This window comes from Polypterus senegalus, chromosome 11 (assembly GCF_016835505.1).
Source record: "Polypterus senegalus isolate Bchr_013 chromosome 11, ASM1683550v1, whole genome shotgun sequence".
Classification (NCBI taxonomy): Eukaryota; Metazoa; Chordata; class Cladistia; order Polypteriformes; family Polypteridae; genus Polypterus; species Polypterus senegalus.
In genome coordinates, this window is record NC_053164.1 from 49,159,909 (window position 1) to 49,231,997 (window position 72,089).

At 38.7% G+C, this 72,089-nt stretch overlaps 1 protein-coding gene across 1 annotated transcript; it reads right to left on the reverse strand.

Annotated features, from left to right (window-relative positions):
* Positions 1–28,578: 28,578 nt before the first annotated feature.
* On the reverse strand, positions 28,579–52,460 carry es1 (ES1 protein, mitochondrial). Its single transcript, XM_039770143.1, has 7 exons — positions 52,341–52,460; positions 46,313–46,365; positions 42,348–42,461; positions 36,889–37,008; positions 34,596–34,688; positions 31,188–31,353; positions 28,579–28,713 (listed from the first exon to the last, which is right to left on the reverse strand). Exons 1-7 carry the CDS (start codon positions 52,458–52,460, stop codon positions 28,579–28,581), a joined length of 801 nt encoding a protein of 266 aa, XP_039626077.1.
* Positions 52,461–72,089: the final 19,629 nt, after the last annotated feature.

The following is a 72,089-nucleotide window of genomic DNA, read 5'->3' on the forward strand; positions in this document are numbered from 1 at the left end:
CCCCGGTTCTGACACACAGACGCTGGCGAAGCTGTCTTCTTCGATCTCACCGTCACTTGATTTTCTTTTTATTCAGTTTTATTGAGTGTTCCTGCCAGTCCCCGCATGTTGCTGTATGCTGGATATGTTCATATGTATTGTCTCTTTCTTTCAGGTGTGTAATAGAAACCACAGCATAGAGAGAAGTGTGTACATTGGACTTCAGGCTTCATACATTATATAGTTTATGCCTACATTTTGTCATCTACTACTAGAATATAAAAAAAGTTTCTGTTTTAACAATGTGTTGACACAGATTACTGTAGAAACGGAACAGACATGAAATGCGTGTGTTCCAAACAACGATCTATTATTTCACTCTAAAACTCCACTTCACTCCCAGATACTCAATCAAGGCATGAGCTGAGAGAAGTTCGTGCACGTTCTAAATTGGTGGGGGGATGGAATAGCCGGCTTCTCTTTATCAGCACATTTAGAAGACAAAGGGCGCTGGCGGAGAGGTGTGAAGGGATTTAAGAAGCAGTTTAAGGTGGGACGGAATTACGAGTTTTTTCGTAGGCTCTGGTAATTCTAGTGTTAAAGAAACTGTGGATTTTCCATTTCTGATGCTCTCACAAGAAGATGAATAGAGAATATTCTAAATGTTTTAAATAAATATCATTTTTAATAGAGCAAGAAGAAACAAGAGATACATTTATATGTCGTAAAGAAGTATGAAGACAGATGGGATCCAGATTGGGTTGGTTAGTTTTACCTTTCCCAGTCACAAGGCCATCATAAGGGAAAATCAGAGGGACACAGCCGCCCAAGGCCTTATATTTCCCCAGTACACTTCCTTCTGGTATGGCTCCAGTTAGGACACCTACAGAGCTGTATGGAAGATGCAGGTTTGGTGACCAGCCCTGTTGAGGACCTCTAGGGTTACTAGGGGGAGCTGCTGGCAGGCTCTGCTGTCACGGAGAGGTTCCGCTAGGCCCAGAAGTGCTCCAAGGTGTCAATTTTGTTACAGCAGAAGAACTCCAGAGTTGTAGTTGAAAAGTAGACACTCCATATTCACCAGATGTGTTAGAGTTGAGAGTGGAACAGGGCAACATTTACCTGGGGAGATTATGAAGGTAGGAAAAAGAAGAGAATAAAAGGCTATATTTAACAGTTGTGAAAGAAGAAGGAGGGGTTTTATTTGAATGAAATACTTTATTGGACCCAAGACTGTGTTTGGGGTAGCTGCGTGAAGTGGTTGAGCTGTGAGCCTTCCCCTAAATGCCACAAGTGCTGCAGGATTTTTTGCAGTCTGTTTGACAGGGGGCTTGTATCTAAGAACCAGCTACTTAAAATACTTGTGAAATGGAACTTTCATACTTGGAATGTGGGAAAAAGTATGGAAAACCCTTGAGGAGCAGACAGACTGGGTATTTTGCAACTACTTCATTGCCCAGAGGAATGTGAAACAGGACCACTTCTCCATCTGTAATATTTTCTTGTTTCTGTCTTTAAGGTTTTTGATTCTGGCTGATTTTTGTTAGCCTCGGGTTGCCTTTTTTTAAGTATACTCTTCTTGACTTTTTTTTTTTTTAACCTTTTCTTTGCCTTTGCCACCTAGTCACCTAATCACCTCCAGTGCAGCAGTGCAATAGATGACATCTTGTGCAGTAGTGTTCATGTGCAATTAAGGTCTTATGTTGAATGTTTGTGGTCTACCTTATTTCTTCTTATCCTTTCTTATCATTTTGTAATTATATTTATTTATATTTTGACACTGCAGGGACTGCACCTAATTTTGTTTTATTTGTTATAATGACAACAAAGATATTCTGTTTTCTTTTATTATTGTTCTTTTTTGTTTAAACTTTAAAAGCCTGTACAGGCTTGGAGGACTGCCTTTCTAGTTTGAGGTGGAAACCTGTTTTTCAGTTCCAGACTGGGGGCCTCATTTATAAAACTTTGTAAATGTATGTGTGTTTGAGCGCATCCCGAATGCCACCCTGAAATATCCATATATGGATCATGCTAATTAGCCTCATACATATGCGATTATGGTGCTGCAGAACTTCATTGGCTGGTACAGCATCTCCCTCCTGATGAATTGAGACCCTGTCACCAACATACAGGAGTATCTGCCTGAGCTCTGCAATTGAACACACCCTGAAGATCATGTGTGGCATCAGAGTGCCTCTCATCTGCATTCTGGGAGTCCTGAAAAGGCACCAGCATCTGTGAAGGTAGCTGTTATAAACCTGACACATGTAATAACATGATTGCTGTTACAATGAATATTACAGGCCATATGAAAAACTAATTGTTCAGCCTGATATCTTATAAGCAAGCCACCACATACAGTGGCATCACATCTACCAAAGCTACTTTGCCTCAAAATAAATGAATCATGGATTGACCCAGGCTGACAAAGACACAATGCTTGCCAGTCACATCTTGGATGACTTGTGCATTAACAGAAAGTAACTGCTTATGGTTGATAAGAGCATCTTTGTTCTCAGTAGGTGCTTTTATTGCAATATGAGTGCAGTAATGTGCTCCAATTAGGTTAGGAGAACCAGACAAATTGCCTTTTTATATTGGTAAAAACATATTATTTTTTATGTCTGTACATCCACTGTACAGATGTAGTGCCTCGCCGGTCAGTTAATGGTTTCCAGCACAATGATGACTTGAAGCTTGGCTGAGATTTTCCTGACCTGTCAGCCAGTTCCCTGATAAGTGACAGCAGGTAACTGATATAAACTGATGAAAAACCAAAAACATTCTTCAGTTCAAACACATAGCATTTGAAAAAGGGAGCTGAAATGCAGTCTGTACATCATATTTTAAGGTAAAATATGTTTGTCACATCAACATAAATTTGAATGACTGCTCGGTAATATTACATACATGAGTCTTGTGCTTTCCTGCTTGATCAAGAGTGTCATTATTTCACAGTTTGTCTGAAATGTTGTGTATGCACAGATCAGAGTTACTGTATAGAAAATATATGCATGTTCTGCCATCACATTCTCTTTTAAAAATCCTGGTTGCATACACACATTTTCAGCCACTTTTTGTGCGTACACTAGCTTTTTAAATGAGGCCCCAGGTGTGTACCGACCTAGTTTAGGATATTTTGAGGCCTGCAACCCTTTTCACACTTTTCTCTGTTGCAAATCATGACATTAATACTGCTGCATTATGGATCTAACATCTTAGATTCAAATTCCATGCCTGTTCATTATCTGGCTTTTCCTTTGGGTACTGCAGTTTTACAACTATTTTTTAAAACAGATTCTACATTCCCATTCCCAAAGAGATTCTAAATTTTCCTAGCAAAAATGCAGACAGACTGGCACCCCGAGCAGGTTCAGTTCCTGCCTGGATCCACACCCAGAACCTTTAGTTTCATAAAGCAGATATGAAAATGACAAATTACAATTATTGCTTGGGTCTTGCAGTGTTTAGTTCTGCTACATTGGCTCTCCATAAGACTGAGTTTGAATTCCAACCCAGTTCTTACACATCCTCCCTTTGTCCTTTGTCTTTTCTTGTGAATTCTTTGAGATTCCTGCCACACCTCAAAAAATGTGCATGTTTGGGTTTTTGGTAACTCTAAATTTGTCCAGCCTGAGTGAGTGTAGGTGTGTGTGAAAGTGTCCAGCCGATAAACTAATATCCCATTTAGGATGGGGTCCTACCAGCATAGGCTCTGACTTCAGGACCCTCAATTGTAAAAGTAGGTTCAAGAAATGTACGAATGGTGGAAGGGATATTTTAATCATCAGTGCTGGCAATGGCAACCTGTGACACGGAACTGAATAAACGTGTTAGAAATTGATGAATGAGTGACAATAAAGGCTAATTGATGTATTCTCTCCTGTCTCTACATGATTAAGAAAAAAATGCTAAAAAGACAAAAATTGTTTCACCATGATCGTTATAATTCTTTATGATCACCATGAACAATATGAAATAAAACTGATTGATTTATGATAATATTTTAATTGTCAGTGTTTCACAAGCATGCTGTTCGGAATACATACTGTATATGGTACAATAAATTTGATTTAGTTTAGCCTGTCCTGCCTGTATTTAAATGAGAAACAAGCTTTATAAAATAAAGATTGATCACTTGATTAATAAAGCCTGCTGTGCCACAGACTGGAGAATGTGATGTAACAGACAAAAATGATTTATTTCATATTTTAGTTCTTGAAGTTGTGTTTTACATATTCTAATGTGACCTTTGAGCTCAATTAACCATATTAGGAAAAAAATCATATTTTTTTTTAGTCCTCCATGGTTGAGAAAGGGGATGTAAAAAACACTGACTAATTTATTGTGTTCTGTCATGGCTTCAGATACTGTACCACTGTTTTATTAATTAAATCCCTCCACAATTAGAAAGGTGTTATATCAAAGAAATACTGATTGAGTTGTTGAACAATTTGTGTGTTTTAGCCAATTATGGCTAAGAAAAGTGTAAAATTAAGATTGATTATTGTCATCTGGCCCTGCGGTGGGCTGGCGCCCTGCCCGGGGTTTGTTTCCTGCTTTGCACCCTGTGTTGGCTGGGATTGGCTCCAGCAGACCCCCATGACCCTGTAGTTGGATAATGGATGGATGGATGGATGGATGTTGTAATCTGTCCTATTCCCATATGTCCTGGTGTGCAGTATCTGCAATTTTTTTAAAATAATGGTTAGCTATGTTTTTGTTGTATTTAGCTCAGACAAACAAGATTGTCATGGTTCAGCCAGCATTTTCCTCCTGGCTGGTATTCAAAGTTGTGTCTCTTATTTGTTTTGTTTAATTTTATAAATTTTTTTTTGTATTCATGTTTATTTAATTAACTATTGTGGCGGGCGGCTGGGGATGGTACCCAGCTGGGACACCCAGGAGGACCGGAGGAGGGCTTGCGCCTCCTCCAGACCACGAGGGGATGACCGCCCTGGTTGTGTTGGGGGCCATGGGTAGAGGGCTTGGAAGCCCAACCCTGTAGGGGCCCGTGGCCACAACCAGAGGGCACCCCAATGCTTGAAGAACCCTGGACCTCAGCACTTCCGCCACACCAGGAAGTGCTGGGGGGAAGAAGACTGGGGACACCCGGAGGGCTTCCCGGTTGTCGGCAGCCGGCACTTCCACCACACAGGGGCGTGTCTGCAGAGGAGTGCCGGGAAGCAGCTAGAGCCCATCCGAGCTGGTATAAAAGGGGCCGCCTCCCTTCATTCGGAGTCAAGAGTTGGGTTGAAGAGGACTGGAGTCCAGAGAGAGAGAAGTGGAGGCGGCCAGAAGGAAGGCACTGGAGACTGAGGCCTGGACTTTGGGGGATCGGTGCTGGAGGCACTGGGTTGTGCACGGACTGGACTTGTAAATATTGTAAATAAAATGTGTGTGCTGGGTGACAAGCCGTTGTCCGTCTGTTTGTGTCCGGACCATGTTCCACACTATATATGTTTTCCTATGGGTGGGTTGGTAAAGGGGAATGGCCTTTGTTATGTCACATCTGTTTTGTGGGTGGCTTCCCCAATCACTGCAGGGAACAGCCCTCCACCCTATCTATGGGAAGACCTTCCATGGTTCTTCATGGTTCATTGAACTTGCTAAGAAGTGGAGAGTTTTTGTGCCTTTGTTATTGTTTTTGACTTTCTGAAATTTTGAACCTCAGCTCTGTTTTGAACCTCGTCTCTTGTTTTTGTGTTAGGACTGTGTTTGAAAATGTTTTGTCACCTGTGCTTTTAGGAATCCTTGATTGCACGGCGGAATAGACAGCCTAATAAAAGAAAACCGTCCACTTTTTTGTAGCAAAGTACAGCCCAAATTACGATTTTTAAGAAAGTCTTTGACAATGGTCAATGGCTGTATGCGCAAATATAGTAAAACCTGGCAAACTAGCATGACACCAAACGTAAGGCTTCACACGTTTAACCATTTCAAAGAAATCCAGGACAACCTCTATGAGGCTTCCTCCTTCCATTTCCACATCTATGATCTGGAGGATGGCTACCCCTATCTAGGAGCTGATGATGAAGTACTCGAGTATGAAGCTGAAGTTAATGACCTTTTGGAATGGTGTGCTATTCACACTGTGGAAAGCCACGGAAATGTAGCTATTGACAGAGGTAAGCCTATCACCATTGTATCTGCTTGCCAATAGGAATTCGCCAGGCTAATACGGTGGAGCACTTTAAAACACTGCTGAAAATACATTATTTTAACATGGTTTTCTCATAGCTTCATTTTAGTTTAATCCTGATGCTCTGTATATTCAATTAATTATCATTATTATTCATATGCAAAATCCATAATAACCCCTACTTTCTCTTCTGCTCTTTTTCCGGTTTTCTGTTGTGGCGATCTGCACCACCACCACCACTTGATCAAAGCACCGTGATGTCCCTATTTTGATGGATTAAAGGCCAGAAGTCCACATGACCATCATCATCAAGTCCTTCCATGAGAACCCTGAATACAATGAGGACTGATTGAGGTCATTTATGTTAGGTAGAATGCCTAGTGGGGTCCTGGCGGTCTAGTAGCCTGGAATCCCTGCAGATTTTATTTTTTTTCTCCAGCCATCTGGAGTTTGTTTTTTTGTTTTTTCTGTCCTCCCTGGCCATCTTACCTTACTTATATTCTATGTTAATTAGTGTTCCCTTATTTTAATTCTTATTTATTTAGGTTTTTTTTTCTCTTTCTTCATCATGTAAATCATTTTGAGCTACATTATTTGTATGAAAATGTGCTCTAGAAATAAATGTTGTTGTTGTTGTTGTTGCATCAGCCAGCACTCCAGTCAAGCATAGCATGAAAGCCCCCAGTAAAAGCCAAGTTCAAAGACATGGTTATTGCTTTCAGTAGTGCTTTCAGCCAATTACTTCTGTTTTTTGTGAAGATTTTTGAATTGTCTAGGTGACAGCATGCCAGTGTAGTAATCAAGCCGTCTATGATTTTGATTAAAGATATGGCACATTATCACGTACCTATTGTTAACTTCCCTGTATTTGCTACAGAATGTTTGGATCCTGCTTCTCCTGTGGTTTTTTTTCATTATTTCAAGTGATTTGTGTAAGATTAAGTCAAGTAATCCTGCACCTGTAGTTATGTCCCCTGTCTATGCTACAGAATGTCTTGATCCTGTCATTCCTTTTTTGCAGTGTTTATTGAATCACCTGTGTCAATGTTTTGTGTTAAAAGTAAAGAGCTGATTACCTCGACACACATCGCTTACTTCACTAAAGCCCCTTCAGAGTGCACAAGGATTGCCGAAACCCTGCTATAGCACCCAAGGAGTGGCGAGGCAGTCAGGCCATGTCCTGAGCAGGCTGAGGGGAGTGGAAATGAAAACAGAGTCATGAAGTGGCCACTTGCTCATAAAAAAGAACATGCCTGAAAGCTGTCTATAAGGGTGTTGTTTTCCAAGTTCGGCAAAAAAGAGATTGCCACATCATTACAGTCTGGAACATCAGAAACATTTTTTCTTGGCCCTTTGGGTATCTAGTCAGGGTATTTTACTGTGTTTTCACCCTACTAGTGGGCAACGTTTGAAAGTGTTTTGACACCTGTGCTTTCAGAACTCCCCAATTTCATGACAAAGATGAACGAAACTTAAACGGGACAATTAACATCAAAGTAGTTCCTAAATTGTACCCATACATCTTATCTTCCTGTGTTGTACAAGTAATCTATAACTTTAAAACATCTATTGTAAATGCTACAACAGACTGGGGAAACAGCTGTGATGTCTTGTTGATTGCTTTAGGGCTTAAGAAATAGAGGTGCATAAAAGATCAAACACTTTCAGCAAAGACTTCCATCATACAGACATCATAACAACACATGTCCCAAAGCTCCTCATGGGATTTTACCATAAATATGGCTTGTCTGATAGAACAAAAACAGCAATAACAAAAAGTACACCAGGACAGGGCAAAGGTGACATGAGAAGAGGAGACATGTGACTGTTTCATTTGAATGTCAGTGATCGCTAGTTCAAAAGCCACCACAGGACAACTTCCAATCCTTGACATTCTCCTTGACTATTGTAACACACGTGCACAATGGAGCCAGCCACAGGGACCGAAAGAAGGGAATTCCATGGCCAGCCAGGGGTGGAGGGATGCATTCAACCCTCTTATTTTGTCCCCGCAGACAAGACATGGGAAATCCTACCTGAATGTGAAGACATCACTTCTGCCTCAGCTCTGAGGATGTCATCACTTCCTGTCTCAGCCCTGAGAACGACATCATTTCCTGTTCTGGCCCTGAGAACGGCATCACTTCCGCAAACCTCCCTTTAAAACCCCACTTCCTCTGTTGATCAGTTCTGTTTTGGACTCCGTTCTGTACATTGTTGTGCTGAGTACTTTGCCTCATTTTGCAGCCAAGGTCAAGTTCACAGGTGACTGCCTCAAACCTTTGTTTTGTGCCAAGGCTCCTTATTTCACACTATATACACTAAGACTTTGCTATCTATATTTTATCCATATGTTCTTCTATTGCTATTATTATTCTTTAATAAATACCAAGTTGCTTTTAAATTTATATACTTTGCCTTTATATCTAGAGTGATTGAAGAAATCAAGTAAATATTAAGATCACCTGAAGCAGTAGGAGGGTGTCATACTGTCCAATCTGAGAGGTTTATCATGCTGAGAAGAGGAGCTCCATCCAATAGAAGGAACAGTACGGTAAAAGTAAGACATCATTGGTTGGTAAATGGTCTATAGCCAAGGATGTTTAGCCTTTGTATGTTTAAATATATTCTTGGAGACTAAACTAATATTTAGGTCTATGATACATCTAAGACATCGTACATTGTTCAAGCCAACGATAAGTAAATCTCTTGAAGTGCTAGGGAGTGACATGCAATGCATGTGTCATTCATACATTACTTATGTGATGTGGCAGGTGGCTGGGTCCCATGCCTGGCCGGGATGCCCCTTCTACTTATGTTCCAGGGGAGCAGCCATGGGCTCCTCAGTATCTCCCCCGGACGCTTGGTGGCAGCCTCCCTGGTTGACGATGGTGCCTAAGTTTCCCACAGGATTCCATGGGAGATGGAGTTCTCCACAACCCTGTTGGGATCTGAGGTTGTCACCAGGGAGTGCTGCATGGATCCCGGAGCCAACATGGACACCTCTACAGCCCTGTCCAGAAGTGCAATTAGCAACAGGTGATCAAGCACCTGGAGCACTTCTGGGAGGGTTATAAAAAGGGCCAGCATCCACCATTCAGTGGCCAGAGTCGAGAGGAGGAGGACTAAGCTTCAGGAGGAGTGGTAGTAGAAGAGAGAAGTGTGTTGTGTGTCTTTGCTTGTGCTTTGGGACTGTGTTGGGCCTGTGGGACACGGGGAAGATGTGCCCCATGGCTGAAGAGAAAATAAAAAGTCCTTCATTTTGTATGTGCCTCCATGTCTATCTGTGCCAGGTCGGGTGCTATATAGCACCTTTATTACAGTGGTTAGGTCTCTGTGTATGTGTATATTTATGTATGTGTGTTAATTGTAAGGTGTGAGAGTAGACCAATCTGGGAACAAACCTGGTGAGCTCATTTATCCCTGAAAATCATATCTTGGCCCTATAAGAATGCAAGAAAGGGTAGTACTAGGGTGATCGCCCAATAATACACCATCTTATCAAGAAGAGAGTAAAATAAATTTTGATTGATTGTGTTGATTAATTTAATAAGTCCCATTTTTATATGAGTAAAGGATGTTATATAAAAGTCTAATATTGTTGCCCTCTCCTAACACTCTGTGGATTTAACTTTACCATTTATGGGGGCCTTACTGACATTGTTTGATTGCTTTAAAATTTTACTATTATTTAAAGGCTTAATGCTTCCTATATAAACTCATTCATTTAAGACACATCAGAAAAACATTACTTGAAAGTATTTTGGCAGAGCAATGTTTGTCACAAATGAACAAGTAGCCATGGCCTGTGTCCTCTGGGGTCTCCAGAAAATTTGGGAGGCCAGTGAAAATTTTTAGGGTTCATACCAAAATCATTAGCATACTTGAATTTAATGTCTGCAACTGTGGTTTACAGAAGTAATGGTTGCAATTAATTAACCTTTTCAAAGCCAATTTAAATGGATAATCAAGTCTAATCAAGTAAATTAAATAAATAAATTGTTGAAATGATATTCAGCATCATTTACATTGCAAAATTAATGGTCATTGTATCTTGAAATTAAACGAGGATCAGATTAAGATATTGTACTTAATTGTAGGTTTAATTATGGATGCAAAATAAATATACTCTAATGAAAAAGGAAACCATGGTACGTTTTTCTCATTAACATGATTTTCCATTGGTTTTGTTCTCCTGTTTTTGTATTTATCATAAACAAATTTGCCTGCAGTTCAATATAACTTTATTCTTCTGTTATGGTGCTTTTTGCCAAATATGTTTAACAAAATTGTCAAGAATTACAGCAATGCACTATAAAAAATATTCACCTCCTTTGAAATTTTTACATTGTATTGTTGTACAGTTTTGATTAAGACAGGATTTCATTTGTTTTTTTACATTGATTAACAGAAAGACTCCTTAACATCAAAGTGAAAACAAATCTCTGCAAATAAAGCATAAAATAACTGATCACATAATTATTTACCCCCGTGTATGTGACACCTCTAAATCATCTCGGGGCAGCCAGTTTATTTTAGAAATTACATAATTAGTTTGATGGAGATCATCTGTTTATAGTCAAGGGGTTTCAGTTCATTGTAGTCTTAATGCCCCTGTATTTGGAAGGTCCAACTTGTGGTGAGTAAGTTTGGTGGCCTAACTTAAATAATGAAGACAGAAGAACACTCCAAGTAACTCCACGAAAAGGAGGTTGAAAAGCATTAAGTCAGGGTAGTGAGGCAAGAAAATTTCCAAGTCACTGAATATCTACTAGAATCCAATTACTGTAAATCAGTCATGAAGAAATGGAAGGAGTGTGGCACAACTATCCACAGAAACTGAGGGATTATGCACGAAGAGGATTACCAAGATAACTATTTTAACTCTAAAGGAGTTACAAGCTACAATGAATCAGATTGGAGAGATTTTTCATACGATAACTGTTGCCCGGATGCTTCATCAGTTGCTGCTTTATGGGAGAGTGTCAAAGAGAAAGCTATTGTAAAGAAAAAAAATGCACATGACCTCATGGCTAGAGTTTGCCAAAGACACATAACACACTCTGAAGTCAACTAAAAGAAGGTGCTATGGTCTGTGCTTTTTGGCCATCACATCACACATCAAGAACACACCATTGTGAGGCATGGCAGCATCAGGCTGTGGAGGTGCATCTCTGCAGCAGGTATTAGAAAGTGTATGACGGTAGAGTGAATGCAGCAAAATAAGAGAAAAACCTGATGCAGCCTGCAAGAAATCTGGTCCTTGGGCAAAGATTTGTTTTCCAGCCAGACAATGACCCAATGCATGAAGTCAAAGCTACACAGGAATGGCTTAAAAACAACAATGGTAATGCCTAACAGTGGCTGAAACAAAGTCCAGATCTCAATCCTATTGATAATTTGTGGGTCGATTTGAAAATGAATGTTAACTCATGGGGCGGCACGGTGGCGCAGTGGTAGCGCTGCTGCCTCGCAGTTAGGAGACCTGGGTTCGCTTCCCTGGTCCTCCCTGCGTGGAGTTTGCATGTTCTCCCCATGTCTGCGTGGGTTTCCTCCGGGTGCTCCGGTTTCCTCCCACAATCCAAAGACGTGCAGGTTAGGTGGATTGGCGATTCTACATTGTCCCTAGTGTGTGCTTTGTGTGTGGGTGTGTTTGTGTGTGTCCTGTGGTGGGTTGGCACCCTGCCCAGGATTGGTTCCTGCCTTGTGCCCTATGTTGGCTGGGATTGGCTCCGGCAGACCCCCGTGACCCTGTATTCGGATTCAGCGGGTTAGAAAATGGATGGATGTTAACTCATGATCCATAGAAGACCTGACAGAGCTTGAGTAATTTAACAAAGAAGAATGGGAAAATGTGTAGAGTTCAGATATACAAATCTGATAGAGACCTGTACACACAGATTCAAGGCTGTCATGGCTGCCAATGGTGCATCTGCTAAATACTGACTTAAAGAGGGGGAATACTAATGTGATCAATTATTTTGTGCTTTAAATTTGTAATTAATTTAGAGCAATTTGCAGAGGTCTGTTTTCAGTTTGACATTAAAGAATATTTTTTATTGATCAATGTCAAAAAAGCTAAATTAAACCCAGAAGACTTTCTTAGGAGGATCAAAACACAGTCAGATCAAATAAACCTGTAAGCGTTTTAAAGCCACTATTTTTCCTTCTTTGCTCTACTGTTTTGTGATTTTTTCTCTGCCTCAGTCTCTTTGTCATTCCTCTCTTCAACTGTCTCTGCAGTCTCCTTTACAAAAAACACCAGGATTTTAACAGATTTTATTTAATCATTTTGTCATTTATTTTAATATATATCTGCATAAATAAATTGATAGTGATATACCTCACATATGCACACCACAACTCACTACAAATATTTTCAACTTGCTTGTAGTGTTGATCGGTGAGAATGTTTTTTGCAGTAGATATGTTGTGTTCATTGGTGACCCTGTTCTCTGAATATTTCCATGGAAGTTTGCAGTGTGGATTGTTCAGACAAACTTTTTTTTCCCAATGCTCCAGCAAGGACAGTGTGACATCGCAGAGCTGTATGTCACAAGCTGTCTACTAAAGCAGGTGACCTGCTAGTAGTTTGAGTAGTAGTAAGTAAGGCACAAGTAAGGCTGATGTACAGTACAGAAAAAAAGTAGTTTTTTATTCAATATTAGCAAAAAAAAAAAAAAAAAAGAAGTTTGTGTAAATATTTGCACTAAACTACAAAATAATATAGTCCAGATTTAAAACAATTCTGATTGTGAGAATGTTTAGGAGAAAAAAAATATAACAATAGAGTGCATAAAATAAAACAAAGGCTCTTACCCTAATGTTTAATCAGTCTTTTTCAGTTCAGGAAGGGACATTAGCAGCCTTTAAAAAAACACAAAATTGGACTGCTTTAGCCCATGCTATAAATGCAACTCCTCAAAAACAAAAATCTCAGCTGTTTTTTGTTTTCAAGCCGCTCCTTAACCCCAACCAACTGCTCAGCCACCAGACATCTCTATGTCTGGCTCACCTCACACACCTTAACTCTTTCTCTCAAGTCTCTCTGTAACCTCAGATCCTCAAATGAGCATCTCCTCAGAATTCCAAGAGCTAAACTTAAAAGAAGTGGTGAGGCGGCCTTCTGCTGTTATGCACCTAAAATCTGGAATAGCCTGCCAATAGGAATTCACCAGGCTGATACAGTAGAGCACTTTAAAACACTGCTGAAAACACATTACTTTAACATGGCCTTCTCATAACTTCATTTTAATTTAATCCTGATACTCTGTATGTTCAATTTATTATCATAACTATTCATGGTGGCTCTAAAATCCTTGCTAACCCCTACTCTCTCTTCTGTTTCTTTTCCCGATTTTCTGTGGTGGCGACCTGCGACACCACCACCTAATCAAAGCACCGTGATGTTCCTACATTGATGGATTAAAAGCCAGAGGTCTGCATGGCCATCGTCATCGCGTCCTTCCATGGAAACCCTGAATGCAAAGAGGACTGTTTTCATTTATGTTAGGTAGATTGCCCAGAGGGGCCTGGTCAGTCTCATGGTCTGGAACCCCTGCAGATTTTTTTTTTTCTCTTCAGTCGTCTTGAGTTTTTTCTTTTTTTTTTTTCTGTCCTAAATGGCCATTGGACCTTACTCTTATTCTATGTTAATTAGTGTTGTCTTATTTTAATTCTTACTTTGTCTTTTTTTTCTCTTTTCTTCATTATGTAAAGCACTTTGAGCTACATTATTTGTATGAAAATGTGCTATATAAATAAATGTTGTTGTTGTTGTCTCTGATCAATCGTAAAAGTCAACTGTACTCGTAAAGACATCTTAATTTCCCTGGTCAGCTTGCCTACACACGATTCCGGTCCTATAGAGGAAATCACACACGTCAAACCAAAACCAATGTATCAAACGCAAAATAAACATATTTGAATGCTAAATAACATAAAACATACAATTATACATAACATTGAGGTTACTAAGATAAAAAAAAAGAAAAACACTATATATGGTACATATCCACTACTAAACCAAAACAGATCTGTGTGTTGCTGTCCTTATGCATTCCCAGACATCTGTGACTGCACTTAGCTTTGGCGCCACCTTTACCTTCCGGTAAACGTGGAATACGACGCACAAGCCTCATAGCTGAAATGAATGGCAGAACATCTGAAAAAAAAAAGAAAGAAACAACCTGCTGGTAAGTCTAAAATCTTGTTAAATATTTTTTTTTTTCATTGTAAACCCACTAACAGATTACTTTGTTGTGGCTCACGTTTAAGGCTTCTCCATTTGCACTATACTGCGGTGAGGCTATAGCGTCATACTATAGCAGCCAATGTTGAATTAGACAGCTCCCTGAATAAATAACACTGATTCTAGTATTGGACTTAAAAGATGTGGAAAACTTGCAAATACATTCAAGGAAGGAAACTTAGAATCTATAAATAATGTGTTGGTGTCTTAGTGTCTTAAATTTAATGTAATTTTGTATGGGCTTATATGTGACCAGTGTGAAATACTGAGCCTGCTCCTTTCATAGTATTACCCAGAGTACTGTGCAGTTGAAGCAAATGGGAAGGAGTGACGTAGCCTGTGTTGTGCTTATTTGGTAGAAGTGACACTAATTGGATAAAAGCATCATGGAAAATAAATCAAACTGCACTTTTTGGTTTGAGTGAGGTGAGTACTTGTTATCAAATCTGTGGGGGACAAGCCTTAGTGAATTCATGCTTCCTGTCCACAAGAAATTTAGCTGTTCTGATATTATGAGAAGTCAAGCAAAATGACACCTTTTATTAGCTAACTAACAGATTACAATATACTTGGGCCCTTTCTTCAGGCAGTTTGTAATTTGATAATAAATTACCTGAAGTAGGAGCCTGAGTTGCCTCGAAAGCTTGTATATTGTAATCCATTACTGAGCCAATAAAAGGTGTCATTTTGCTTGACCTTTCATTACATCCATAATGGCTAGCACAGTACAATGCCCTAGCTGTTCTGATATTTAATTCTGTTAATTTTATCTCAGGAAATCAATGGCACAGTGGTTAGCACTGCTACTTCACAGCTCAGGTCACATTGTTGGCCACAATTATTGGTCCAGCATAGTTGTCAGATGTTTCTCTAGCAGTCAGGGACACTTAAGAGTTAATTGCATCATTATAATTCACTCAGAACTAGTTCACTTCCTCAACTTGAATGCATTTCACAGAATTCTGAAAAGTTCCGAAACATTTACGTGATTTCGCCAAACTCAAGGCAAACCTCATCATTATTCACAAGGTATTGTGACACTAGAATTCCTGAAGCCTATGAAAAAACTTGTAATCCCAGCCCACCTTAAATCCCTTCGCACCTCTCCATCAGTGCCTTTTGTTTTGTGAATACGTTGATCAGCACAAGCAGCCTCCTGTCCTATCCTCCACCTTGTTGGAGCTCAGCTCGGGCAAAAAGCTCTCCCAGCTCAAGCCAAGGCTCTTTATTTGCATGTGAGGTGCCTGGAATTGTATAGGGTAAATAATACAGTATATTGTTATTTGGAAAACATGCATTTCATGTGTGTTCTGTGTCTACAAAGATCTGGGTAAGTGTAGGATGAAAGGAAATGCGAGAAATGCAAGAAATGCTGAACACATACCTAAAGTAGAAACTTTTTCCATGTTATACTAATAATGATGAGAAGTGTATAATGTGTAAAGACTTTAGTCCAAATATCAAATAAACACGTGCTCTTTTATTCAAGAATATAACCAAAGAAAAAAAAAGCATTCGATTTACATGTGGCTGACAATGAGTTAAAAAGTCAAGCTCAAATGTCAATCAACAGGGAATTCACATGTATTCTTGAATGGTGCAGAGGTAAGAACTGCTGCCTTATAACCCAAAGGTCTCAGGTTTCAGACTGGGCAGGTGAAATGACCTGCTCCTGGTCACACAGTGTCAGCAGTGGCATATGCAACCGTCACCTCAGGGTTTGAAGTTCCAAGTTCAAAGACTTAACTGTTACACCACATAGCCTGCCTTTATGTCAATTCATAGATTTTACTTTTTCGGATTTGGCAAGAACTCACTAATGTCACTCTAACGTAAGCATTCCTGGGCTACACTGAACATTTTTTTATTTTATTTAATGTTTAATAAATTATATTTTAATATTTAAATGTTTTTTAGTTTAATCCTGATATTCTGTATATCATTCGTGGTGCTTCCATAACCCTACTAACCTCTACTTTTTCTTCTGTTCTTTTTCCAGTTTTCTGTTGTGGCGAGCTGCGCCACCACTATCTGATCAAAGCACCGAGATGTCCCTACATTGATGGATTAAAGGCCAGAAATCCACATGACTATCATCATCACGTTCTTCCATGTGAACCCTGAATACCATGAGGACTGATTGAGGACATTTATATTAGGTAGAATGCCTAGAGGGGGCTGGGTGGTCTCGTGGCCTCGGAAACCCCTGCAGATTTTATTTGTTTTTTTGTTTTTTCTGTCCTCCTTGCCATCGGACCTTACTTTTACTCTATGTTAATTAGTGTTCCCTAATTCTATTTTCTAATTTATTTTGTCTTTTGTCTTTTTCTTCATTATGTTAAGCACTTTGAGCTACACCATTTATATGAAAATTTGCTATATAAATAAATGTTGTTGTTAATATTACATTAAAATCACATTAGAAGGGCTCTCTAGTCAAAAAGCTCTTTCAGTTATGTGGGTCCTGAATTTCAAGTGTTGTCTTCAGGATGTATTGCTACTATTTCCTTTGCTATGTTATTTTTATTTGAGCGGGTAGTGTTTGTTTTAATGTTTTGCCCCTTACATAAAAAAATATATATATATATCACAGCCCCTGTTGCTGTCAGCCATCTTGTGTACCAAAGACCCTTGTTAGGTTGACACTGAAAACTGAGGTGAGCATCCAGTTCTCCTGAATACACCAAACTGCTATTTGTCTTTTCATAAATAGATTTTTTTTCCTTCTACAGCAGAGTTTGTCAATTGTGATCAAAAGGCCATTTTTGTCTTTCTTACTCTATGCTTCATTAAAAATAACAACTGTGAAATTTCCTCTCATTTTCCCACAGAGAGGCTTTAGGGGGAGAGTAAGCCGATTAAACACACGCACCTCATTTGCTTCTCATTTTTAATTAAGAATCAGTAGTCAGCTTCCGTGTTGCTTTCTCTGCCCTGCTGTGGGCACTCTGGCTTGGAGGGTGTAAAAATGGTAAGGTTGGCACTGCTTTAGTCAACACTGCATCCACAAGGGAGCTGATTGCTGTTATAGTACTGGAGTGCTCAAGAGAAACAGTACAAAGCATTATGGTTGAAGGTAAAGCAAGTATGGCAAAGCCTGGGCAGAAAGGACAATCCAAAAAAAAAACAAATACTGTTTAATAGGGTATTCTTAAAAAGATGACCAAATAAAATAATTATGTAACAAGTTCAATTCAGTTTATTCTTATTAAGTACACTTTTATTGATCATCAATAAACTTTTACAAATAAGGTATTGTTGAAAAAACACAGAATTACATACACCAAAATCCTGAACACAATCATTCCATGCATAGATGCCATGCTTTGTGATGCTAATGCTAGTGAAAGGCACTATAAAAATAAAATCTGATTGATTAACTGCAGAGATGAGCACAGATAAGTGGCTGCAGTGGCTCAAGGCCCTGATAATTTTCTCTCATTGGCCCAGGTGCCTTTTCTCCTTTTACATGAGGCCTGCTATCTAGGGTAGCAATGCCCTACTAGTCACTGTCGCCTGGTCATAAATCAGATATGAGGATTAGTTACATCTCTCTGACTGACCCAGACAATTTAACTACAGATCCACATTGTCTGGGAAACTCATCAAAAACTTAAAACGGCTTTGTTGGACATTTATCTTATCAAAAGATCTGAACTATACATTGTTCTCTTCGACTGCTAAATGAATCTTAGGCTGGAGAGGCCTGTTAATTTTTTACATTGAAGATGACACACTTAAGGTTTTCCAATTCTGTCTCTGTCCTAGTGTCTAATAAACATAAGGAACTGCATTTTCTGTATTACAACTTGCCTGAAGAAGGGGCCTTAGCTGCCTAGAAAGCTTGCATATTGTAATCTGTTCAGTTAATCAATAAAAGGTGTCATTTTGCTTGACTTTTCATTGCACCAAATACGGCTAACATGGCACAACACCCCACTACTGTACTATAGTCATCTTGTCTGGTAATGTTTTAGACTGATAAGTACAGTACTGCACTTTGTGATAATGCTGATGGTAAAAGGCACTGTAAAAATAAACTTTGATTGATTAACCACAGGGATGAGCACAGCTACAGTTGCTGAAAGCCTGCTAATTTCTCGTCAGTGGCCCAAGTGCCTGTCTCTCCTGTTACGATCTCACTGATTTTTCAAGAAAAAGAAAAACCAGCATTAAGCAACGTGCCATGTTAAAGTTGGGGAGACTATTTTTTGCTGTCCCTTGTGGAAATAAAGTATAAGCTATGATATGCCACACATGCCATTTTCTAAGCCCATGGTGGAGTGGCTATGATATTTATTGTTATTAATGTCACAAAAAAATCTATAATAAAAGAATCTGAATTAGTGTAAGCCACCCAAATTCAGGGTGTCCATAACAAATAAAACTTCATGAGGTAAAAGTACATCATAAACAAGGATAGTTGTTTCAATAAATGTTTAAAGTTTGAGTATTATTGATTGTAAAATAAATTTGTCTTTGTTCACCCTCAGACAGAAATCCATAGATGTCTAAATCCATAGTAAAGGATTAAAAATTTGAATATTAACATCATATTCATAATCACTGACCTTGATATAGTCTAAAAGGACACCCCACATGTTTCTTGCTTGAAATGTGTCATTTTCAATCTTCTAGGAGTAGCTCTGAGAGGGCTAGGACCACAGGTAAAGTAAAAAATATTTTCCTAGTCGTGATCAGCAACTTCAAAATAGCATAAGATGACACTCCATTGCCTATATTGCCAGTTCCCATTTTTTCTAAGCTTTGTGAAAAGTAGTACCTTTGATGCCTTGTATTCTATGAGGGGTTGAACCCCAGGGTTCATTAATGTTGCATCCACAGCTTCAAGTTCTTCTCATCATAAGGGTGTAATTAAATTCACACAATACGGTCCAAAAATGGCCTAGAAACAAAGGCAAGAGAGCCAAAAATAAGGCAGAGATGAAGAGGTTGGGAGCATGCGCTGATATCTGACATCTGGGAGTTATCTTTGACTCTAGCATGTCATTTAAAGAGCATATTACAAAGTTGTCCAAATCATGTTTCTTCCATCTTCAAAAGTTGGGAAATTAAGACGTTTTCTAAATAAACAGGATTCTGAGAAATTAATTCATGCATTTATCTCTAGTAGGATTGACTACTGCAATGCTGTGTTCACTGGATGTTCAAATTGTTCTTTATACAGCCTCCAGTTAATCCAAAATGCTGCTGCAAGAATTATTACAAGAACAAGAAAATACGAACACATAACCCCAGTTCTTAAATCCTTACACTGGCTCCCGGTTAAGTTTAGAGCAGATTTCAAAATCCTCCTTTTAACATATAAAGCATTAAATGACTGAGGTCTGTCTTACTTGTCTGAACTTATAATGACTTACAACCCAGAATGTATGTTAAGATCTCAAGATGTCAGTCTGCTTATGATTCCAATGATGAATAAAATAACAGTGGGAGGTTGAGCTTTTAGTTACAGGGCCCATAAACTGTGGAATGGTCTGCCTGCTACTATAAGAGATGCCCCTTCAGTCTCAGCTTTTAAATCCCGGCTGAAGACTCACTACTTCAGTTTAGCATATCCTGACTAGAGCTGCTGATTAACTGTACATACTGCATCTCTGTTGTTAGTCATTAGCACTAAAACATAAATAACATAATAGTTATAATTGGATACTTACCCTCACCTGTTCTGTTTCTGTTCTTGGTACTCAAATTTGGCACTTGGTGCCACGGCCCACCTGCCAAGTTGTTTTGCCTGCCTAAAGTAAAGTCATCCCTAATGGAGGATCACATGGATCGTTGGGTAGAGGGGTCCTTTCATCGGTTTGGCTGACCCAGCGCTATTTCAGCTGTGGAATGGCCGAATGGGGGAGGCAGCTTGATGAATGAGGTCTCCAGCAGTGATGTCTGCACATATTCACTTTGTTTATAATGCTAGTTTTTCTAGTTGGCTACAGTTATCAGTTGCACCCTTTTGAAAAGTATTAAAAATTTACAAAATAGTTTTTTTCACCACACAGCAAATTCTGCCTGTCAACACAAGTGCATTGCAACCAAGCAAAACATCATAAAAACAAAAGTTATCAATGAAAGCACTTCTCCGTGTCTGCATGGGGATTTGCATGCTCTGACAGGAAAAGGTAGAGACCCATTTAATTTTGGAAGGACCATATGAGCTACAGTAAATCAATCCTGGCATACTAACAGAGCCGAGAGTGTTTTATATTGCATATACGTGTCCAAAGAAAAGTGCCCAAGAAATACTGGGTATGTTCAAAGGATCTGATGCTAATTTAGGGTGTGCTCACACTAGGCACTTTGTTCTGTACTGTGCCTGAACACATTATTCCCCATTCCTATACCCCTGCTCCTTGCACTCACACTGCACTTTGACGTTCTGAGCCCCGGCATGCTTTTGTCATCACCATGTGACTTTGCATAAAGCCAAAACAAGATCCAAACATGGAGTGACAGAATTCATGTCAAAATGATTTTCCTTATTTAGTGTTTTTTTTTTTTTGAAGTCGTGTAGAGTTACTGAGTGTGCAGTGCAGTGTTTTGTATTTAATCGTGTTGCACATACAAGATTTTTACAGAGGCAAATGATGTTAAGGAAGGAATTTGCAGCTTTTCATGCAAACAATAATTCACGTTCATCTGTAAGGTGTGAATAAAAACCTGTTTATAACTCAAATGGTATTGAATGAAATGAAGTCTCATCATCAATGTCATGTCTGCGTTCCATGCTCAGGCACGTTTAGCGATCACAGTGTTCCTGAATCCTACTGAACCTTGCTTGTACCCAGCTATTTCAAGTGGGCCAGGGCACGATACGGTTGGCTTGACTCAGAGTGATCACACTGGTCAAAACAAACTAGACTTTGCGGGGTTATGTGCGGACAAACGTGCTTGGACATGGAACAAATGAAGTGTGAGTATACCCTTAGTGTTTCCAACACTATTTCAAATGATAAAAAATCTTTGTGACCTACTTCTTGTATCAACAGCAACTTCTGAATGAAGGTTTACCAAGCACAGTTTAGTTCAGTTCATACTCAGAAATTAATGTGGACTGTCATAAGAGAAAGTCATCCATAATAAGAACGATGAAGTAATAGTTTCTATGAAATCTAAAAGCTGACAGTACATGAACAGCAAAAGGAAATTATTATTTTTCTTTTGTTACACTAGGGGGCTTTGCCCCCTGCTTGTTTGCTCACCAACCCCGACCGCCAAGCGCTGAGTGCCGTTTTGAAGAAGGTGGCTGAACGCACCCCAAGGAGACACGGCCGTTCCTCCAAAAACCCTCTTAAATGGTGATACAGTGGAAATCAAATAACAGTCGTTTTTGTTACTTCCTCTTTGCTCGATCAGCTGCTGGCTTGCTGCTGCTCCTGTGTGGCGTGATCTGCATTTTGTGTGGCGTTTCATACATTTTAAAGTCACTGCCTTGTCTCTCTTCTCCCCCAGAAATTCTCAAACACTATTCGATCTCTTTTCACTGTTCCATTATTTCACCAACTAATATTTTCTGTTTGTTTGTGCTAATGTGATCTTTACTCTCATTTTTTTGAGACTTTTGAATTTTCCTACTTCCATTATCTCTGACCTGCTCTGCATGTGTATCACGGGACTGGCTTCCAAAGGTTGTAAGTATGACGTGACTTGCCCGTCTCACATGACGTGAAAGTGTCTCCTTGTCTCTCTTCAAAAGGTCTTGTCTCGTCGCAGTCTCATCCCAAGTTTTTTTTTTTATAATAGAGAGATGTATTTCAGGGTTCTGGAACAAATCCTGTACTATAAAGTGCCTCCTGCCTGCTTTTGAGCCACTGTGGACGAAAAGGTCCGTGCACATCACTAATTAACTGTCGGGATGTTACCACTAGTGATGAGCAAAACAGAGAAATGTAATCTCACAGACAGCTTGTGAAACTGATGTTCAAATTAGTTTTGCAGGCAATTGCTCAGTCATTAAAAGGCAAAACTCATTAACATTTTTGGTGTTATTAAAGGGTTTTTGTGTAGTGACAACTAGGAATGTGTCTCCGTAAACACTGATTCACACTTCTACATTTACTTTCAATTTTGTCTGCAGTTGTGTAACCCTGGTAAATCCACAGCGCACCAGAACAGTTTGGTTTTATGCCTTTTATTCACGTTACCACAGGGGAGCACAGTTGTTTGTTTTTTTTTTAGATTTACATGCTGCACATTTTCTGTATGAAGAGGCTGTGTAATTAAAAGCCAATTGTAATGGTTGCATCTTGAGTTTCCAAGAGTATGGCCTATAAGCTTGCGACCTCTGGTTCATCAGCTTGATGGGATAAAAGGCTGGCTAGGAGCTCATTACTTTATCCAATCTGTGCATACAATACCTTAAATATAAACTAAAGCATTTATTGCTACTCTCACTTTTGTCTTTTTTGATTTTCTTTTATTTCCTGGATCTCGACTTTGATTCTTGTCTGTCATCTGGGTTTTTGTTGCTATTTTTATTTTCATTTGTTTTGCTTTCCTTTTACACATATCTCCCGGTTCTTCTCTGGAGATGTTCCATCGTCTCTTTTGAGGCAGGACAGTCTTGAAACCCACCGATAAGCACATTACTGTGTCTTCTCTGCAGGAAAACAGCACTACATGGTGTAGAAAACACAAAGAACAACAGATAAAGATTAGGGAGGGGTCCACCCTGTATATTGTAGATTCGCTGTAAAGAAAGAGTGATCGTTAGTGAGGAGTGGCCTTGTATGACTGAGTCCAGTATAAGACTACTGTAGGGAAGAGCTAGTGGCTTCTTATAGCTGAAGGGGAGGAACTGGCGAATCCTCAGAGGTGGAGGAAGAAAATGATGCTTCCCGAGGGTGTGGTCTATAATCAGAAGAAAGCGGGTTAGATGTTATTTATTCCTGCAAGGAAGGAGAGAAGGTATTATTGCACATGATTAGCCCCAGACTTCAGCATTTCAGCAATAACTAGACCCTGCTGCTGCCTCCCATGCACATGTGTGTGACAAGGGGAACTCATCCCTTTACCTAACCTGCTCCCTTACCTGTTTCTTGATTCCTGCAGATTATGAGGCTGGGAGTATGAATGCAGTGCCATGGTAGAACGTACCAAGTATCATATTTGTCTCAAATGCAGCTTTAGGACAGTGATTACCAAGATTGTCATAAATAGCACAGTGGGCATCATGCCATGTAAATAACCACAACACACTTCTCATGGCTCAACAAAATGTCTACATGTGACAAGAAATTAGTCCAGTGATTTGTTTTTATCTAGATAACTTTATTTAATTACTACATGACAGGGAGACCCTAGCAGAATTAGTAAGGAAAGCACATCCAGAAAGGAACTAAACATCTTTCTTTCTGTGTCCATGGTGTTTTACAAAATTAAGCTACAAATTTCACAGTATATTCAATTTTGTGCTAGTCACCAACAGTTTGGGAATTTCTGCTGACACACTACATGATTCTATATTTATTGATATTTACATTTGTTTACTTTTTTGTTTACATTTACTACCCTTCGCAAATCATCATTAAAAATCAGTGTTGTATCATTATACTTGATGTGTAGTTCTTTATTGTGTTAGAACTGCTATAAAAACCCCATGGCATATTGTAATAGTAAACTTATGAAAAGAATATTCTTTGTGTGATGTCATACCAACAAATTCCTGCCTGCTATTTAGCTATGTGAGAGCAATAATTATCTTAGCATCTAGTTAAGCTTCCTGCAGAGACTCCCTGGAATTGTATTTTAAGAGCCTCTGTGAGAGCCAAGATGACCTGGAAGTACTTTGGAGTAGCTGGGACTGGAACCTGAAGTACTCCTGGGAGTAGCTTTATGAAGGCTCCATCTCCTCACTTGGATGAGCTTACAGTAGAGAGAAGAGCAGTGGCAAGACTTTGCATGGTGAGGAGGAGGAGGAGTAGGAGTAGAAGAAAGACGAAAGCTAGGATGTAGGAAGGAGCATTATCAACAGACCTGCACCTCATCCTGCCTTGACCTAAATACTGCTGTCACGTCACTCCTTTTGAGCCTGTAACTTAATTATGTGGGTTCAGGAAATGGGGAGAAAAATTGATTCATTGGCTAGTATTTCTATGGAAACTGCATGACAAATTATTAGATAGATAGATAGATAGATAGATAGATAGATAGATAGATAGATAGATAGATAGATAGATAGATAGATAGATAGATAGATAGATTTTTCAAAATTATGTCTAACCTTTTTTGTGTTCATTGTGTTGCTCTAGAGAGGATTAGGATGTGCAAGCAACTATTTCACTGCACTATATCTATAAGAGAATGTCAATCTGTACTTCATGCCTTTATGTTGTAATCAGCTGTATATTCACTTTCATTACATAAGAATATTTTTGCCAGAATCCTCCAGTCAAAAAGACAAGGTTTTGTTAATAGAGATTTTAAATTGTTTACAAAAGATACAAAGACAAATTCCTGAGATCAGAGGCCAAATTCCTTATGATATCAATTATGTGGTAGTTTTACAAAAGAGTGATTGTACTGCTGTACACTCACTGACCAAATTATTATGAACAGCTGTCCACCTGCTTGTCAATGTAATTTTATAATCAGCCAATCATGTGGCAGCAGCACAATACAAACAATCCTGCAGATAAAGGCCAGAAGCTTCAGTTAATGTTCACATCAAACATCAGAATGTGGAAAAAATGTGATCTTAGTGATTTTAACCATGGCATTACTGTCAATGCCAGATGGGCTGTTTTGAGTACTGAGTCAGTAACTGCTGATCTCCTGGGATTTTTTGGGCACAACACTTTCTAGCCTTTTCTCAGAATGGTGCAAAAAAACAACACCCAGTGAGCAGCAGTTTTGTGGATGAAAAAACCTTCCTAATGAGAGAGGTCAGAGGAAAATGGCCGGACTGATTTAAGCTGACACAAAGGCTGCGGTAACTCAGATAACCACTCTGTATCTATGGTGAGCGGAAAAACATGTCAAATGTTGAAGTGGATGGGCTACAACATCAGAAAACCACATCAGGTTCTACTCCTGTCTGCCAAGAACAGCAACTTGAGGCTTCAGTGGGCACAGGCTCACCAAAACTGGACAGCTGAAGACTGGAAAATTGTATACTGGTCTGATGAATCTTGATTTCTGCTGAGGTACACAGATTATCGGGCCAGAACATACACCAATAGCATGAATCCATGTACCTAACTTGCCTTGTGTCAACAGCCAATGCTGGTTGTTTTAATGTGAAATTTTGCATAAACTTAAGAAATATTTTGTATGTTTATTTGTAACTTAGACAAAGCAATGTAGTATTAGTGTTACATTATAGATAATAACAGCAATGGTTTGATGGTTTAAGAACCCCTTTCCCCCTTTTAGGACTGAGTCTTTGTGTAATTTTACAATAGGGTTGGGGAAAGTTCCTCAAACAAGTTTGACTAATATTTCTCTGCTAAAGTGTCTCAGTCAACCCCCACAGGAAAGCCAGGCTACCTAACTGCCAAGCTTTACCTTAACACATGGTTTGGAGGGCAGGTGTGAATTGGTCTGAAGTATGGCTGTTTTGTACTGGCTTGTATCAGAAGCTTTTAAGTACCATGATGCCCTATTGGCTCTAGGGGTTTGACAGAAAAACTATAAATTTGCTTGCTTTACCTCATCCTCTCTCTCTTACCAAACCGATGAAAGACCATCTCACACCATGAACTGAAAAGGACAACACAATGAAGAGCACAGCTCGGCAGCCATATTGAGACAGGCATGCAGCCTGTTCTGAAGAAAGCTGACCACAAATGATGACTTAACTACAGACATTTTAAGTAATTAACAAGTCTGTGTGCCGCCTGAAACTACCATTTATCAGGTTGTATAGTTGCCAATATTCAAATGTACTTTGCATATTGTTTTTATTTATGAATATTATCAATAATACATTGTTTAAATTGTAACTTAACTCCTGCTTGTCTATTACTACACCTAATTGTCTGAGATTATACATGTAGAAGGGAAGGTGGGGAGACATTATATGATGTAATACCTTAAAAACAGTCGTAAGTCTGGGAGATCTGAGACATTCTGACAAATACATACATACATATTAATAATACAAAAGGGGAAAGTAGAGTAAAATATTACTCTACCTAGACATAACACTGGTGCTGGTGGTGTAACGGTGTGGGGAATGTTTTCTTGGCACACTTTAGGTTCATAAATATCAATCAGTTATCAAACACTTCCTCCGTTTAGGAGTAGGTCCAAAGCCCAGATAAATAGGGAGAAATGGCATCAGGAAAGGCATCCCGCCAAGAATATCATACAGAAGCCTTTATTGGAGAAGTTTAGCCACAAAATGCAAATAGCAACCTCATATAAAAATGAGAATAGCTATTGTAGAAGAAAAAGAGGAAAAATATCAATCAGTTGTCACTTGAAAGCCATGAACTATTTGAGTGCTGTTGCTGACCAGGTGCATCTTCTAATAGTACATTGGCTACTTCCAGCTTGACAATGCACCAAGTTGCTAAGCAAAAGTTGACTCAAAATGGTTTCATGAACATGTCAATGAGTTCAATGTTCTTCAGTGGCCTTAATGATCTGAATCGAATAGAACACATTTGGGAAGTGGTAGAACAGGAGATTTCCAGCATGGATGTGCAGTTGACAAATCTGCAGAAACTGCTTGGTATAATCATGTCAACCTGGACCACAGTCTGAAAGGAATTTTACAACATCTTGTGAAATCCATGCCATGAAGAAATGAGGCTATTTTGAAAGCAAAACAAAGCCATTTTCAGTATTAGTATAGTGTGCATAATAATTTGCTAAATCAGTACCCTGTAACAAACTAGTCTAATAACCACAAGACCCATTGTTTATCATTGACTGCTAGATATCATGGTTGAGAAATACAGAATCCAGCAAAAGCACTGACAAAAACCTATGTAACTATTAGAATCATGTTGCTTAGAAGCTACAACTAAGAAAATATTAAATTGTGTTTATTAGTATAATTTTTTAGTGAGCGTTACATAACTGTTTGGTTTAAAAAAACATATGGCTGTGAGCCTCTAGTAGATCTCAAAATGATAGTAATTGAGTTTGGTGTACTAAAACAATGCAGATATGTATCTCAAATCACAGTCTGACTATTTCTTATTTGGACATTTTCTTTCTAGTCAACTTACTTTGATATGCACCATCACATACAAAAATCTGATTGTAACTGCTAGAGGTCAGAACAGCAAAAACCTAGAGGAGACAAGTAAATGTTGCAGCTCTTTTCTAATTATGGAAATACTCACAGACAAGTTTCATTTTTGAAATGATTTATTTCATTCTTTGGTCTTTTCTACACAGTACTGCATATCTGTAACTCGTCATTTCTATAAATCACGCTGTTGTCACTAATAATTAAAGCACCTTTGTTGTGAGACTGAGTTGCTGAATAGAATGTGAGGAGGAGCTGCACAAAAAAACATCATTTTCAGGTGGAAATGTATTAAATTCAGAAGCAATTACCACAAGTTGAGTCCAGTGCCCCGTCTATGTGTTTTGTCTTCACACTTCACTTTCACATGAGTGGCAACAAGGATGTTTCATTTTATCTGAAGTGCTAATGGGGATTTTTTTTTCTCCTTTTCTTTTGCCATCTGGCTGACCAGGATGAAGTCTTTAGCTATACAATGAAATTAACAATTTTTCAACCACTAGCTAAAATTGCTCATTTGAGATCCAACATTAGACATTCAATGTCATGAATTCCAGAATTGACAGTGGGACTCAGGCAGGGTGGTAAAAGACATCTTCAGAAGCAATTTGTTTGCTGCTTCCTTCTGCTTGGACCGCTTCATTAACATTACCAGCTTGACACAGTTTTCAAAATGTCACCCGTGGTACTGTCAGAAAGCATTATAGCTCAAGGCCTGAGTTTCACACCGTTTCCCAAATAAATAAATGAACATACACATTAGACAGACAATTAACTGCACTTTGTAATTCTCTGACCCCATTTAATACAATTTCACAGCAGGTGATCCTCAATTACTTTTTGGATTTTGAAGTCCATTCTGAAATGTCCCACCCCCTTCCCTTCCCACCCCCCCTTTCTGTGTTTCTTTGCAGATCCTCTTCTCCTGGTTTCTCACAGGACAACCCCAGTCTCCAGTGACCTGCCCACCCTGAGTTTAGGGTGGGGGCTTTATTTTCCACACATTCGCATTACGTGCTTGACCATGTTGCCAATGCCATCAAAAATGTAGTGGTAGTGGTAGTCTGTCTCCCACATGAAAGTTGGGGTGCTGATCACCTTATTCTTCTCATCCACATAGACCTCGTAAAAAATCAGTTAAGGCCAAAAACTCAGAGGAACAAACAGTCATAATTTGGGAAGGGTGGTGGGGACAGCTTTTTTATAGGCAGTGGAGAGAGCAACAAGTACAGAATAATGCAGGTTTAAAAAGTTATTAATGTACACTTACCATGTTCAAAAGTGTGGTTAAAGAAACACTTCACACAAAAATGACATTTTCTTTTCTATTATTTAGCCTATATGGTTAGTAGTGATAGGCAAAGAAAAACTTTTTAATCTCATGTTTTCATGCAAAAATAAAATAACAAAATCTGACAGAGTACACACTTATTGTGACCAATGATGGACAGCAGCAAACAGTATAAAAATATCCATGAAAGAATCTCTCATTACCCATGTCTCGTAATCCATATGTAAAGGCATCCAGTCATATGCCCTCAAGTCTCAACATCCCAAACACATGCATTTTTACTAAAATAATGTTTAAAAAGCCACAGCTGGTCTCTACTGAGCCAATACTGAGAAATTAATGCATATCTGTATTTCTAGTAGAATTGATCTACTGCAGTTCACTGGCTGTTCAATTCATTCTTTATGCAGCTTTCAGTTAATTCAACAAGAATTATGACACAAACCAGAAAAAAATGAACAGATAACTCTAGTTCTCAAGTCCTTACACTGGCTTACAGTTAACTTAGGGGTGATTTTGAAATCCTACTTTATATTTATAGAAAATTGAATGGCCAAGGCTCAACCTAATTATCTGAACTTATCATTACTTACAAACCTGAGCACACATTAAGATGCTGGCCTACTTAAGATTCCACGAATTATTAAAATAACAGTGGAGAGTCAAAGTTTTAGTTACATGGCCCTGAAGCTGTGGATTATGCACAAGTAGAAAGCAAATTCTCTCCCTCATAATGTTTCTCACTCACTTTTCTTTAATGTTTAACCTTCAGTTATCAGCAAGTTTCAGTGTAGTTTGCAATGTTGATATCATGTTAAGTGCAATGTTTCTGCAAAATGTACTCTTAACAATTTTCCAACTGTGTCCCTGTGTTCTTGATAAACTCATTTTAAAGTAACAGTCTTGATCAACTGTGCTAATTCCCTTCATAACTTTGAACACTTCAGTCATGTCACCTCTTAATCATTGTTTGCTTAAACTAAAAAAGTTGAACTTCTTCAATCTCTTCTCAAAGCTCATGACTCTTAGTCCTGGAATCAGCCAAGTCGCTCTTCTCTGGACTTTCTCTAGCACTCAATGTGTTTTGTAATATGGAGTCCAAGACTGACCCCATTACTCCAGGTGAGGCCTCACAAGTGCATTATAAAGGTTAAGCATAACCTCCTTGGACTTGTACTCCACACATTGGATTAAATAACCTAACATTCTGTTAGCCTTTTTAATGGCTTATTAACACTTCCCAGAAGTTGATATTATTGAGTCCACTGTGACTCCTTGGTACATTTCATAAAGGGTACTGTCAAGTTTCAGACCTTCCATCTATTCCCACCTGAATAAACTTATCTTTCCATTTATGTAAAGTATTCCAAATCGTAACCTTAGATCTTCAAATGAATGTCTCCTTAGAATTCCAAAAGCTAAACTTAAAAGAAGTGGTGAGGCGGCCTTCTGCTGTTATGCGCCCAAAAATCTGGAATAGCCTGCCAATAGGAATTCGCCAGGCTGATACAGTAGAGCAGTTTAAAACACTGCTGAAAACACATTACTTTAACATGGCCTTTTTATAACTTCACTTTAACTTAATCCTGATACTCTGTATGTTCAATTCTTCATAATAACTATTCACAGTGGCTCCAAAATCCATACTGACCCCTACTCTCTCTTCTGTTTCTTTTTCCGGTTTCTTTGTGGTGGCGGCCTGCGCCACCTCCACCTACTCAAAGCATCATGAAGCACCAACATTGATGGACTGAAAGCCAGAAGTCTACGTGACCATCATCATCAGGTCCTTCCATGAAAACCCTAAATACAAAGAGGACTGTTTCATTTATGTTAGGTAGATTGCCCAGAGAGGGACTGGGCGGTCTCTTGGTCTGGAACCCCTACAGATTTTATTTTTTTCTCCAGCCTTTGGAGTTTTTTTTTTTTCTGTCCACCCTGGCCATCGGACCTTACTCTTATTCTATGTTAATTAAGGTTGACTTATGTTTATTTTTTATTGTGTCTTCTATTTTTCTATTCATTTTGTAAAGCACTTTGAGCTACATTTTTTTGTATGAATATGTGCTATATAAATAAATGTTGATTGATTGATTGAAAGTATAGAGATCACTCGCAAGTTAAGCCTCCTTTCTTTGTAGTATTATTATTCTTTACAGAATTAACTTGAGTTAGACCGTTCTACAGTTATTTTGTTAGGTCTCTTGCAAAAGTATCGCCCATAAACTTGGCATGTCATTAAAATATAATTTCGCAATTGAAGACATGAGAAAAAAAAAGATTACCTTTTTTCCAAGATAAAGGATATGTAAGGCTCACGATTGTTATGGCGTGCTCCCATGTTCTTCACAGCTTGCACCATGTTGGTGTAAGGCCAACGACCCCAGCGGCTGCTCTCATCACGCTCATGACCCATGGTAATCTCCAGGTTTGGTAGAACTCTACATGCCAAGACTGGGGACATGGATGACATTCTGAGGGCAAAAGAAGAATAAGAGATAGGAGAATATGTGAAAACCTTCTTGAAGTTGACAATGAGATATTAGAGTAAATAAGACAAATATCAAAATGTAAAATACTGGAACAACTGACCTCAGACAAACCACTGACAATGACCCAATCACTGCTATTGCTAGGTGAGAACAAATAAGTGGTATGGCCAAGAGTGAGGTATGACAGGAGATGAAGATGGTACAATAAAGAGAAAGATGGAGAATGAAAGTAGAAGGCAAGCTATCCAAGAGAAACGAGAATGAGGAGGCAATCCAATGAGATTAGGCAGAAGTGAAACACCATTCAGTATGAAATTAGTGATAAGTGAAGCAGAGATGTTTGTGAAACTGACTTTAATATTTGTTTTTCAAAATACAAAATCCACTAAAAATATTTTTGGAGGTTTTAAAGTTTTTGGGGTAGCAAACAAAGATTATTATTCCTTCAAAGCTTGTTCACACTGGCTATACTTTTAATTCACTTTAGTAGAAGGAGAGGTGCATTTTTTTAAATGTTACATGCTGCATATATTCCTCACTCAGACACATCAAAACGCACATTACTGTATATTCTCCATAGCAAAACTCACAACATGGAAATCCACTGAGTTTCCAAGCTTTGACTTTCTTTCTGTCTCTGATTTGTCTTTGGCATTGTCATCATATTTTACAAAGTGGGTGTCCTCTTACCATTACAAACACAACACCCATCGGGTGGCTAACAAAATCTACCTGTGACTGGAATTTGAGTTCAGTGATGGTTTTTTTTTTTTTCACTAGAGATCTTTAATTATGATTAAGCACTAAATGACAGCCAGATTCCTATAGAATTAGTGCTTGAAAATGCTTCCAGTCTGGTACAAAAAATCTTTTTCCTTGAGTCAAAGGCAAGAATTTTGCTGGAAACGAAATGTTATTTCTTTTACAGCTTTTTTTTTTTCAAAGTCAAATGCTGAGTTTTGTTTGAATACAATTTCACATCATTGGTTTCCCTCATCACTGCATATGATAGTTTTATATGTAAGGAAACAATTATCGGAAGTTCTGTGCGAGCATTTTGTAAAAAGTATAAAACATGAAAGATATATCATGCATCATTTCTTAAAAGTTACATTTATGTTTTCATAAGTAATTTACAGCTGTGTCGGCAAGGAATTACAGGAAGAAATAGATGTCGAAATTACAGATGCTTAAAACTATTTTAGCAGGTATTGAATATTTTTTTCATGCTTTGTAAATCCTGTAATTCTTTGTGCTTTACATTATTTTTATCTCATCTTTGATGGAGTCATTTGTATTTCTGGTAAGCTGGTTTCTAACCACAAGCTAGCTTTTTTTATCAGACGAACAAAATAACACACCAGTATCACCAGAGATTACACACTCATTCTGTACGTGCATGCACTACTTCCAATTCTTTGAAGCTAGAAGCTGATCCAACCTCTTGGGAGTAAGAAAGCACTTTGTTTGTGTCTTTGGGGATGGGGGTCCTGAACTCGCTTTAAGATCCACTCCTCTCAGCTGTATCTCTAAGTTAGTCATGGAGCACTGACATGGAGTGGAAGTCTTATTTCAAGAAGGGAATTCCAGCACCAAAACTGTAATATCAAAAACAGTATAATTTTTTCCTGTTTTGGCCAGCGGCTGGGGGGGGTACCCAGCCGGGATGCCCGGAAGGACCGAAGGAGGGATTACACCTCCTCCGGACCATGAGGGGGCAACCGCTCTGGTGGCTATGGCGACCACAGGAAAGGAGCATGGAAGCTTAACCCTATAAGGATTAAGTGTTAAGTGTTTTTTGTTTTTTTTTGGTCACCGTCAGGGGGCACCCAGATGCCTGATACCCGGAAGTGCTGGGGGGATGAAGACCAGGGACACCCGGAGTGCCGGCAGTAGCTCATTGGGAGGCACCTGGAGCACGTCCAGGTGAATGTAAAAGGGGCCACCTCCATCCATTCGAGAGCTGGAGTCGGGTGGAAGAGGACGAAGCCTGGTGGAGAGGAGTGGAGGCGGCCAGAAGAAAGGCATTAAGAAAAAGGCCTGGACTGAGGATGATTGGTGCAGGAGCACTGGGTTGTGTGCGTCATTGTAAATAGTGGAAATACTGTAGTATGAATAAACGTGTGTTTGGGTGTAAATCAGCGGTGTCAGCCTGTCTGTGTCTGGGCTGCTTTTCCCACTGTATAAAGTTGCAGAGAACATGACAAAGGGCATAAAATCCATCTGAGAAGAAGAACTACACCATGGACAAAAAAACAGATGTCAAAAACAGAACACCATAAATAAAACTTTTCACACAGTGTGCCTGTGGGACAATTTCAGGGCTTGTCAACTTGTAATTCCATTTTGAGCCACAGGTTGGCACTGTCTGATAACACTTCTCCTCTCCTTTCCCCTGCAGATCTGGAAACTTACAAATTGAGGTCATGTGATATCACTTCCTGTTTTGGGACTCCTATACCCAACCCTTCTATCTCACCGCCGTCATAACCGGCACCACCGCTATCTTACACCAATCTGATGTTAGACTCGTGTCTGTAATGACATTTCTGATGCTACACGTTAAACCTTGTTTTTTGTTTTTTGCTTCGTAATATATGGGATTTGCTTGAGTGCGCCCCATCCCTTTATGTGTGTTTGCGTTATCTTTTAGAAGTTCATCACTTGAACCTGGACCTATGATGCACTTCATACCATGTACCTGTTATCTGTTGCAAGATAAGTAAGAACTCTGAGTAACTAGTAAAGAGACAACTGAAGACCTGCTATCTCATGTTTGATTGTTATTTTGTAACACACTCATGGTGGCGTCAGGTAAACTCTTAGGTTTTATAACCTTTTAATGGTTCAATTAGGAAAATTCAGAAAACATCCAAAAATACAAAGAGCAGCCAATCCCTTCTGTGTTCTGTGTTTTTCGGTCTCCTCTTTCTTGTGTCCCTTCTTTTATAATAACATACAAGTATCTCTATTATCCTTGTGTTTATCAAAAACATTTATTATTCTTTTTCTAAAGAAAAATAAAATGGGAGCCTTTTCCACACCTATCTAACTAATTATTGGCATTTATAAAGGCAAAACCGATAATTAATTAATAGAATAAAATCAATCCATTCTTCTCACCCACACTTTCCCACACCTACTTCACTTATTGCTTATGGCACATACAGGTTTTTCTTCGCATACAAGAAACAGTGCTGCAAGTTTCTGAGTCTATGGCTTACCCAATAGGCTTGCGGGAACGGTGGAATTCCTTCATGATTCGCTCCACATCATTGTTGATCTTGCAGTCCTTTCCATCATTGTTGAATGTTGACCTTTAAGGGTGAAGAAAAAATATTTAAAGCAAAGTTAGAGGTGTAAATTCAGTGGTCACAGTAGGCAGCGTGTGATGCATTATAACTCTTTATCTATTTCCTGCTCCTATATTGTCCTATATGGAGTAAGGGAGACAGGACAGAGCAGGGAAGGTCAACAATAAACGGAATGCCAATCCATTACAGGGCACACTTACATAAGCACACACCCAGAATTACTCTCATCAGGCCTAACTTGCATGTGTTTGGAAGAGAAGATGAAAGCTTGAGTATGTGGAGAAAAACCAACACAGACATATGGAAAACATACAGTCTCCACACAGACAGGGCTTGGGCTGCTAAAGTAGTCACAGAGTAGTGCTAATCGATGTGCCACCATGTAAAGCTGAGCTCAGCCTTAGAATTTATGTTTTTTAATTCTTTGATTTGTTAGTAAGGAATATATTTTACAAAGCTTGAAAACTGCTTTAATTGTCATTTCTTTTTCTCCTCTAAGACATCAATAATTTCAAATCCACTTAAAAGATTATGGGGTGCTACATCTCTTATAAACAATACGGGGTACAACTCAGGAAAGGGATTCATTCATGCACACACCAACACACAGATGCCAGTTCAGAATTGCCAATGAACATAACACACAGGTCTCTGATAATGTGAGGGGTAAATTGGTGTAGCTCCCACAGATATACAATGGAAAGAACTGAACTTCACACAGACAATGAGTATACAGTAATTCAACCCCAAACTGATGGATCAGTGAGACAGCAGCATTAACCACTGTATCATGTTTCTTCTTAGTATCTAGTATCTAGTATCTTAGTAAGTATCTTTAACTTCTTAGTAACATAACAAAACATTCTCAAACACATTCAGTCCAAATCAGGGTGATTAGAAGTCAAAGCAGTAGTGGGTGCAAGACAATAAAGCATTCCAGACAAGATGTCAGTCCTTCACAGAGTGTATTCATGCACACACCTATGGACACTCTCATACAATGCAAAATATTTTTTCTCCATTGAAGAAGGGAAGTGCCACACTGCCTATTTTGAAACCTTTATGTGTTTTTGAAAATTTTTAACTCCTCCCTAAATTTGGCATCCTAATCTGATAGCTTGCAATAGCCTACTGGCCAAGAAAAGACATTTGCTACCCAAATGGGAAAGAATACATGGAAGCCCTCATGAATGTTGGTGTATAGCTGGTGTTCCAGCAGCAAACACTAATTAATAGCTCTATAGTTACTATCGAAGGAAAAAACGATGAGGAAAACAGGCACAAAAATGATCTTGTCATGTCTAAAAAAAATTTATATGCTCATGTCAATGATAAATATCCCTATTTGAGCTTGGAATCTGCAATTAAAAAAATTGCACAAAGAAAAGATTGAGTGAAATGTATACACAGCAGAGTGTATCAAGCTAACATCAGTCAGTCCATTTCTATTTGTTCTGGTAATGTTAACGTTTACCTTCTAATACTCTGTACTATGGACTGCAGTAAATTCTTCTGATAAACCAATAAAGTGTTACGGTATTTACTCCTCCCGAAATACAGCACCATTTTGAATTGATGTCATAATCTGAAGTCAGACAAATTCAGACTTGATAGATCAAACCCGAGTTTGCGAGTAGCAATTCTGAACTTAGTGGGGTATTTTCTTTACATTTTCCAATTTGGAGGTTGGAAATTGTGCATTCCAAGTTTTAGCTGAATGCAGTACATCACTAAGGAAATGCAGTACCTGTTTTAAAAACAACAGATAAAGTGAATTAATAATCAGTTATGACACCATTTGACCTCTGTCCATCCTTCTATTTCCAGACCTGCATATTCCATTTTAGTGTCATTAATAACTGTAGGCAATCCTGGTATATCAGGTTCATGATGGAAACCAACCCTTTGTGGGGTTAAAGGACCCACTTATGTCCACAGCCATGCACAACCAATTTTAGAGCAAGTAATAAGACTAAAACACTCATCTTAGCAATATGGGAGAATAACGTGAACTGACATGCAGAGAACATGCAGAGTCCATACACAGAAAGTGACAAGATGAATATTAAAAGTCATTCTCTTGAAGGTGTGAAGAAGCTGAGTCCATAGTGTTTGCTTTCACTTAGAAATAAAGTCCTTGCTAATTTTAAACACATGAAATTATGTACTATATCTATAAACTGTAAAATTTTAGTTAACTCACAGGTTTTTGGTGATGCCATAGCCTCCAGGGAAAATGACAGCATCAAAGCTGTTGACATCCAGACGAGAAAGATCTTGCATTTTTCCACGGGCCAGACGGGCAGATTCTATCATGACATTCCTACCAAGGAGAGAGAAGTCTATCTTAAACAATTGTTTGGAGCATAGAGTGAGCTGTGATATACATTATGATGTGCAACCTGTGAACATGGTGTTGGTTTGGCAAAGCCTTTAAATTGTATTGGTGAAAGGAAGAAAATGAGACATGGACAAATATGGATAACCTTTCAATAATGCAATTGATTAGTAAGATATGAAAAGAGAGGTTGTAGAATGCTGGAGTTTGGTATTTGAAAGGCACTGTAAACAAGATATGGCGGCAAAGGGTCAGACCTCGAAATGGACTGGTAATTGGGTAATCTTATGAGTTGGGCACCTGCTTGCTATCAGGCAAGACAGAAATTAAGTATTAGTATATTCAAGACAAAATGATAGTCTGCTGTAAAAATAAGAGTAAGTGGAATAGAGCTATGGCTACTACATATAAGAAGGACTTGACAGATGTGACGGTTTAATCTACACACTCTGAGCATATCACCCAACCATCTTACACATTAACACTATAAGAACTCTGAGAGCCAGTGTATCCTGATAGCATCTCTGTTACAAAGTGATCCAATGTCTCGTTTATACCCCGCATCTTCTCATTTAACTTGTATCTCGCAAATATCGTATTCGTAATAGGCATGACAAACGCCAGCGGCAGCGTGTCTATAAACTTAATTTATACTTACGGATCACTTTGTAACGGAGTTAAAATTGCTGTAACGGAGTTAAACTTGCAGGTGAAGGACTGTGCTTATGCAAACGAATAGGAAAGCAAGGTGTAAAGCTTAACTTTAAATTAAGTTCATAGACACACTGCTGCTGGCGTTTGTCATGCCTAAGACGAATACGATATTCGCGAGATACAACTTTACTGACAGGACGCAGGGTATAAATGAAACTTTTGATCACTTTCTAACAGAGTTAAAATTGCTGGTGAAGGACTGTGCTTATGCAAACGAAGATGAGATGGTCAGAGATAGAATGGTGTTTGGCACAGACTCAGCAAAAATGCAAGAGAAACTTTTAAGTGCCTGGTCTGAGCTAACATTAAATAATCGCTGGTGAAGGACTGTGCTTATACAAATGAATAGAAAAGCAAGGTGTAAAGCTTAACTTTAAATTAAGTTCATAGACACACTGCCGCTGGCATTTGTCATGCCTAAGACGAATACAATATTTGCGAGATACCAGTGAAGGACTGTGCTTATGCAAACAAATAGAAATCAAATGTTACGTTATTTTTAAAATTTTTCCTTTTCTATTTCATAACTTTTTTAACGCACTTCTTCTCCGCTGTGAAGTGCAGGTATTTTGCTAGTTGTTAATAATTAAACATGTGAGGATACAGTGTCGCTGCACTAGCAAGGATCTGTTCACGGATTGTTCCTGCCTCGCGCTGTATGCACTGCAAAGATATTTCAATATTCCTTAAAAGTTTTGAAGAATCTTCATTCTAAGCTTACAGATGGCTTAACATCTATTACAGGGCTAATTGTGTGGCAATTGGGTATTTGGAGAAAGGAAAGTAAGGACAGGAATTGGGGGTTAGTACATTTGAAAGACACAGTACTGCTGCAATAAATTATTTCATCGAAGGTCGCGCACAATCGCTGCACCACCGTGTTCCCATGTTTAATAACATGCTTTAACATGACATTGATATCAAGTATACATCTCAGTATTTGAATTATTCAGAGAGCTGTAATATTACAAATGTAATGGATTCTGTGTCCTGTCGAAAGAAGAGAAAGCCTGGAAGCACGTAATGATTCACACACAGAGCACATAGAAGATCAAATACAAAACAAAGCATTTAACATGCTACTTTAGTAACAATGGGATTTGAGAAACTAGTAAATTAAACGATTTTAAGATGAAGTTTATGATGTTCTACTTTAATGACAAAATAAACTACGTGATTAAAGTGGAAATTTTGAGATTAAAGTTGATATTTCGTGCTTTTTTCCCACTGTGTGCCTTTTTTTTCTCTGTACCCTAATAAGCTTTCATATGACACTCAGACGGTGGGCTACGACTCGCCTTTTCACGGCGACTTTGATATCTGACAACTTCTTTTTTATTTCTATGTCACTCGATCAACTTCCTTTTGTTGTTTATACCATTGTTTAAACCAACACATAGTACGTTTTTCTTTGCCTCCACTCGGTATTCGCTGAACTTCTATTCCCCCCTGTGCTTTTGCCATTGCCTTTTCACAAAACGCTGAATTTAAGGGCTGTTTATATTGATTTACATATTCAAAGAGGCATAATTCTGGGAGGAGTTGGGGTGGGACAGCAGGCACGTGCACGTGCGTTTCTTTTCGGGATTTATGTAGCGGAAGAACATGGAAGTGGGAGAACGCTCAGATTTATGCATCTGGATTTTTTTGTGCTTAAGCACATTTCCGCCTTTGTGCTTATGCCATGTTATAGTGTGAATTCCACGCACACCGTTTTGCATGTGGCCCCAGGTGTACCACTTTTGCATCCCCTTACAGGGATCAAAACTTAGATGTCACTGCCTGAGGCAATGCCTCTGATGTTGCACCACAGCTGGTGGTTCACTTGCTTGATTGGGTGAAGACAGAAATATTACATTCTTAGGTCTGAATCGCAGTCTTATTAATTGGGTGGTTACCTACCAGGTAACACCTGTGGTTGGGTGTTCAATTGGCAAACATCCACCACATCTGTATATGTGTACATATACAGATGTGGTGGATATATATATGTGTACATATATATATTACATAGTTTACTTTCAAATAATGCAAAGAGTACGCAACACATGTTTCGCCCTTATTTGGGTTCATCAGGTGTACACACTCCACTGCACCCCTTGTGGTAATTGAAAGTTGGCCATCAGCCTCAGCGTCAGAGACGAAGTCCCTTTACACTGTGCCATGGTGTGTGGTTCGTTTATTTCAAGGTCTGGACATCGGAGTAATTACATTTATAGCACCCGTGCAATCAAATCGAGACTCAGACTACGGATGCTTTGAATATATACAGTGTATATATACAGGTATATATATATATATATATATTGTCAGGGATGCCAGGGGCAACCTTGAGGGACTGGAAGAGGGTCAATGCCCACCCTGGATCACGTGGGGGCTGCCTTCCTGGTTGCTTTGGGGGCCACAGGTAGAGGGCTTGGAAGCCCAACCCTGTAGGGACCCGTAGTCACCGCCAGGGGGCGCCCCAATGCCTTGGGGACCCTGGACCTCAGCACTTCCGCCACACCAGGAAGTGTTGGGGGTAAGAAGAGAAGGGACACCCGGAGAGCTTCCGGGAGAACAACCGGCATTTCCGCCACACTGGGGCGTGTCCAGGGAGGAATGCCGGGACACACCTGGAGCTCATCCGGGATGATATAAAAGGGTCCATCTCCCTTCATTCGAGGCTGGAGTCGGGTGGAAGCAGGAAAAGGCAGGAGAGAGTGTGGAGGCGGCCCGAAGAGGAAGGCATTGTGTGGCCAGGACTGTGTTGGGGTTTGTGTGGCACTTGACTCATTTGTAAATATTAGTTGTAAAATAAACGTGTGGTGCTGATGAACAACATGTTTGCCTGTCTGTGTCCGGGCCGCGTTCACAATATATATATATATATATATATATATATATATATATATATATATATATATATATATATATATAGCAGTTGGAGATCCACAAAGGGAGAAAATGAATCACGTATCATAAAGTAGTTTTATTCCTCAGCTTTCAACCCTACCAGGGTCTTCATCAGAGGATAATGCTTAGACATACAAGAATCAAAGGCAATATATAGCAATACCATACAGGGGGAGGAGGGGGGTGGCTAGGTCCGTGTGTGGGGGTCCGTGTTTGAGGTTGTTGGGAGTGAAGTCTTGTTTATTAAGAATAAGTTCTTCTTAAGATTGTATATGCTGGATTTATGTCCAAGTGTCTGTTGATGGCGTTCTCATTTGATAACCAGGATTCAGCCAGCTCTCTAGCACTTTTATTATTGGCTTTAAATTTTACTTGTACATCGTCCCAATTAAATGTATGTCCTGTTGATTTAGTATGCTTATAGATCTATATATATATATATATATATATATATATATATATATATATATATATATATATATATATATATATATATATATATATATATATATATATATATATATATATATATATATATATATATATATATATATATATATATATATATATATATATATATATATATATATATATATATATTGTGACAGACGGCCAGGGACCCTGCCACGCCGGGACGCCTGGAGGGTGAAGGGACCGGGAGAGTGGGACTATTCTTCCCTGGGCACCTGGACGGTCCTTGAACTGTGAAGGACGGCACTTCCGGTACTCCAGGAAGTGCTGACGGACCAAGGATGGTGTACACCCGGAGTGCTTCCAGGTACAAGGGCAGCACTTCTGCCACACTGGGGAATGCTGCTGGAAGTTTATCATCATACACCTGGAGCACATCTAGGGCGTGATAAAAGGAGCCACCTCACTCCTTTCGAGGAGCCAGAGTCGGGAGGAGGAAGACGGAGCTTGTGAGAGAGGAGTGGAGACGGCAGTAGAGAGACAAAGGACTGGATGAGTCATGTGAGAGTCGCTGGAACCAGTTGTAAAAAGTGTTGTTAATAAACCGTGTGTTGTGGACATCTGGTGTCGTGTCTGTCTGTGTATATATATTTATATATATATATAAATACAGTATATGCATATGCACTTTTTCAGTAGGATTTTGGTATTATTGAGCAGTTGCTGATTAGCCTTATTGCCCAAGGGGATCAACAGTCTCGTAACCTACTGGTGTGAGAGCTACTGCACTACAGAGTATAAAGTAAATATATTTATGTGACTTAATGCTGAGTAACCCTATGTGGGCCAAAGAGCCAGCTCCTAGAAATGTTTCTTAAATTCACACCAATAGATTCCAGAAGAGAATGAGTCAAAGGTGTCGGACATTGAAAAATAAAAAAGGAAGTATTTTAAGCTCAGAGATCAGAAAAATACAGAAGAAGAAAAAACATTATTGCCTTAAAAGAAGGGGTCAAAAGAAATTTCCTTCCAAGTAGTTCAAGTACACCACGAATGAGGAAATGGAAATCTAATAGATAAAATCCAAAGATTTAAGTTTTACTGTATCTGTGGCAGCTGTCAGAGGTCAAAAAAAGAAAAAAAAATCAAAACAGGAAGCAGTGTTTCAAAGATCAGTGGGGTGAAATACAAGTGAAGGCAGTAAGTGTCTGTTGCTGTCTGTTCACATATTCTCTAATGAAAGTCCAAAATAGATTATTGCACCCAAATCAAGGAATGGAATAAGAGCAAATAGACAATCTCACCTTTGTTCTCCAGACACAGGCTGACTCTTCATGTGATCAACAACATGCATCTGCTGTTGGTTTGGTGCGAACATTTGGAACTTGGCTCCATTGCGGCTCAGATGGTACATGGTACTGAAACCAAAAAACACAGGACTCCTTAGTAAGATGGACCTTTGTCTTCAGCATGCGTAAATGTGTATTAGGATTCAAGAGATGCAGCTCATTAAGAAAAACAGACATCACACATAATAACATTTGCCTGAATCTTTTAATTGATTAATGGTATCAGGTCCTGCTGTTTACATATAGAGCTCAGAGTAAATACATCTGTTAATGCTATATTTTAATATAACAAATTAGAGGATATTAAGATTCGTGTTGGGCTATCAATTGCAGGCTATTCCCCTGTTATGTTTGATTGAATTTTGGATTTAACTTGTTAGTTGCAAGTCACCAAGACTTGCAGGAGCACATGTAATTTAAATCAGATTGGATACTCATCTAGAGCAGTGGTTCTCAACCTGTGGGGCGGGCCCCCCTAGGGAGGCATGAAGTAACAAAAAGGGGGGCGCAAACATGTAAAAAAAGAAAACAAGAATCAAAAATATAAAAAAACATCTGTTGAAACCAAAATAAATTAACTTAAACTACATTCTAATACTAAAACAATAAATATAGAGTTAGATAAATGTCTATAAAAGTTAAGTAGGTATAATAAAATATGCATCTACATTTTAAAAAAATGTTGGGGGGGGCGCGATTAAAACTGTTATGAAAACTCGGGTCGCAAATAAAGGTTGAGAAACGCTGATCTAGAGAACAAACAAGACAAACATATAACGTGAAAGGATCACACAAGAGTATAGGAGCATCTAAAACATTAATCAAGAACAATGTTATTAAATATATGACAAATTTTAAAGAACATTTCAACTTTTCTCCATGAAGAGAATTTGATTTTTTCCTGTCCCTATAATATATATAAAGTCCAACGTCTGTTTGCCGTCTGTATGTCTGTCCACTTTTCACATGATCCAGTATAATTAATATGAAAATGTAAAACACTCAAAGATTTAAATATTGATTTAAAATACCACCCACAAGAGACAGTTATTAAAGAAAAATTGGTCAAAAGTTTTGGCCAATTAACTCAAGGACACTAAAGATGTCAACACTGTTTTCAGGAAATGATTTTATTTTTTGTTTCACTTTAATCATCGCTAGTGTAAGAAACTACTCCAATAAAGTTGGCCTTTTAGCTTTGATGGATTTGTACTTTTTAGGGATTCCAAAAACGTGACCCTGTGTTAGGATATAGTAGGTTGGACAATGACTGACTGACTGACTTTGACAGTTTTCCCCATGATGTCTGTGGTGTAATGGACAGCAGGGATTGACTGGTTTCCTGGCTGGGATGATCCCTGTTACTTTACTTGGCTTGGAACCCAATGTAAAGGGAACACAGAAACAGAAACAAAAGCGTCCCCTGCCTCAGTCAGGAGGAGACAGCCTTTGAAGACTGTATGCACCCCTGATATGCTAGGTGTACCTATACACATACACCCTCACAGGGGGTACTGGAAATTGTAGTCCCATGGGGAGGACCAGTTGGGTTCTGTGAGTGCCAGACAGAGACCCAGAGACCAGAGACTTGTAGTAAGGCGTGGTATTGATAAAAAAAAAAAAAACAACATTTATTTGAACCTGAAGCTGGAGTTGTGCAATTGTGTCTGGGGTTTAGGAGTCTGTGAGGCCCCCTAGTGGCCAGAGTGGAAATATCTCTGAAGCACAAACAACTCAACAAATCACAATTTCTTAGTCATATTCTAAACATTCATAGGAACAGGAAAAGTTCCTTGTTTGTAAAAATGTTCTACAAATTTCATTCAAATACTTTTTCAGTGTCTCCTACCATTGCTGGTCTGTTATACTTTTATGTTTATTCAGTTTTTCCGTGAAACACTTTTAAAATTATTGGCCATTTTTGAATGGTGTAAGATCATTAATGAGAAGATCTGATGAGCCTGTTCTGTGACGTCCCTTCGATTTCCTGCATTCAAATAGTTAGATACATAGATAGATAGCACTGTATTTGACCCCATGGGAATTTCAATATATAAATTAAATATAGAAATATTATAAGAAATAAATGTTTATGGTGGGCTGACTTTTGTAAGGCAACACTAAAGCTGGTTTTATTTTTTAAAAATTCAAACCATGGAGCATAGATGTGCTGCCAAAGAGTGTTATTAGTGTAGACAAATATGTGGAATCACTCAGATCAGATTTTTCATGTTAATATTACTATTATGACAATCTTGTACAGACACTTTATGGGATCAGTTTTATAATACATATTCCTTCCTAAGGAAATCTCAGTGTTAACAAAGCAAATAAGGTGGAGCAGACGGTGAAATTAGAAGCACATCTGCCTGAACCTTCTAATAAATTAATTAGTGAGAAAAACAGTGCGCCCTCCCAACACTTATTCACTATATTGAAAATTCTACCTGTAAGATTTGAATTGACTTGTAAGGCTAGGCCCCCTGTACAGGAAGTAACGAAATACGTTTTTCATCTTTAAATAAAACATACTGTCTGGGATATCTTTATTTCATAATGGTCATGCAAGTTCAGAACATGTCCTTGGATTCTACTGCTCTATTAAGCCCACTGGAGCCACCGTAGATATTTACAGGGTCAACATTATCTCAGCATGCTAGATAAGACCTACTCAGGCCTCTACAAAGGCTTTATCCAATACCATCTAGATGACTGTAGCTACAAAGATTTGGAGAAAGAATCATACTCATGATTTATACAATATCTAAAGAGCTGGGTTAAAAGTCTTAGTGTTGCAGAATAATGTTAAGCTATATTGTAATGGAGCGACCAATCTCAAACAACCTCACAGGGAAATATTGGACCAGTTGGGAGAGGCGCTATACTGATTGCCTGAAAGCATCTATGCCTGCCAGTAGATCCTAGGGGTGTCCTAAGAAAGGTGCCAAGGAAATGCAACCACACAGGGGATCACAGAAATTGGCCTACTAGAAACAAGGATAACCAGGTGTGAAGGATAGCCAGCCATATATTCCGGCCCACACCTCGAAGCCACTAGATGGAGCCCTCCCAGTGGCATGGAGGTTCCCCGATTTTCCAGCAGGGCCTCATGGACCTTGTAGTTTTTATAAACAGCCCTGCTGGATACCATGGGGACCACCAGGAGCCGCTGTAGGGAGGCTTGGGGAGTGCTACGTGCACTATAACCTGGAAGTACGTCCTGGTCACATGATCAGTAGGAAGAACGTGCTTCCGGGATGAAGAAAAGGACTTTGTATCTGACCCGGAATTGATAAGGAATCTCATGGACTATATGGTGGATTCACTTCCAGGTCAGGAGATATAAAAGGACCATGGGAAATCCCAGACACTGAGCTGTGCTGGGAGGAAGGGTGGCTAAGTGTCTGGGAGAGGAGGAGAGTATTGTATTAGTTGTTGTGTATTGTATGAGTAGTGTGGAGTGGAGGGTGCTTAGTGCACATTATTATAATAAAAAATAATAAGTATTGTACTTTTACCTGGTGTTTGGTGTGGCACCTGATGGTTCAAGGGAGCAATAGCGCCCCCAACTGCTACACAGGATTTTAGAGGGCATCAAGTCAGCCTCATATAGGCTCAGGGTAGTGGCCAGACATGTACTTGGAGTGTCTAAACCTCTCACTACAGAAACAAAATGGCCACAGTGGGCTGGCAAGAGACCACAAGACTTCCAGGATGATAGATGTCAGCACATCATTCCTGTGACCATGATGGACAGTTAATGGTGAAACCAGGAAAGACTAATAGATGCCAATAATGTTCTTTGAGTAATACTGCTAAATAAATATTGTAAAACACTCCAAATTTAATGTTAAATACAGAGTAAGGAACATATCTAAATTCAGAATTGTGTTGGGTTGTGTTACAGAAAAAATACTTACTATGCTGCTTCATGAACATCAGTCCCGTCCCACCATCCACATCCAGAAAACACCTACAGGACATCAGAAGATACTTTGTTAACACAAACTAGATTATCACTTCTTGTAAGAACATGCTGTAGATACATCATTAAGTTCATTATCTTCCATTTTGGTTTTGTTGTTATTGCTTTTCTCTTCAGCACAATAGTCTGAGCTGCCGGCCCATGTAATCTTTTATTGTTCCCAAGTTTGCTCTCCTTTACTCATTTTACTTCATTCTTATGCTATTTCCATCTTTATTTTTTTACTGAAAATCTCCTGACCAATCTTTTTCAACAACTCCAATATATCCTGCTTATCAATCTCAATTCTGCTCTTTTCTGTTAATTCAAAATCCCACTTCATTCTAATCCCCATTTGTCTTGATCACTTCTCCAGCCAAGTTTTGGAAAACTTCAAATGCATTTTTAATGACAGTATTAACTACCTTGGATTTCATCAATATGTTCATTTTAAAAAAATCAGCTCCTAATAAACCATTCAGACAATTCTCCATTAATCTAGCCATACAATTTATAACCTGCTTGTTCAGTTTAAGGTCAAGGGAAGCCAAAGCTCATCACAGTAGCACTGGGGTAAAGGCATGGACCAGCCCTGGACAGAGTGTACTCCATGCATAGGTCACTTTTCTAACCCATTTAACCAGTTTTGAGTCAGTTGGAGCTGGGATCTACTCCAGCAGTATTGGATGCAAGGCAGGGTCCGAATCCAGACAGTATTTCCAGACAATAAAAGATAATGCAATTAAAAAAATCAGTGGGGGAACAAACTAAAGTTACACAGGTACTTTTCTGGTAAGGCTAGGTTGTCTACACCAAACAGGGTTAAATACTAATTTTTAGTATTACACACCCTGCTCAGCGAGATGTGAAGTTTAGACACTAAAGAAGATTTAAGGAATCCTTTAACAATTAGAGCCAAATTTAGACTATAAATCCACAGGGTACTATGTAAAATCTAAACCCTTAGCCAACTGTGTCCCAGGAGCTCCTTCTAATTTAATTAGACAGAAGGAGACTTTGATGAGGTGAAACAGAAGGTAGGAAGCTTTGGATTACGATACCATAGTGGTACGCTGGTAATTCTTCAGACAGATACTGTTGCTGTTTTAAAGACTTGTAGGTATGGATTTCCCACCAGCATGAACTGTGCTCCTCAATGAATAAAAGCAAAAACAATGGCAAAAGATTTCCATTTATTTTAAAGTATGCACCAGAGAAATACTGAAATTGATTAAGCCAGCTCAGGTACTGGATGGATGGATGGATGGATAAAAATCTACTATAATAAAAGGATGTGTCTGTGTGTCTGTCTATGTCTGTCCAGTTGCTATATCTCTCTTATCCTCTGTTATCCAACTGAGGACACACTGCAAATATTAACATTGCTTTTACGAATCCTGTACTAAATGGCAAGTGACAGAGGGATAGCAACCAGAAGGACAGACTGTACTGCAAAAATTAACACTGAATACATCTAACAGGGAATAACAGCAGGGCAGACAGAAATTATCTTATCCACTTTAAAAAAAAGCCAATTGTCTATGTGTCTCTGCATCTGCGTTGATATGTTACTGGCATTCCAACAGATGGTGCATCACAAACATTTGTAGTAATTAAATGCATTGCATTTGTCATTCCAACATCTGCTGTATCACAAACATTTGTAGTAATGCATTTTATTAAAACAAATATTTGTGATGCACCTTCTATTAAAATGAAAAACGCAATGCATTTTAATACTATATGCATTGCAAAATACATTCCAATGGATGGTGCACTTCAAGTATTAACACTGTGAGCTACGTTGATTACTTAGATTTCAGTCCATCTTAGATGGGTAGCACAACTAGTAAGAAGAGCACCAGTTTCTCACAATTAGATTGCACAAGTTCAGGAATTGCATAGGCAAATAATAAAAATAACAATAATAATATTGGTTCCTCATGACCCTGTATTGGATTATGCAGATTCAGAAACTGGATGATTATAAAAGAATAAGATGAAAAAGAAAAGAAGAACTGTAAGGGTCTGTAGAGCACTGGTAAGCACAGTCTTCAGATTGTGGCTTCGGCTCTGCCTTTGTGGAGTTCCTCCAATGTCTACATTGGTTTATCAATGTGTACTCCAGTTTTCCTTCCATTTTCCAAAGATGTGCACCTTAGGTTAAGTGACAACAATTGGTAAATAACTTGTATTTTATTGTGTTATTTATAGAATACAAAAGAAAGAGCCACTTTACTGTGTGATAGACTGATATGCTGTCCAGAATTGGATCCTCCTTGGTGCTGTTCACTTAGGCACTGGCTATCTTACAATTGAACCAGATAAGAGGGAAAGAAATAGGATGGATAATAATAATAATAATAATAATAATAATAATAATAATAATAATAATAATAATAATAATAATAAAGAGAACCCTAACTCTGCCCAACTTGACCACTCTATACAAGTGTGTACCCTCTGGGTGTATACTAACTGGCAAGACAAAACTTTGACTAGTGATAACCAAGGAATGTTACATTCAGCCAACAAGCCTTGTCATGCTCAGACAGAATCTAAAGTGAGGCATTTACTTTTTCGTATTACTCAATAAGTATGTTTGAATTATTCTTTTGGTTTTGATGTGAAATATTTTATTTTCCATAGTTATTTTTGATGTGTGCTTTACATTTTGAGCATTAATGATCGGTTGTTGCCTGTGACTGTCTTGCTTGACTTTTATTGGTGGTGATTATTGTTGATGCAGGTAATAGAGACTTTAAGATTGCTGCACAAAAAACAATCCAGATGATTTATCATCAAAAAGAATGCACATCGCCATATGGCAATCCTTTTGTGCTACATACAATTTCAATGATCAGCTGGGAGCCTCCCAAATGTGTTTACAGAGCAATGTCTAAGGTAATTTTGGTTTGTTTCTAACAATTTGTATTCCAGATTTTCAACAAAACTCCAGTATTACCTGCAGCTGGTAATAAGCAGAATGTCAATTGAAATAGTTTTAAATATCAAAAACAAAGAAAAATGTTTAGATCTGCATTTGATGAACTTGCACTCCACGCATGGTTTTATCTGCCTTGGACACAATGGTGTTTAGGCTCGATACCTGCTACACTACCACCATCCCTGAATTGGATTAAGCAAGTTTTGATTGGATTTTTGGATTCTCACAACTTTAGCTTCTTAAGAATAAGAATTTTTGTCAATTGTACTGTTAAAATTTGCATTTGCCTAAATTTGAGCAGACCGTTACACTGCAGTCCATCATAATAAAAGTTATTAATATTCATCAAATGCTCAATCTAGTTTACAAGTGTCCATAACCATTTTACACAGTCTAGAATAACAAGTCTAACATTAAACTCCATGGCTTGGAGTCGGATTCCTCATCCACTCAGATCACTTTCACTTAAGCAAGGGGTAAATACTCCAGTTAAGGGATGAGTTATGTTTGAATTTTTTTTTTGGTTGCTGCTTTGTGGATTTCTTGAAATGTCTATTAAATTCTTACATCCATTCATTTTCTTTATCTATTTTGATCAATCAATTTTTAAAGCAGGAAGAAACCCTGGTCAGGATGCCAGTCCATCACTGGCCTCTGTATTACATACAGTATATAAATGAATGTTCTTTAAATGCTTAAGGAAGACCACATCTGGAATGCTGTGTGCCTTTCATGTCAGCACACTACAAATAGACTTATCAGCTGTAGAGCGAATCGATGGACTACGGGATATATCCTACTTATCTTACATCTTTATAGCTCTCTTTGTGTGAATCAATGAGATATTGTTTCACTGTGCATTTAATTCAAATTTGTGTGTTTATTAGTCTAAACATACTGTTGGTGCTTTATAGCTGTAAATATGTGTAAGGGCTCTGAGCCTCTGTACTCAGCATAGAGTGCCATACTAAAAAGAATTCAATTAAGAACAGAGAAGGATATAAACTCTAAATCTTCAAAAGTCTCAAAGGCATCAATAAAGTTGATCCAGCACTTTGCTCCATTCAGACAAGGACATCGGTGGAGATGAAGCTGATTTGTATTTAAGACCCAGCTTGAAGTCATACATTAAAACGGTTGAATCATGAAGTAGAGACCCTTTAAAAACGTCTAGATGAGGTACTGGAGAAAATTATTGTCTTTTCCAATCTATTAAAACTGAATGGTCTCTTCTCATTTTAAAACTTTTTTTTTCTTAATGAATCACTGTTTTATTTTCATCTATAAAAAATGTTACAATACAAATTGCTATAAAGATCTTATGCATTATTTACTATTGTTCTATTTCCCACTGTGATCTGGGGCTAAGGAGCTAAAGGTATCACTCTGTCTTCCTTGCTTATAATAATAATAATAATAATAATAATAATAATAATTCATTACATTTATATAGTGCTTTTCTCACTATTCAAAGTGCTTTCCACTCACGGAGGACCCAGGAAGTGAATCCACAATCTCTTTACTGTGAAGCAGCAGCGCTGGTTAATTAAGCTGGACAACTTAGATACGCCTTTTCATAACTTAGTATTATTACTCTTTTATTATTTTCTGTCATTAATACTTCTTTTAAAGTATGTCTTTAAAATATACAGTTTCCCGCTTATAAGTCACTTGCTTCAATGATAGATGAAATCTCTGTTGGGTCATGTCCTTCCATTCTGTGCATCTCTTTTAAAATGTTGAACTCCACTCTTAAAAATTAAAGCGCTAAAGCAGTTCTTCAGAGCAATGCCATAGGCAAACCCATTTTGGTTCCAAAAGAAAAAAACAAACCATCCACATGGAGGTTCAAAACAGAACCTTTTAGTAAGATCTGTAACAGGCTCCATAAATCACAATGAACAGATGAGAACAGATTTGTGAAATACCACTGGTTCATGATTTTTAAAGGACTCTCGCTGCATACAATAACATAGGCTAAGTTCAGGTTTCCTTGACCTGTGTGTATCCTACAAGGTAGCCTACTATACAGTACATGAAAGATTTCGATTTTGTGTATATGTTGGGTACCTTTTAAAAACCCAAAGAACCAATTTAATATGGAAAGAACCCTTCACAGAATGAAATGGCTCTTTGTCAAGAAATGGAGCTAAAAGGAATCGCACAACCCAGTAAAGTGCCATTAACAAACCAATATTTTTAAGAGTGTAGTAGAGAAAAGCCAAGCAAAATGACACCTTTTATTGGCTAACTAAAAAGATTACAATATGCAAGCTTTCGAGGCAACTCAGGCCCCTTCTTCAGGCAAGATGTAATCGAAGAAGGGGCCTGAGTTGCCTCGAAAGCTTGCATATTGTAATCTTTTTAGTTAGCCAATAAAAGGTGTCATTTTGCTTGGCTTTTCTCTACATTCATAATGGCTAACACGGTACAACAACCTAGTACTAAGAGTGCAGTAGAAAGTTCTGGAAATATCTGGGACGAGGCAGGACCCAACCTTTGATCAGGAGCCAGTTCATCAAGGCTACACTCCCACAGTAGATCAGTATAAAGGCAAAAGTCAACTAAATGCCCAGATTTTTGAGATGTAAGGGAAAACCAGAGATCGTGCAGTAAATTACATGCAGACATAGAGAAAATATGCAGCCAATCCGTCGCCTGTTAAAGCAGTGTAACAGCAATACTTATCATTATGCCACCATTAAAATCTGACCTCACTCTTATAATTAATATTTTAAATTTTCCAACAAAACTATTTGTTTTATTTATCCTTATGTGTTATTGGAAGAACGCATCACCATAACAAGTTAACAACATTCTTACAGCTGAATACGAAATCCAGGTTGACCCTGAACAAGCCGAAACACATAGTTCCAGCCATAAATTGCACCTATCTTAATGAATGAGCTGCTCACATTTGAGATGAAAATTTGTCTGTTGAGAACATGGTGGCACACACTAGATGTCAATATTATAACCCCAAGCACCCAACCCTCTTTGTCAGATTCCATAACTGGATCAATTCATTGCTACTTACCAGAGCAACATTGGTGTTCCCCCAGTTTCCCCAGTCTCCTGACTGGTGGACGAGGCAGACAGGTTGTCTTGTAAGAACAGCTGCCACCTGTTTTGCCAGCAATGCCCGTGATGCCAACATGTTGGTTTATTGTTGTTCGCTTTTGGAGGCTGAGTCCTTTTAACTTTTCAGACCCTTTAACTAATGTGCTTTAGTGCCTGTTGAGGTGAGTAATGGGTTATTTATCTGTCTAGGGGTTTCTGACGTCAGTCATAAGCTTATTTCCTGTGCTAAAGTAACTTCTGTTCCAAAGCAGACTCTTTCCTCTCTCTGTGGACTTAAATTTACTGTGACACAAGGAATCCTGTTAGATTATTAGATAATCACTCAGGCACCCTGAGTAGATTAGTGTCAGACTGGCGAGCTTAATTGTCTCCAGCTAAGGTGGGAAGCTGTGAGGAGATGATGAGAAAGGGAAGGCTTGTCTGAGATGAGCTGCTCCCTTCCACCTCCCAGGATGCAGTGAACACTGATAGAGTACAACACTGTTGGGGCTTGTCATAGCATGGAAAGCAACATGGCCGTCACAGCAACCTCTGATCTTTGCAAGTTAAAGAATGAAACACATTTATTATTTACACATATTACGTGTACTTGCTACATATTACAAGCTACAAAATAATTGCAAATATTGTATAGCTAGAAGAGCATATGATAAATAAATACTTTACAGTATATTAAAAACACTGTCAGACATGTGAGCTTCATAAGTGCAAAACAGGAACTTGTGATGCCCTGTATGTCTGCACTAAAAAAAAATAAATGCAATGTTAAAAATCCATTATTCTCAGTCTTTATAGGTTTGGATGCCTGGGTCCTCCTCTTCAGGCACCAGATACTTTTGCCATTCTCCATATGTCTTTATTCCTCACTGCCACTAGCCATTAGCCACTGCCACTACTTTATCCCACTGTTACCACCAGTTTGTGATGACCCATGCCCCCGTGGCTGAGATGAAGGCAAACATGACTAACCCTCTGGCTCAATCCCAGTCACCTCAGCTAGTCACCACTGGGATCCACTGAGCCGGGGTCTCTCATCCTACCACTATGTCTTGGCATACATAGGACCCTGGGAGGACACAGTTACTACGGCTCTCCATACTCAACAGAAGCAGCCCACGCCTGGAGTACCATTTTCCTCAGTCCATCTCGGGGCAATCCTATCTGTCTTGCATTGCTTGTCTAACAATGACTCCCCGACCCAATCCTGACCCAAGTTTCTTCTCCATTTTATTCAGGTTTCTCTTCCTCCAGTTTATTTTTCTTTTTGTCCTATAAATATTTACACCTTACTTTATCAGTTTTCTCTTCTGACATTAAATGGGGCATCCTCCAAGACCCTACCACTTTATCATCACTTGTTCATTTCATTCACAGCAAATACACACGTCAGGACAGGTTGGGAAGAATGCACTGGTACTGTGCGTTGCTGCCACCACCACCACACGGCAAAACAGCTAGGGATTCTGACAGACCCAGGCAGACATGTGGTCCAGTCTCCATCCCCTCAGAAATGCTACATGGATGTCCCCTTGGCCTGGTCCAGTCACTTGGGTCCTCAACAATGAGCATCCTGTGAGCCGGATCACCCTTGAGGAATCACGCCACATGGCCGTAGTGCTGTAACTGACACTTCCTCACAATGCAGGTAATGTGCCTCATTCGGGACTCCATGAGCAACTGTTTGTTCGACACAAAGTCAAACCAGCAGTACCCAAGGATTATCTGAAGAGACACAGTGCTGATGGAGTCCAGTCTTCATCTCAAGTCACTGCATAGCGTCCATGTCTTGCAACCATAGAGCAAAACAGGAAGCGCCACAGTCCCCTTTCCAGTGACTTCATGATTCCCCCTGCTCTCCCAATCCATCTACTGACTTCATAGAAATAGTCACCAGAGACATGAATGTCACTGCTGAAGCCTCTCAACAAGGTTGACTCTCTCTCTCTCTCTAGGTCGCTGAAGGCTTGGATCTTGGTTTTTATCCAGGACACTCACAAGCCCAGATACTCAGATGCCCCACAACTGCTGAACCCCATGATCCTGTCCAGCACCCAGTCAATGCAAGCATTGACCATAGTAGGAGCAGGATTACACCACTGACGAACCCCAGAATCAACTGAGAAAAACACAGAGGCATTGCCTCTACTCTACACAGCTCTCAAAGTACCAGTGTACTGGCCGGCCATGATATCCAACAACTTCAGGGGGATCCTGCAAAGTCTCACATTGTCTCATAGGGCAGCTCGATCAACTGAGTCGAATGCTTTGCAAAAGCTGACAAAGGCAACAAAGAAATACTGCCGATATTCATGATATTCAGCGCCAGGATGCAGTCGATGGTAGATTTCTTAGACGTAAAACTGGTAGGTGAATAAGTGATCATGGATCCTATTGAGGATGCAAGCACTACTTCCTCACATGCTGTGTTCATATCCCAAGCTGGGTCACTATTTGGAGTTTGCACTTTCTCCCTATGTCTGTGTGATCCTCCAAGATCAGAATATATGTGTATGATAGGCTAATTAATGAAATAATGTTTGCCTTGTGGGTGTGTGTCTTGGGATGGATTGATTTTCTGTCCATGACCCTATTCCAGGGCTGCCAGGAGAGGTTCTGGTCTTCCACGATCCTATACTATGTTAAGCAGACTTGAGAACACATATATATAACTCCCACTGGATTGATGTATTTGGATGCATAAACTGTGTCTGTTCTAAATATGAAATGAGATTAGACAATTCAGAGCTGTTATCAAAAGGTAATAGTCTCATCATAGTTGACCTTGAGCAATAACCTTTATCGTATCATGAGTTCTTCCTATATTCCACCAGAAGCAGAACACCACCTTGCATGCATAGACATTCTTGTGAAGTATTATCCTTTTTTCCATGGTCTTGTTATATATGCCGCCTTCAATTTGTTCTCTTTTGCTCGCAATTATAGATACTAGTGGAAAAATTAACACACATCTTAAACAAGAAATGTATTCACATTAGAATGGATTTTTGAATTCAAGACAGATTTTTCTGAAAACATTTATAGTATTTAACAATATTTTTGAAAAAAATGCATTTTTGCATGTTGTACGCAAATGACTGGATAATTGCCATGTGAATTATTCAACTTGAGTAGTGTAAGTTTTATTTATTTTTTGTTTGTTTTCCTCGAATGCTTTTCATGTTGTTTGCTGTTGTATCATAAATTTTTTATGTTTGTTCTCCATGAAACATGAGATTAAATATTTTCACTACAAAATACATGGGGTAAGTAACATATAAAAAGAATAGCATTTTTAGGTGGAGTATTCCTTCAATTGGCTTGTGATTGCTGCATTCCTGATATCGATCTCTTTCTTTTTTTAATATTACTATGGCTACCTTTAAGGGAGCAATTAGTATTGAACTCTGTGTGCCTGTTCACTGGTGTGTGCTGAATGGCCTCAACTGGGAAAAGCTGAAACTGAAGTGTAAACGCAAAATGAAATTTAAAAAAAAAAAAAAAGGAACAACAATAACAAGAGTCAGTTCTCATTTTAATGTGGGCAACGACCTTCCAGCAAGAAGACTTGCTGTGCTCTGCTTGCTCATCATGGACATTTTTTGTTTTGTTTCTTGCTTTATGATTAGTGTGTAAAAACCTGTGTTGCATGACAAGTTGTGCTGTCCTTTGCTATCCTGTTTGTAGAGAAAGAAAACTTATTAGATTTTACTCCTCCATGTACACTGCAGGTCACGGTTTTCTTAAAAGTGAGCATACCTATGACTTTCCTTCTACTTTTGCTAATAACCCTCATCACCCATCACGGCAGCTAAGTGTCTGCTTGAAGCATGAAATCAGCCAAGCTGTTGTCCATGATGCTTTATATTCTTTTATATTCTAAAAATCACTTACTTTCAAATTCTGAAAGTCATCAAGTTGGTTGAAATTGATGAAGATAGCTTGAAGAGAGTCACACTTTTGTTAATATTGATGGAAAGAGCTGGATACTTTGAATTCCCAAATATAATATACATATATATCTTGGCTTTGGTAGCTTTCCCTTTAAATACTCATCTGACAGAAGCACCAGCATGTGTCAGCAAGCTGTGGCAGATGATTCAAAATGCAAGGGGAATTCTGGTTGTTAACCAGCTGAGGTGGGCACAGGTTACTCATCTTTTCATATAACTACATTGGCTTCCTGAAGTGGCATATTTTAATTTCAAATCTTTGATGCTTGCCTACAGATTAGTCAATGGGTCAGCATCTACATACAGTATATGGAAACACTCATGAGGTCTTGTGCTCCCTCTTGTCCAGTCAGGTATGCTGATGCATGGGACCTGGTGATGCCACCTCTCAATCCAGAGTCTTTTCATGTGTAGTCCTAGCTGGTGAAATGCACTGCCCACTGTCCATTAGAACTGCTGATTCCATCAAAGTGTTTAAGAAGTGTTTGAAGACTCTTGTTTGGTTAATTTCTATAAATCTTAAACTTGCTTTGATTGTTCATATAACCAAGGAAGTGTAACGTAGCTTGCAAGCTCATCACTTGTGATGATCAATTTTGTAACTGTGTCCGGTAACACTTGTTCTAAAGCTGTCCATCAGCCTGATTTTTACTTGATTATGTTGACCTCATTGGATAATAATGTCTGTAAAGAAAGTAACTGTAACATGGAGCTCTGGCCTTTTGATTGACTTTTGACTGTTTGTTTGTCTTTCCCAAAATAATATGTCATGTCTCTATGAAAAAAGTTAATTTACTAATTTTGTTGGACATGTCATGATCGGAAAACAAATGAAACACCTTTAGTATATATGACTTTGGTTGCATCTGACTTTCTTTCTGTAACAGCTCTAAACCTCTGACACTGAATAATTTAATTTGGTCAGTCAACGCTCTTAGTGGTCATAACAAAAAGTGTGTCTTTGAACTATGGGAAGAAAGCCACATAAACATAGACAGACATGTAAGGTTCATCCAGAGCTTTGAGGTAGAAACTCCATGCAAGTTGCCATAATGCATGCATATTATTAAGCATAATATTCCACTTAATCTAACTAATCAGCAATGGACACAGGTCAGAAACTAATCATAGATGGTAAGCCAGACTATCACAGAGTCCACTCATGAACAAGTCTGCACAAGGCCAGTTTTGAATTGCCTATCAACACATACACACATCCCTGTGACGTAGAAAGAAAACCACCATAGACACGGGAAGAAGACACACACTCCACAAAGGTAATAACCAGGCAGTTAAAATTCAAACTCACGCCTCTGGAGCTGTGAGGCAGCAACACTAACCAGTGTGCTATCCTAAAATGCAAATGAATCATTTTAAATAAGTAAACTGCATTATATATCCAGGAATTCTATTGGAAACAATAATTCCAAGAGCTCTAACTTAACAGTATAACTAGACCTACAAATACACCCTTTCCTATTAGTGGAGGACCTGCTGGAGCCAACAATGAGATTTAAAACAATTTTTCTTTTGTTCATAAGCAAAACATGTAGTGCATGCCCAGCAAAATGAAAGTAAGGGTGATATGCTTTCCAAATCACCATCTGCAACGGAAGAGAACAACAACATTTATTTTTATAGCACATTGTCATACAAATGATGTAGCTCAAAGTTCTTTACAAGATGTCAAAGAAGTAGTAACATGCAAAGAAAAACAAATTAAACTTAAATAAGCATAATAATGCATGCATAATATACAAAAAACAAATAATGCACACTTACAAAACATAGATGTACAACATAGAGAAATAGAGTCCTTAAATATGTAACCTTTTTTTAAGTCTCTAAATTATATTCAATTTTTAAGGTCAGTTGACCAGGATGGAGAGTAAAAAAAAATCCAGTTAAGCTGGAGTAAGAAACTGAATCTATAGGGGTTCCAGGCCAAAAGACCAATCCAGCCACCAGCTGGCATTCTGCCTATTCAATTCATATTTATATAGTACCTTTCATAATAATTGGTTGTAAATTTCAAAACCACAGCAGCACATGGAAACAGTAAGCAAAATTAAAGAATCAGAAGGCACAGCCTAAAGACTCAAATGTGTAAATGTGCAGCACAGAGGACGCTGAGTTCAGGTGCTTTCCTGCTCCTGTGGTTCCTCAATTAATATCTGATAATGCCCAAGGTCATGTGTGAAATGCTGGGCAGATCTTGTTACTTATGTATGACTAACTTGATTAGAAGGTGAGATCTCTCTGACTAAGGGGCTCATTTAGTCACAGGTAGGACAAATTAACTTGCTGATGTTTCATGAGAAATTAACACTAAAGTGATGTCATTTCAACAATAAGATTCATGTATCAGCATGAAGAATACACATAAGTAAGACTAAATAATCAAATCTGAACTCAATTTCTTCCATTACATGGCTGCAAGGAAAGTGTAGCCTTTGCTAGCAGCTTTGGGTGCAAAGCAGGAACCCAAGCTGGATGAATTATCATTCTGTCCCACAGCATGGTCACCAATGCATCAACACCCATTGGTGTCTTTATTTAACCTATTATTAACTTATTTTAAGTATGGAGGAAGTAAAATCTACATGGACAAAGAGAGAATATACAAGCATCTTTCAGAAATTGACAGAACAGAGCATTGAACCCCTGAAGCTGCAAAATGGAAGTGCTAACCATTGACAATTTAACTTTAAATCATTCATTCATTTTCCAAACTTGTGTACTTCACTACAGAATCTTGAAGGGTGCTGGTAGTATTGGAGGAACAACAGGAGCAAACCCTGGATTGATGATGTGTTCCATTTACCTCAAAAGTCGGATTTTGGAATGACATCACATCTCAGTTGACTGAATTCTAGTAAAACTTTCAGAAAACCAATATGGACATGTCCACAAGAACCTCTGTTATGCTTCCACCATCTGAACAAACAGCAGTTGATAACAATGAATTATATGGTATTTTGCATATCCAAACATCAGCAACATGTCCACGGATAGAGGTACTTTGTGTATGACTGTTTAATGAGACAAAAATAGGCAGAAGTGCTAATAAACAGTATAATACTAGATCTTTCACCAAAGTGCATGGTTTACATCACTATTTTGGATTGGCATCATGATCTGAAGTCAAACAAACTTGAACTTGACAGACTAGTCCAGGGGTCCTCAATCACGGTCCTGGAGAGCCGCAGTGGCTGCAGGTTTTTGCTCCAACCCAGTTGCTTAATAAAAAGCACTTATTGCTAAAGTAACACTTCTGCTTCACTTTAGTTATTTTGACCCTTATTGCTTAATTTTGTCTTAAACAGCTATTTTAATTGCTCCTTATTATCAATAACATGCAAATGACAAGAGAGAGCAGCATTTCTCCATTTAGCTTATTTACATTTACACCTGTGTGTATTTATCTGCACTATTGGGTTTAATTAAATACTTGGAAGAAAAATGAAGAGAAAAACGTGAAGGACTGAGAATTACTCGTCCATTTTAGCCTTCAAATCATTTGCATGATAGAAAGGGAAAGAAAATCTAGGATATGAGAATGACCTGACATAGCAGAGTTAATTTAATTTCATAGCTTGTTAGTGCTTTATTGGCAAGAATTGCTTTCTAATTAAGCAACCAGGTCAGAACAAAAACCTGCAGCCACTGCGGCTCTGCAGGACTGGGATTGAGGACCCCTGGACTAGTCCATAGTTTCCGAGTTGGAAAACTGACTTAAGGGGATGTTCCAGTTGAAAATTCTTTCTAGGAACTCAGGAATTTTTGACTTCCCATTGGAAATGGAGCTCAGCATAAGTACCAGTTCATCATGTGACACATTCACAAATAAATATTTTCTGTAATGTAAAGGAGTTGAGAGTTGATAATCAACCTAACCTGTAAGTCTTAGGTATATGCAAAGAAACTTGAGTAGCCAGAAAGGACCCACAAAAACACAGGGAGACATACGTATTCCACGCAGAAGATGACCAACCCAGAAATGGTACACTGGTCTCTGGAGCTATGCAGTAAAACAGTAGGGCTAATCAACTGACTTCATTGTAGGCAAAAATTAGGATTTGTCATCAACAAGAGTTTGCAAAGAACTCTACAAATCCAGGAAAAGGCGACACACTTTTGAGATTACAGTGGTGCAAAGAGTTGGGGCAAAGGAGTGTCAAATTGTGGGTAAATGTGAACTGGTCGTGTAAATAATCTTTCACTGTGATCTCCAAAACAGATGAGCGTATGTTAAATGGCAGACTCTATGGTGCAGTGGTTAAGGCACTAGATTTTTATGCCAATTTTTTTTACCTGCATTTTTATCTTTAATTTCATTTTGTTTTTTAGCAGTATGCTGCTGCTGGAGTATTTGAATTTCCCCTTTGAATTAATAAAGTATCTATCTATCTATCTATCTATCTATCTATCTATCTATCTATCAATTGCCAGCTCAATACCTGTTTTCAAGTCATTGTGTGACCATTAGCATGTCTCTTAGTCTGCCTCTTTCAACTGTAAGAGACAGCATCATGATGTTTTAAAAGTGTCAGCCAAATATATACTGTAGCAATAAATAGAAAAGAAACATATAGATGTGTGGGCTTTGTTGATGTGGTTCTTGTTGTTTGATAACATTAGACAATTCTGAGTCGTACAAGTTGACTTAATTTCTTCAAAATATAATCAACTCAGATTTTTGAGATCCTCAAAGGTTTGTTGCCTACTACACTACTTGGTAACTTATTCCATATGTCAGGTTCTCTGTATGAAGAAAACTTTCTAACATTTGTGCCAAAACCTGTGAAGCTTTGTTCATGTTGAAGAACTCATTTTAAAATAATATTAGGATTTGTACAGCTTGCACAAGGTGAAAGTAGCTTTGAGAGAGAGAGAATGGAGTCATGAGGTGACACTGAGAGATTTGAATTCAAGGGGTCGTAATTGGGAAGACTAAACTTACATAAACAAAGATCAGGATGTAAAGCTAGAATTGTGGCAAAAGAACACAGTGGTAAGTCACAAGGCATAAAAACACTTAACCAGAGCCAAAAAAATGTGAGATATAATTTGTAGTCAGAGGGGAGAAAAATTAGTTATACCTAGGAACTTAGAAACTAACAGTAAGAAAGACGTTAAAGATCATTCGATCCTGAATCCAAATCTTGAATGCCCAGGAAGTATAAAACTTTATTGTCATTGTGGTAAAGATACTCCACATTGCACCGGTCATCATACCTACCAAAAGAATAACACCCATTAATAAAAGTATTCTAGAATGGTGGCGCCACTAAGAAAATCAAAATAGCACCACAGGAGAATGTGAATCGTATTTAAAACTTGTAAAAACACAAGGGAACAAAAAAATAAATATTACCAATAGAAGTCCTTGAACTTCATAACCCCTGGAGCCATCAAATATATAATTAAACACTAAGGCCTGAGTGTATGTCCTGTTCTTTACAGCAATATGATTGGTCAGTATGACTTTAGTGTGATTGGTCAGTTTGGCTTTGGTGATGCAATCAAAAGAAGAGGCGTGAGTATCTGACACATGAGGAGGAGAAACAGAATAGGAGGCATGCTAAGAACATTGCCTTCAAAGAAAAGATGTATTAAACTGGACAGGAAGTGAGAAAAGTGCTACAAAAATAATGACACAGTCTCTTAAGCAGGCTTTATGAGAAGGCACTCAAGAGAGAGAGCAACTGTGACACATACAGTCACAGAGCAACAATGCTGAATGTATATATCGGGCAAGATATAGCAAATATTTTTAAATTATTCCAGCATAGCTAGTAAATAAATAATTTGTAAAGTCAATGAACAGGTAAAAAAAATTAAACAAAAAACTTTTAAACACTCCAATCATTTCATTTCTGTTCGCTTAAACTGAAAAAGTTTAACTTTTTCAACCTCTCCTTATAGCTCACACCTGTCTGTTCCTAGCGTCGACGTAGTCTGTCTCCTCTTGACTTTCTCTAGTGCTGCTATGTCTTTTTTGTAATATGGAGACCAAGACTACATACAGTACTCCAGGTGAATCCTCACTAGGGATTTATAAAGATGAATTACAGTATAACCTCCCTTGATTTGAGCTTTAGAACCTTACATCCTATAAGCCTTCTTGATTGGTGCTGTACTGTCTGGATATGGACAGTAATGAATCCACTATGACTCTTAGATCCTTCTCATAAGATGAATTTTAATTTACTCTTTCTACAGTGTTTGTTCTCTTACTTGTATCCAAATGCTGATAACATGAAATCCAATTATTAATTTAGACAGAAAGACAGAACTTTATTTTCCAAGGGAAAATTTAGCTTTTACAAAAGCTCAAGAAATATTATAAGAAACAAAAAAGAAAAAGAAACGTCTGACTTGGCCACTGTGACACACTTTAAGTGCGTATTGCAATTGGTATAAAGGAGTCCCAGTAGTGCCTCTTAACAACACTTCTGCTGAACAATTTATTGGCTGAAGGTTCTCAGTGCTAGTGTGAGAGAGAGAAGATGTGCAGTATTTATCACAATGGCATTCAATTATTTAGTTCATTCTCTCCTTTGCTACTAACTCCAGCTGGTCTGGATTGTGTCCTATAACTGAGCTTGCCCTTTTTAATTAGCTGTTGATTCAGTGGATCTTGAAGTGATGTTACCAGTCCAGAACACCACCGTGTAGAAAATCACACTGACCATCACTGAGCTGTGGAAGATGTGAACGATGTCACTTCCCAGAGTAAAAGAAAGCAGTCCCCTAAGAAAAAAAGAGTCTTCTTTGGCCTTTCTTATCTAGTTCCTCAAGAGAGCAGTCCATCTTCAGTTACAGTACTTTAGTGCAATATTGTCATTTGTAAAAAATGTTTCCAAACAAGTAGACAAGGGAAACAGGAAGATAAATAATTGCTCCCCTTTAGCATTAAATGACATTTGTACCTGAGTCTTCACTGCTCATTGCTAATCATCAGAATTTGGGTAGAAGTAATGGAGCACACTCAACAGAAAAGGGTAAATGAAAACAAAATTATCAAAAAGAAACATTAAGTATTTAAAGCCATAGTACAGAATACCAATATTTATGAATACCCCAGACATATCTGTTGTCTAGATGACTAAACAATGAGGTCAATTACAAGTAAGAATGATGTTTACATTTTGTTTGGGGAAAAATCAAAACTATAGTTTTTGATGTCCCCAGGACTGAAACTTAAGGACCACTAGGTTAGAAGACAACTTTAGTGCTTATTGCTACTTAAAATTATTTAAGCGATCATCTGTTTTCCATATTGAAAAATTATTACCCAGCAAGAAGAGGAAGATAATGTCCTTATTGAAAGAACACATGCACAAATCTATTACTCTTTTAATCATGACAAAGCTATGCATTATCCACCAAATGAACCCAAATGACTGGAGATTCTGAGACCTCCAAGCAGGCCCGCCACCAGAAATATTTGGGCCCCAGACAACTGGGTACGTGTGGGCCCCTCTGTGTTCCCCCGGGTCCCCACATGCCAAAACCTTCAAATACGTATACAAAATGATCGAAATGTAGTTTATCCGACAGCGTCAATGCTGCATTTATAAATACCATACTTGATGAGTTAAGTCTTCTCGCACATCAAAGTTTGACTGCGAGAAGGAAAGCCAGTGCTAACGGAAGCCCGTAGTGGAATTGAAACAATACATTAATGAGATAGGCCTATGTATTATCTAACGTGTAACGGTACAATTATACCAATGCAATGAATAGGAGTAACATCTGAACATTTTAATATATACTAACGGTTAGGGTTATCTACATGGTGTACAATCAGTATGGTAACTTGCTGTATCAAACTTCAAAGTTTTCAAAAAATCCGGGTGATCCAGAATCTTTAGTGATACACACAAAACCAACACACACTCATCACTGCTTTAAAAGCAACAATAAACACCCAAGTGAATGAATTATCAAACTACGGAGGCGGACTTCTGCTACACCATACATGTCAACATCCACAATAGTGCACAACAATATCGCTGTTGTCTGAGACAGAACAGCACCTGTATGTGTGAAACGCAAGTATTTAATTACAGTGACGAAGTCAATCCATTATCCACATACCCTGTACAACAAACATACTACTTAACGTCAAGCTCAAGGACGTCGGCGTCGGCTCTCCTTTGTCTTTGAGAAGCATGCCGCTGCCGGCCCCCTTTGACAAGCGTGCTTCACACGACACGAGCATGATATCTACTTGCATGGAGCGTACAGCTATTAAAACACTCACTTGTATTGTTGTAAGCTAAATGATTTAACTTTTCTATTACATGTAACTTGAATAATTGTCCGAATATATATCTACGTGCACAACATCAGCATAAAAAAAATCAAGCGTGAAGGGGCCCCCTTCCATTAGGGCCCCAGACCAGTCCCGTTTGTTCCCCCCTAGCAGCGGGCCTGCTCCAAGGTGGCATTTTCTAGACATGATTGGATTGATGTTTACATTGCTTAATGTGTTGCCATGTCCCTAGTGCAGGATTCTAGATGCAGGTGTGCCAGGGCACATCCAGACTCACTTGGTGATATGTGGTGGCTCAGCATTCTATTAACTGACTTCATTCTGTCGTTTCCATCTTTCCAGCCACTCTCTCTTATTGTTATAGTATGTTTAAGGTCATTCAATAGGATAGGGAAAGGATCTGAGGGTAATATGAAATATTGAGAAAATAAACCTCTTGTAACCTGTAGTTTTCCAAAAAGATCAAAGCAAGAAACGTGACATGGTCACTGAGGGTTTGATTTCCACCTTTGACTCACTGTCTGACCCTGTCATGTGATCTGCTGCAATGTACACAGTTCTAGCAATAAAGTCAAATTGAATGAGAAGGTTTTATTCCTGTCCCAATTCTTGTGCTGTGCACAGCCTGAACTTTTTAGAGTGTTTAGTGTTCATGATTTCCATTCAGTATTCCTTCTGATGCTAGAGCCAGAGGTAATGCCATATGTTCCTCTGTTGTATGTCAGACATGTGGGACATTTGGGAATCAGAAGCATTTTACAATTTTAGGCTAGTCAAATACGGTGAAGGAATTAAATGTTACACTGCCAGTGACGTTTGTTCGTTCTGTTTCCTTAACGTGGAGGAAGAGAAAACCCTGGGGAACCACTATGGTCATGTCCAGTAAGACCAAAACCCTATTTCTTCTGGTCTTGGTAGTATACGAGGTGTGGCAGAAATGTAATGAGACTGGCAACACTACAAGCGATCTGGCAATGCTGTGCTGTTGTCCTTGATAGAGCACATGTATCAGTACCCTCCCATAGCTCAGTGCGAGTTTCAACTCCTTCCGTTAACTACGTGATTTTTGTGACTGCTATTAGCGAAGTTGTGTTTTTGGTTGTGCGTCACGCAAAATGGAACAGCAGAATTTGGAGCAACGTTGTGCCATTAAACGGCAAGTGTGACATTTGAAAAGTTAAAACAGGCCTATGGGGAACATTCTTTATCCCAAGCTCAAGTTTTTCGCTGGCACAAATCATTTTTGGAAGGCAGAAAACACGTTGAAGATGAACACCGTTCAGGGAGGACTTCAACTTCGAAAACCAATGAAAACATCGAACGTGTGAACACTCTTGTGAGATCAGACCATCGTTTAACATTAAGAATGTTGAGTGAACAATTAAATTTGAACAGATTTACCGTTCATCAAATTTTGACTGAACATTTGCACATGCGACAGGTCTGTGCCAAGATGGTGCCGAAAAACTGCCCTCTCCATAACAGAATTTTTCACCTCAAAAGACATTCCTGTGGTTCCCCAGCCCCCTAATTCACCTGACCTCAGTCCGTGTGACTTTTTCCTTTTTCCTAAACTGAAAAATGTCCTCCAAGGACGTCATTTCGGGACTTTAGAAAACATCCAAAAGAGTGTATTGGACATGCTGAAGACCATACCGGTTGAAGACTTCCAGCGCTGCTACCAACAGTGGGAACAACGTCTCCATCGGTGTGTAGCTGCCCAAGGGAACTACTTTGAAGGGGATAACATTGATGTTTGAAAAAAATAAAAACTTAAATAAATAAAAAATCAGTCTCATTACTTTTCTGCCACACCTCGTATAACCTAAAAGCCGACTGGAAGTTGACATTCATATATGGTCCATATTATGAGGAGACTGGAGCTCTGAACAACAGCAAACAAATGCAAACAGTGGCTGTTTTCTTACCACAATTGTGCCCAGTTTTTGTCCTTTGGACATTGCGATTAATTAGGCGTTCTGCTGGACTCCAACATTTATTTCTTTATGCTTGGTCTTAATTTACAAATGGGATAAATGGCAGGATTTCCTTGCTGTCTGTTTGGCAGATACCTGTGTTTTAATCTGTATTGTTGTGTCTGTGTGGTTATGTCTGGGGTCGTTGGCTCTGAGATTCCATCTACAGATCTCATGTAGGTCAAGGTTCAGAAAAGAAACATTTACATTTACTTATTTGGCTGACACCTTTATCCAAGGCAACTTACAACATTTTCTTTTCTTTTGGTTTTCCACAGGCAGCTCAAGTGAGTTGCTCATGGTCAGAAAGAACTGCACTTTTCAGAATAGAGTACTAATGAGGAAATGTATTTAACTTTCTGTGTGGTACAAGGCTGTAACAAGCTATGGAGGTAGAGGAGTGGCACAGGACAGAGCACCATGTATAAAAAGAAGAAACTATGCCAAGTACCAATGAGAGTGAGCAGGTGCCACCAGGGTGGGGAGAGAATGTGCCCCACAGTTTTAAATTGTCCATTTTAAGTAATAACTCTACATCATTAAGAACTAGTATTAGATCAGGAGAAACTGCACATACTAATGCATGACAAAAGAAGATTCCTACATAGGACTGGATGAAATCTGCTGTCAGAGATTTGCATCCTCTTGATATTGAGTTTCCAGAGGGAAATCTAACATGATGACCCAAGGATTGCAAAGGATGCTGGAGTTTTGTGTTCTATTATGTTTAACCAGTAACAACGTACTGCACAATAACGTGCAGTGAATACACTTGACTTGAGCATACCTAGTTTTCATCCTCTTTCTCTTGTCACACACGTGCACATGGGAGGTAGCTAAAGGGCTCGAGTGAAGGCAGTTCTGAGGCATGCCGGGATGTGGCAGAGTGTACCAACTCTCTTTCTCACTTCCCTGTAGACCAAACCCGGGAGGCTCCACCTGGCTCTCTTGACATCACTTCTGGGACCGAACCAATGGAAACAGACCTTACCAGCTCCGGCCCCCCTGATGTCACATCCGGGCCTGATCCAATGAATAATGAACGCGTGCCCGATCCTTATGACCTCACTTCCTGTCTTCCCCTTTAAAAGCCTACCCTTTTCCCTTCTCCCGCAGTCTGGTTTTGGACTCCATTGTATGCACTTCAGTGCTAGTTGCTTTGAAAACGACTTTTGCAGCCAGGATACCAAATTATATGGGTGGCTGCCCCAAACCTGTATCTGTCTTTGTCTCGTTTTGTGACACTCTGTACGTTTAGCAATCGTTTGCTCAGAGGTTGATACGCTTGCTGCTCCCTGAGCAGCTCTTCTTTTTTCACCCTACCGGCCTGCTTCTTCTCTTTTTTCATCTGCATCTTTTCACGTTAAAACTTGCAATTACTTAGTACGTTTTCTTTAATTTTTCATTTAAGCTGGCACTTAAGTCTTTAATCTGCCTCAAGAATGATTTAAGATATGAAGCGGTAGGGGAAGTGACGGTGAAGGTGGTAGGAATGAGAACGGCGCCCATACACATGCACCACATGTCCGCCCTGCTGGCTGCTGCCAAGAGTTGATTCTACAATAAAATAAAATAAAAATAAAGAGAGTAATTAAAATCATCACCCTGAAAGCGGATAATAGACGTCACGTAGTATATGTGTACCAAATTTCAAGTCAACAGGTGAAACGGTTTGCGAGCTACAGGTGAGTTAAAATCCTGGACAGACAAACGAACAGCCATGGTAGTGTATTATATAAGAAGATATGCTCTCGTCTCCTGTTGATTATCAATCCTTTTGATTTAAGTGTGGGTGCCATTGTCAGTGTGCTTTGCGATTTACAGCTCAAGTCATATAAAAACAGACAATTGCCATGTTCTCCTAAGAATTTAAGTTTCATTTCTTTATCTGTTTCTGCGTTGCCAATTTTGCATACTATATATACAAGTGCTTCACCATAATGCGCTTTAATTGCCCCACTTCAGGATAATTGAAATTCCAAAAACTAGCAATTACCTGCTTGTTTTACTACACAAATTTCAATGAACACTTTTTCAGTGATGCTCTTAAACTTTCATGAACCTAGCCGATGAGACAGATACTACAGCTCTTTGACTGGTGAGAAGGGATTGGCCATTCGGAGGTTATCCTGCTAAGCTGCTGATAATTAGCTGATACACCAACTGGCTAGAACTCACAGCCTTTCAAACTGGTCATTATTGGTTAAGCGAATGTTACAAGGTGTCAAAAGAGACGATGGATGTAATCAATCAAGGGAGGAACAATATAAGCAAATGGCAGTGCGCCATGGCGTCTGAGGCAATTATCTCATAATCTTCTTAACAACAGTAATCACCCTACAGTAAGACAGTGGGGTCTGTATGCCCTTATATATAACTTTGAACTGTGAGTGCTCCTTAAGCCAAGGACACCTGCTACTGGATAGGAAATCATACTCATCCACAGCTTCAGCAGTTAGCCGGGGCAGGAGTAGGTTAGCAGTTAAAAAAAGAAACAGAGTGACAGCTTCGTATCTTGGTAAATGTCTCTTTGCCTTGATTATTTGAAGGATGATATCTGCTGAATTTCCCTCGAAACACATTCTTCATCAAAGGAAAATTCAGGAACATGATTGATCCCTTTTCCCAGTTAGAAATTTATTTGGTTTTGGTCACAAGAAAATCTCAGAGTGATAAGTAAAGTCAGACCAACCAAGCCACCCCCTCCTCGTCCCTCTAAATCGGGGGTTTCTCAAAGTCTGTCCTGGGGGCCCACTGTGGCTTCAGGTTTTTGTTCCAACAAGATTTATAATCTGTAACAACAAGTGATAACACTGATCTCATTTAATTAGTTGGTATTTTTTCCTTCTCTTATTCTAACTTTAGAAAAGAACAGCAGCATGATTTTTACATTTATAAGACATTTAGAAGTACATCTGCTGTTGCTAGAGATTTAAATGCTTAACTCTGTTTTGTTGATTTCATTATATTTTGCCCTTTCTCTGTGCAATTTTCCCCCTTTGTTATGTCTTAAAAATGACGACTAAAAACAAGCAGAGCAGACACCCAGGCAAACAACACTGAATCATGAAAGGCTGCAACTACTTTAGCGTTAGACTCACTAATTAGTAAATAATGGATTACTTAAACAATTAGAACGATTGGAAAAATAGAATGAAAATCAAGATGAAAATATTGTTCAAAATAAAAAAATACATTATTCTCATATAACTGCTTAGTACATTTTATTTTTTTTTTAACCAAACTTATTTTAAGTTCTATATTGTTCCCAAAATAGAAAACTTGTGAAATAACAGTTCACTTAATTAGCCCAGGAGTCCAATTAAAAACATAAGCTGCTTGAAATAAAAACCTGCAGCCACAGGGGGTCCCCAGGACCGAGATTGAAAACCCCTGCTCTAAGTGATTGGCCTGGGAAAAGAACTGAAATCACAGGGTACAGCTCACTCCTATAGAAAGCCATAACGAAGAGGCTGGTGTCAGGGTTGCTCCATTAGAAACTATTCAGACCCCTCCACTGTTCACATATTTTGCTGTGTTGCAGCCTTACGCTAAAATCATTTAAATACATTTTTCCCTCATCAATCCACACTGAATACCCCGAATGAGAAAGTGGAAATAGAATTTTAGATGTTTTTGCAAACTTATTAAAAATAAAAAATTTGAAATGTCACATTTAAACAAGCACTCAGACCCTTCATTCAGTATTTTGTTGAAGTACCTTTGGCAGCGATTACAGCCAGGATTCTTCTTGGCTATGACACGACAAGCTTCAAACACCTTGATTTGGGAATTTTCTGCCATTCTTCTCTGGCAGATGGGATGAAGTTCATCATTGGACAGCTATTTTGAGGTATATTTTCAGGTATTTTCAGAGATGTTTGATTGTGTTGAAGTCGGGGCTATGGCTGTGCCACTTAACATTTTCAGAGATGACCTTAAGTCACTCCTGTGTTTTCTTTGGTTTGCGTTTAGGATCATTATCCTATTGGAAGGTGAACCCTTTACTTAGTCTGAGGTCCATTATGCTCTGGAGCAGATTTGCAATAAGGTATTTCTGTATTTTACTTAGTTCAGCTTTCCCTGACTAGTCTCTCAGTCCTTACCACTGAAAAACAACCATGCAGCATGATGCTGCCACCAGCAAGCTTCACTGTTGAAATGGAACTGCATAGGTGATGAGTGGTCCCTGGTTTCCTCCAGATTTGATACTTAGATTTAATCCCAAACAGTTCAATCTTGATTTTTTCAGATTAGACTCTTATTTCTCATTGTCCGACAGTCCATTAAGTGCTTTTCTGCAAACTCCAAGTGAATTTAATGTGTTGTCTGGCCACTCTGCATAAAGATCAGATTAGTGGAGTATTGCAGTAGTGATCATCCTTCTGGTAGTTCCTCACATCTCCACACGGGTTGTGTGAAGCTCAGTGAGACTGCACTTCAGATTCTTGGTCACTTCTTTAACCAAGGCCCCTTTTCACCCATTGCTTAGTTTAGCCAGGAAACCTGGTCTAGGAAAAGTTGTGGTTGTTCCAGACTTCTTAAGGAGACCACTGCGCTCTTGGGAACCTTCAATACTTACATGTTTCTTTGTCTCATCAGAATCCTTGTCTCTAAGCTCTGCAAGAAATTCCTGCAATAGCATAGCTTGGTTTTTGCTCTGATGGACATTGTCAACCTTCTATAGACAGGTGTGTGCCTTCGTAATTATGTTCAATCAACTTAATTGACCTTAGAAGAACTCCAAACAAGGTGTGGAAACATCTCAATGATGATCAATAGAATGTCACAGCAGTGGGTCTAAATGCTTGTGTCAATGTGGTATTTCAAATGTATTATTTTTTTAAAAAATGTACAAAAAATCTGAAAATTTCAATTTTGTGGTATTAAGTGTTGTTTGATTAGAGAAAAAAAAAACCAATTATAGCATAAAGCTGTAAAATAACAAAATGTGTAAATAATTGAAGGGGTCTAAAAACTTCCTCAAGGCACTGTTTGAGTGGGCTATAGGGGCTCTAGTATTTTAAAATGCTATGTTGTTGCAAGAATTATACCAGGCTATACCTTTCTTTTAGACCAAGTGATGTTCCTTTGATGGTGTCCTTAGTTAACTGCGTGAGTGAGTTAAACAAGAGGATGAATTAGGACCAATTTTCTCTCAATACAGAAAAATAGAAATGCTAGTTACTGGGCGAATGGCCTCAACAATATTCTATCACTTTTAACCTAGTTGGACTAACCATTAGTTTTCCTGAATCAGCATACAATTTAGTCATTATCTTTGACACTAGCACATTGTTTAAGTAGCATATTACAAAACTATCCAGAATGTTTTTTTCTATCTTAAAAGTGTTGAACAATTTTATTATTTCCTAAATATAAATGATACTGAAAAATTAATTAATTTGTTTCTTGTAGGAATGACTAGTTCAATGTGCTATTCAAAGGCTGTTCAAATCATTCTTTATGCAGCTTTCAAAATGCTGTTGTTCTGA

Excerpts from the sequence above, each read along its gene's own strand:
- es1 (XM_039770143.1), bottom strand. The coding sequence starts at position 52,460 with ATGTTGGCATCACGGGCATTGCTGGCAAAACAGGTGGCAGCTGTTCTT. Across the intron at positions 42,462-46,312 it reads GATGTTCATGAAGCAGCATA|TACCATGTACCATCTGAGCC; the intron begins GTAAGTATTTTT and ends TTTTGGTTTCAG. Across the intron at positions 28,714-31,187 it reads ATAACAATCGTGAGCCTTAC|GAGGTCTATGTGGATGAGAA; the intron begins ATATCCTTTATC and ends CTGATTTTTTAC.